This window comes from Raphanus sativus, chromosome 1, assembly GCF_000801105.2.
Source record: "Raphanus sativus cultivar WK10039 chromosome 1, ASM80110v3, whole genome shotgun sequence".
Classification (NCBI taxonomy): Eukaryota; Viridiplantae; Streptophyta; class Magnoliopsida; order Brassicales; family Brassicaceae; genus Raphanus; species Raphanus sativus.
The window spans coordinates 4537531-4598776 of record NC_079511.1 but is presented as its reverse complement, the minus strand read 5'-3'; the positions used below and the strand labels follow the sequence as shown (position 1 = coordinate 4598776).

Below are 61246 nucleotides of genomic sequence, written 5' to 3'. Positions count from 1 at the left end.
ATATACCAAGAGTTAGCATCTAGAAATAAAGTGATAACGTCAGTGACTTGGTCGACAGAGGTACCTGCTTGTGTTTGACCGAAGTTGTTGAAACCAAAGCCATTTGACGCTTGACCTGGCTGAGATTGGAAAGGTGTCATACCAGCAGCCTACAGAAAAAGTTCAAGATTAGAAGGCCTAAATAAGATCAAAAGCGAAGCGCAGTAGCTGGTGCCAAAGAAGAGAAGCAAAAGCACTACTAGCTGTGGAGAGAACAGGCATCACCAAAAAAAAAAGAACCAAGTGTTTTGGCTTAATAACGAAGACGAAAAACGAATCACCATTGTTTGTCCAAAGGGAGAGCTGCTAGACGTAGTTAATGTTGAAGAACTTGAAAAACAAGTTGCCAAATCCAGTTGAAGGTTTATTGAAGATGTTAGTTTGACCAAATGCAGGAGCACTACTCTGTCCGAACTGTCCAAAGGCAGAACCCAGTCTGTCCAAAGGCAGAACCAGTCTGTCCAAGGTAGAACCAGTTTGTCCAAATGTAGAACCAGTCTGCCCAAATGCAGAACCAGTCTGACAAGGGAGGGGTTTGAGCTGAACAGATTAGATATGACTGAGTGTTCCCAAATGCTGGATTTCCCCTGAAACAGGAGTTGAACCAAATATTGATGGAGAAGAACCAAATCCAGGAGTGCTCGACGAACCAAAATAACGGTGATGAGGTCGGTGTTCCAAAAGCGGAGGATGATCCAAGACGGATGTGGTAGTTGATGAAGTTGACCCAAAAAGATTGGATGAAGATGTTACACCAAAAGGCCGAGGAGCCAAAATTTGAGGTAGCCGTTCCAAAACCTGAACTAGCAATTGATGGGTTTGAGGGGCAAAAGGATTAGTAGACGTTGAGCCCGAAAAAGGGTTTGTTGGATTGCTGGTGTCTGACCAAACGCCGGGGATGGAGAAAAAGATTTGGCTGAGCATTTGATACACCAAATCCAGTATTTCCAGCAGACTGGCCAGCAGGAAGCGTCCACCTGAAAATTAAAGATGAAGAGAATCCATCTTTGTTAAGAAAAAGTACAGAATATAGCGTTAAGGAGATGTATGTAAAAGAAGATTTGTTTGATAAAGAGTACCTTTATCTCCTCGCTGGTAGTCTTCCCACCTTAGCTCCTCATGACTTTTATCTTTGTATGCCTGCATGGCAGAAATAGATTCTAACTTTCCAGCAGGCGTACCACTGGCTGTCTCATGCCTCAACTGTTGTGCATAAGGCACGGCTCGACTGCCCCCTTGTTGTTGACCACCGAAAGGTGATTGACCAAAACCAGAACTCCCAAATGTTGGGGTTGAAGCCTGCGCACCTACAAACAAATCATTCAAACATATTTCTTCATCCTTTACTCAATGTCTAACACAACAATTAGTTTTACATGCTAAAGGGAGAACCTTGGGCTCCAAACGGAGATGGTGTAGAGCCAAATGCACTGCTGCCAAACGCTGATGTGGACTGGCCAAAAGCTGGAGAGGAGCCAAAACTAAAGGATGAGGTGTTTGATGAACCAAAAGTAGGAGTAGTAGATGCTCCAAAGGCAGGAGAACTGGATGCCCCAAAGGCAGGAGTACTTGATGAACCAAATGCAGGAGCGCCTGATGCACCAAAAGCAGGAGTGGCTGATGCACCAAAAGCAGGGGTGCTAGAAGCTCCAAAGCCAGTGTTGCCAAACGTGGTACCAGTGCTACCAAAGGCTGGAGTCGGTGAAGCTCCAAATGCAGGTGTGTTTGTGCGCCAAAAGCAGGCTGGTTTGAGCCAAACGCAGGCGTGTTTGTGGCACCAAAGGCAGGCGTGCTTGATGCACCAAACGAGGGTGTGCTTGTAGCCCCAAAGGAAGGCGTGCTTGATGCACCGAAGGCAGGCGTGCTCATGGCACCAAAAGGTGTGGACGAACCAAAAGTACTGTTTCCAAATGCAGTTGCGATTGCTGCGTTGTGCTTCCAAAAGGATTTGACTGAGGCGTAGAGAATCCCAGAGGTTTCTGCCCAAAAGCAGAAGACCCTGATAAAAAAAGAGCTTAGTCCCCAAACACAAATGGGAAACTGAAAACATGACTAACGAACACCTGAACTAAAGAAAGGAAACAACACAAAAATTGGGGCAAATATCTAGAAAAACCAGCAGAAAGAGAACCCAAAAAAGTGAACAGAAATTAAATCTGGTAGTGTCAAACATTCTACAAACCACAGAACTGGATACTGTGCACTGAAACAAACAGCGCACATTAATTACTGAAAATATCAAAAGGCAACCTCCGCAGGCATCTATATTTTCACGATGTTAAAGACAGAAAATCTATTCATATCCATGAGAAGATTGACAAACCATGAAACGAAAAGACATATAAGGTACTTACCACCAAAAGGTGAAGACGCCAGGATGCTCCAAAAGCCGGAGTGGAATTCCCAAAGCTGGTGATGAAGAAGCTCCAAAAGTTGGGGTGGAGCCAAACGGAGAGGAGGCTTGAGGAGCACCAAAACACCGGTTGAAGTGCCACCAAATATTGAACCCCCTGTCTGTGCACCAAAAGGTGCAGACGTGCCACCGAACGGTGTTGCTGGAGCGAAGGGATTACTACTACTAGAATTACTGGTCTGACCAAACATAGATTGGGATTGGGACCCAAACGGGCTGGTACCAGATGACTGTCCAAAAGCTACAAGAACAAATATCCAGAAAGGTCAGAAGGCTACAGAAACTATACAAGAAATAACAAAACAGAAGGCTATAGAAACCAAACGAGAAAGTATAAAAGATCAAATCACTTACGATTAGATGAGCCAAACATCTTCCTCTATTGTTTCAGAACGCAGGGCCCAGCCAAAGAAAGTATAGTATCTTCTCGCTGGTAAAGAAAACGAACTATTAGGAAAGAAAACAACGGAACTAATAAAAGCACATAAGCTGGTTTTATAATTCAAACACAATAAACATACATAAATTTGCTAGAAATTCATCAACATTATCATGATATGAAGCCAATAACAACTTTAATTTGGTTCGTGTGTGAGGAGAATGAAATGAAAGATGACAGATGACGAATCTCTTTAACACTTATGAACTATGCAGATTACTAACAAATGAATTCAGCAATAACGAACCTCTAAATAAGGCAAGAATAATACAAAATGTAATCGAGACTAATCGCGGATAGAAAAAAAAATTCACTATAGAAGGAGCAATACAGCAATACAATTAAACCTTGGAGCTAATCGAAATGCAATTTCACGAAAAATAACGATGAATCCCATGTTAAAAACTGGTCAGGCGTTCTTCAATCAAATGAAATTTGCATAATCAATAATAATCTCAAACGATTCTCAAAGAGAGGAAGCATCCAAACGTCTAAATTGTTCTAATTAGGGTTCAGGAGTGGAATCGCCGAGAAGGAAGAGAAACGAATAGGTTCGGAGTCGAATCAAACTTGGAGTATATATAGATTACGGAGAAATTGAACCTGAAAAAAAAAGCTCGATCTGGAAAAAGCCGGCGGAGTAAGGAGGAATCTCGCCGGAAATATGAAAGCGCAGACAGTTGCAACTTGACAGAGCGATGAAGATTGGCCTTTTGTGTTCTTCTATGACGAGGACTTGTCTACGTGCGAAAATGCGCCATTCTTATTTTTTATTTCCTTTTCTGTGTGATTTGTTGATTCTAATTTTTTTTTTTAAATCCAACTACATGTTATGGTCAATTTTGGGCCTGTTTAAAGCCCATATATAAATAAGTGACATAAAAGCGATGATGTCGGCCTTAATCACAAATCTAAACTAGTTTCTTTTACCAAATTAGTATTTTGACAAACGTTCCATAGATTTTTTTTTTTTAAATTACACCCATAGATTTAATTATCAGTTGACCAAAGAATCAGCGAGCTATGTCTTCCATTGCTATCCATCCTCAAAAGGTATGAAATAAAGACTTGACTAGAAGATAACATTAAAAGTTGGATGATTAAGATTCTAATTTTTTTTTATATATTCACTTGAAAATCATCACCCTTTTGTTGTGTTTTTGTTTGGGGGTTCTAAAGGGATGCTCTATGTTCTTTTACAAAGGAAAACAAGAGGATAAAGAAAGAATGTTGTTATTAGTCGTCATAGGAGTTCTTGAGTTAATTGATGATAGTTCATGAAATCAATCCCATTTAGCCTCACGCAACACAGTATCTGCTCCGGTAACTCCTCTGGTTTGTTCCCCTGTGTTCATAAACACAACAACTCCTCAACATAAGCGATACTACTACCACTATGATTTTCTTTTTAAAAAAAAAATAATAATAATAATACATAGCAAATATGTATGTAGCAAAACCTTACCTGGATTGTGAGGCCAACATCAAGAACACAGATCTTGAGTCTGTCTATGAATGCTTCAAACCCTTTCCGGGATATATAACTGAATCTATGCATATCTATATCCACCTCAAAGTAATTCTCACCCTACAAAGTAACAACAACAAGTCCATTAGTTTGTTTACTGAGCATGTTCCTAATATCAAGAACACAGTTAAAAGAGTATGGTCTCTCACCGAGTAAAATTCATGCTGTGGACGGGAAAGAACAGGCTTCTCGTTGTAAGCCTGCATCAGCTTTTTCTCTGGACCACTCAAATGGAGATCATCTACGTTTGCAACACGTCCCAATATCTTAAGCCGTTCTCTGAAAGAAGCCGTTGTATCCATGGGGAAGCCTTTAACTTTCTCAACCTCATCATCTATTAATCTCTACGTCAATTAAAAATAAAAACATGGATTCAGTACAAAGAGAGTGATAAAGATGAAAATAACTACGCCGAGTCGATCTATTAATTTACCTGAATGCTTTCTTGGAAATGAAGCGGAAGTTCATTTGCATAATTATCTGAAAGTTTGAAGTATAAAACTATATTCATTCCTTCTCCATCGGTTTCACCTTGAAATATTGTAGTCGGATACAACGGCATCTGTTTAAAATGTAGAACAAGACAAAACAATCAGGGGAGATTCCAAAACAAGGTAATAATAATAATAAACAACAATCAAGCAGAGAACTAGTTCATACCTGAACATTAACGATAAGGATAGATGGGAGTTTTGTGGATGTTGTAGTAACGGGAAGCTTGACATACTGTGCAACATGGTTTATTTTACGTTCTGACAAGAAAACATCTACACCAAAAGGATTATAAGCAGCATGGCTAGGCGCAAACTCTTTCTTCTTTTCTCTATACCAAAAAAAAAAAAAAACATAGCTTCTTGTTAACATGGTTTACAGTTGTAAGAGTAAAATCAGTATGGTCTCTCCAATGGTTTACCTTAAATAAGTTTTGCCACGAACACGGAAGCTGTTTGGCTCTATAGTTGACCAACAATCGAGCATTTTCTTGTCTACTGGACAGAAAGGAACCTGAGAACCAGCTATTGGTCTCTTCAGCTGCAGTTTAGAAAGAACTGAAACAAGTTTCGGAGACAACGAGTAAGTTATTGATTTGTCATCAACTTGCCAGATCCAATGAATCAAAGTTATGTACACTTACACAAGGCGCCTGAAGCATGACCTTCTCTCCATTTGTAAGATAGAAGTCTGAGAGAGGCTTTTTTCCTGGAACTCGGAGGGCTAGAGCTAAGAGCTCTTCTTTTGTCAACGCAAGGAACAACAGATATTGGATTCAGACAAGGCAAACAGTTACTCGGCAAGATCCTGCAGTTCTCCAAGAGTCCTCCTCCTCCTTCATCTGCAGATGAATCTATGGCATCATCATCAGGCTGCTGCTGCTTTGTGTCGTCGTTCAAAACACCTTCTGACTGCGACATGGCTTCGTTTGAATTCGAACCAGAGTCTCCAGTTGCTGATGATGTGGTTGTAGTAGTACTCGAAACTGATACACGCTCACCTCCGTTTAAAGACAAATTATCTGAAAAAATTAAAAGACATAAAACAGAAAAGCCATGAAATGATGAGGATCGATTAAACAAAAAGTGGAAATGTAAATTTGTAACCTTCGTTGACGCTGTGGAAGTCATCGTCACAATCTGTTTCAAATGCAGCATTGGACTCAAACCATGCTTCTTCACCACTTGCTGTTGACCAAAAAAACCATAGGATCAAGTTAACACGTTACTTCTCTCTGACGTCAAAAGCAAATTATAAAACATCACATGAGATTAACTGAGCAATTTCGTCAAATAGAAAGCTTCAATAGTTTGATCAATAAAACAAATATTTTTAATTACAAAATAACGAACTTTATTAGTTACAAAACAACAGTTAGCAGAGCTTTATAGAAACTGTATAATCAGAATCTAATCCCAAAGATTCAGATACTGCAATAAATGAAGCATTAGAGAAAGAAAAAAAAAAGACAGAAACCTTGGAGACTCGCAATAAACGAATCTACCGACCAAACCAAAACCAAGAAAAAAAGAGAAGAATTTGAATTGAGAGACCTCTGAAACTGGGAGTGGGCAAGTTGTTGTTGCGAGGATGATGATGATGATGATGATCGAGATTGTCAAAAGATCCGTCAGAGAGACGAGAAGAGGAGGCTGCTGCTGCCGCTCTCTTCCTTCGTCTTTTACGACTCTTCCTTGGCTTGCTTGACCTAAGCTTCGATCCCACACAGCTCTTTGGCGTCGACACGCAACCTCCCATCTCTCTCTCTCTATCTCTAGATTAGAATTAGCTACAATATTTCCATGGAGGATCACCGAGTTTTCTCAAGAGAGAGAAAAAAAAAAAGAAAAGCCCAGAAATTTATGTAAAGAGCTACGTCTCTCTCTCTCTCTGGCTTTGATCAATGTCTTGTAATAGAATCTGTCATCATCGAATCCACTATAAATGATAAAAACCCACGAATCTAGAGGTATGAGAAAATATTTGAGAAAGAGATTTAATTATTTGGTGAAGAAAAAAAAAAATTCTTTACGAAGAACAAAAAAAATTGAGAAATTAGAACACAGTTAAAAAAGAAAATATATAATATTATTCTTTTTTGGTTTTTGGAGATTTTGGAAAGTCAATAAAATGGAGAAAAGGTGTCAAAGTATGGAGTAGTTTAAAAGATCATTAATTTTGTCTATTTCCCTATTTAATTTCAGCCATTGAAAGGATCTTAAACCGGTTCTGACTTGATCCGTAGAACTAATCGAGAATTTCAACATAATTCTTCTTACACTAATCATCATCATTAACCATTTTCATACTATGAAATTTGATCATTTATTTTATTGGCTATTATTTTTATTAGTAGCGTTATTCGAGTTCGATTTATTTGTTTAAGTAACTGGGGTTAAAAAATACAATAAAACTGCATAAATTAATAACTTTTAGCAATTTTGAGTTGAATTTGGTGTAAAATATGACATAACTTGATGATATAATATATTTTTTTAAAAACATATGTAAATATATGATCCAAACATAAACATGAATTAAAAGTAATGTATATAAGTTTATATAATATAAGAAATACATTGTATAGTTTTTAATTTTATTCACATTAAATTCCATCTTTTATTTTTAAAATATATTGATGTTATTTTGTCATTTCAAACCCAAAAAAAATCATTTACATTTATGATACATATTTCTATACACCATAGTAGAATAAGAAAAATATATTTATATGTATAAAATTTAACCAATACATATATTTAAAATAAAATATCTTAGAATTCTTACATAAAGCATTTCAATTCATAAATCTAAAAATGATTTTTCTAAATCAATACTTATCAAAATTCCAACATTATTAATTTATAAACTTATAATGTATAGTGAAACTTTGCACTAAGAAAAGTTAATCATTGCACAGCAAGATAAAATGTTAAGTCAAAACTCATTACCTAAGATCGGAAAAGAACATAATATCAATTATCATGAGATATCTCATTTTTTGAAATCCTACCAACTAATTTAAATTGTCACAAGAAATAAATGGTGATAAGTTAGGTTTGGATGTGGCAATCTTAATTTAGCAAAAAAGACATGCAAGAGAGTGTGGGTCATGTCAGGTCTAAGTTATGTATGGTTGAATGGTTGAGCACTTGAGCTAGCTAAACGACTTGGTCGACGCGGATGGATGAAGACTGGAAGTATTAAGAGATGTTACATAGATATTACTTGAGAAGCTTACTTTCGTAAATATTTATATTTTGTATTCTATCAGTGATTTGCTTTCTAATAATAGTATGTGCATTGGTACACACGGTTGTGTATGGATTCAGTTCTCGACATATTAGACTTCGATTCTCCAAGATTGATTGTAGACTTGTAGTGTCGGCGAAGAAATTTTAAAAAGTTAGCAAGAAACGTGTTTTAGTCAAAAGTTATGAAATCGTGTGGTTTCATTTTTTCCAAAAGAATTTGCAAAGAAAATAATTAATTGATTTTTAGTTTGCACTATGCATATATTAGTAAGATATATTGATACTTACTTTAACATTATAAGTATATATTATTTTTGTTTTTAAATAAGTGTATTTACATTTTTCACACAAATTAAGAAAGTAACAGAAATATACATAATTTATTATTAATTATACATTGCTGACCAATGATATTTAAGATAAATAAAATTATTTATAAAATCAATATAATTTGTAATTAATTTTGAGATGAAAATAAATATAATTTGTATGGAATTGCAAAATAACTTTTTTCTAACAAAAAAAATTAAAATAACATTTATTATGAAACAAAATGAATATGACACACTAGAAAGAAAAAGGAAAACATGATATATTGAATACTTCCTAATATTAAAAAGAAAAAGGAAAAGATGATATATTGAATACTTCCTGATATTTTCGGAAAGTTATGTTATATGCAACCAACTTTGTGAAATCAGATAAAAGAAATTATAGTGATCAAGAATACATAATTATTTTTTTATTTACGAAAGGTTTAAGAATGCAGAAAATTTTGAAACAATGACAATCCATTATTACCGTGAGAAGGAACAAAAGTCTACAATCGTGACTTTTTGTATGATTTTTTCAGCCTATGGTGTATAGCACATTTTAGATATGCATTTAGTTAGGCACACGCGATATTTTATTATAGCATGAACACTTTTTTATCTCTCTAAATTTTGTGGCACTAAAGTCCTTGAGGATATCATCAGTCAATAAAAAGTAAAATCCAATTTCAAACGCACTGACGAGAAAGATGAATACAAGTTAATTAGTCAAATACTTTGAACACATATACGAGTATAAATAAATAATTAATCGAGGTTATATTGAATTTTTAATTTCTAGGTAGAGTGTCATGAAATTTACAAGATGAAAAAGAGGGGTAGTTGGTCCACCTTATTTCATTTGACTCTGACAATCTTAAAGGTTACAATCTCTCATCTCGATGGACCCTCAGTCCATCTACATCTCTTTCCTTTATATTTTCCCCAATATATGTTAAACAAATGTCATGGCAATATAATTAACTATGAATAATCTGTAAATTTCCAGACTTTATACTTTACAGCTTCTACATTTCACAACAACCATACAAATAGTATGTAAACCTGGATACGGTATGCCATCCGGCATCCATTAAGAAATGAAAGAAACATATTCTTGTTTTTTATGTCGACATAAATTAACTCCATTCTTTTGTATATATATCACACTTTATATCAAATACATTCGATTTTATTCAGCCAATAATTCGCAATGTAATTGGATTGTCGTGTTGTGGTAATAAAAACAAAATAATAATAGTGACAGTAGTAATGAGTACATATGATGAACAAACAGCACACGTGTGGTTGCTGTTTTTGGCAGAATCTCCTTGTCCTTTCAATTTGTTCAGAACTGACGCTTTCATGTTCCACACACGCCTCGCAGACTTCCACAATCCTTTGGATTATTTCGAAAGAAACAAACAACTACACCTACAGATGAATAACTAACTGTTCACAACTATAATTCCTAGGTATTTCGATCAAAAAAAATTCCTAGGTATTTTGTTGATTAAATTACCGTCAATTTTATATACTAGTGTTAAGCTAATTGGCATCAAACCATTTATGTCGTCTATGTATAATGTGTGTTATACACACAAATGCGAGTCTACATTAAAATACATTTTGCTAAATAATAAAAAGTCGCGAGCAAAAAATGATTTTTTTTTAAGTCGCGAGCAAATAATGATGCGCTACGACAACGTGACAGTCTTGTTACAGAGATGAGGGGCCATTCTAAATAGTTTTCACTTCTTTAAGTATTGTCAAATGTCACAAGTTTACATATATACATGTATATAACCGGCCCACCACTTATGTTGATTTATTAAATCCAATTACTATATTTAAGTTTATAGTTTCTGAACGATTTAAGGCTTGTAAAGCACAAGCTTTAGAGTTTAGGCCACCAAATAAAACAAAACAATTTAAGCCACATGTTTAAATATGTTCTGTTTAAGGGATTTCATTCATTTCGTAGTTATTTCCATCCTACACGTCAAAGGTTCGGATCTTGCTACCAATGTAAATTATGTAATATCGAGGGCAATGTCATTTTTTGGTTTCGTTTTATTAATTTATATATGGTGTTTATATTATTCTTTTTACTTTGATATTTAACCAACTATTTATTATTCTCCTTCTTTACTTCCTTTTTTTTGTTTCTTCGTATCTTATTCTAGTTTGTTTGAATAATGATTTTTAACATCTATGCATGCTAGTTTCAAAAAAAAAAGCATCTATGCATGCTTCCAAAACACTGAAACTACCTTTAAAAAGTTTCACCAATATCTGATTAGACTACTACTATAAACTTAAAAAAATACAAGTAAAGTACACATTTTCATAAATAGTGATTCATGAGCTAAAACACACAACTTTTAACATATATAACCTACTAAATATACAAATATTAATTTAACAAAGACTAAATAAAATCAGATTTTAATTATTATTCATGTTTTCCTAAATTTTTATATATTAATAAATAAATTTATAATATAGATTATTAAATATGCTGAATATAAGGCCATATTTTTGAAAAAAATGCTTTAAGCCACTGAAATATTAGGACGGCCCTGGATATAAGTGCAAAATATCAATAACCGAGTGATAAATGGTTTAGGAATATAGTTTCAAAAATAAAAAGTGAATTATTAGAGCTTGTATTGTGATGACACGCCAACCAAATTGTACACGGTTCGTTGATTTTTTAAAAGATTTCAAATGTTACACAAATCTGTTGATTTGTAGTAGTAGATAATATATGGTACAAATGGGTGTGTCTGTATGGCGAGTAAAAAAATAGACGGAAAGTTATTTCCAGTCATTCCATTTATCTGGTTTCAGCCAATCAAATGAAAAATTATTTCAGTTCAATTATTTTTTCTTAAAGTGAAACAGTCAAAATAAAGTAATTTCCCATCAAACTTTTATGAAATGAAAAAGTTTACTCTAGATTTATTAATTCTCACCGGAGACAAAAACAATATATAAATATTAAATTGCATTCATCATATTCGACCCAAAATATCTATGTGTACCGGTAACTGATTCATGCATATACAGTATCTTGTTAGCCAAATAATTGAAGTTTCAACTACTAATATAGCATATTCCTCCCAATATTGTAAACTTTTTCTATTGCATTGAAGACGACTGGCGACCAAGTATCAACGTAGCAGTTGATATTTTTTTGTTTAGATGATATTTAAGCTTGCGGTTTTTTTTTTTGGTAAAATGTTAAGAGGTTTTTTAGAAAAAATAAATGTTAAGAGGTTTTCTTTTGTTGTATGCCTTGTTCTAAAACACACCGCCGAAGACCGCGTACTCGCCGGAAAGTCGCAGGGCGGGTCGAAGCCGCGGCGATTTGACTGTAATCGGCCAAAAAATCGGGTTTTGTGGAGAAACTTTGTTTTTCTTCGTTTAAACTCCACAAATCGAAAAAGATTTCATAGATTTATCAATACTTACTACATATCTAGCAAAAGAATGAAGAAATCACTGTAAAATCGAAAAAAAAATGTAGCCGCCATGGTTATTAGGTTTAAGGTCATGTTCAAAGGAAGGAAGAAGATAAATAGAAAATATCTTTTTTGCCCTTCATTAAAACTGAATGAAAAAACGACCAAAAATAAAAATGGGGCCTCGAACCCGGGCCTATTATGAGCTTTCCCAAAGCAATGGCCACTAGACCACATTATATTTGTTGTATTTCACTTAAGTTATCTGTATATATACGATTATTTAAATAAAAATTAGAAAATTCCGCCCCGCATAATTTCCGCTTACTCTCTGATTTTTCGTTAGGCGCTAGGCCCGATTCGACCGTCCGACTAGCGCCTAGCGAGTTTTCGAACATTGGTTGTATGTGGTTTTATAGCATTTCAAAAGTTCTATCTGCATTAAAGAACACTCCAGAGCGGCAGAGCCTCGTCCTTCCTACATCAGTCTGCCATTTTGACCGTAAATTGAGTGAAATGACTCCAACGTTCCAAACGTACGAACGCAGTGATTATAAGGCTCTGATTGGAAAAGGTGGAGTAAATGAGAAGGAAATAAGAAGGTAAAAATGAGTATAAAAAAATAAAAATGGGAGAGAGATTGAAGCAGAGTAAACATATTTAATTTTACTTGAGTTAGAGTAAATTTATTTGTGTATTTTGCTCTTCTCTACCAGTAACTAGAGGAAATAGGAAATATTTTTCAATCTGATTGGAGAAATTTCCGGGTAAATAAGAGTAATTGATTTTTATCTTCTAATATTTACTTAGAAGTGACGTAACCATCTTTTAATTGTAAAACTAAATTATTTTAATTGTAACACAGTAACTATATAAAAATGGGTTTAATAATTGTAAGAGCGAAGCAATAAATGATGTGAGTTGAAATTTGACAACTTTCCCAACAAGAACCATCGATTTCACCAACTCACTCTCCTAGTGAAGTGATGGGAAACTTTTATTCCTGTATATTACTTTCTTGGGCTTTATAACCCACTCTTATAATTTACATCTGAAAACGGAATGTGTTATAAAAAAAAACCACGACGAGAATAAGTCTAAAAACCATGATAACTGATGTAGAAGTACCACATAATAGAGTTTTTAAAGACCCTAGACTCATTTTTACCGACTCAATATAGAAAGTTTCCATCAAAGATCTTAAATCTAGTATCTAGTGGTTACGTGCTCAGACCTGCATCGATAGTTAACTTAGATTTACAAAAAAGTATAAATAAAGTTAACACAAACATGGAAAGTCACGTTTCATTTTTAATCCATTGATGCCCTTTTCGAGCAATCTCTGTAGATGGTCCATTCCATAACATTTTTTCTTACTTTTTCCTCTCAGCATTTAATTTATATACACAAACTGATAAGTGTGTGTCGATAGTTGGATCCAGCGATGAAATCGAATGGTGGACCATGTGTGTCATCTTTGATGTTCCCTATAAATCCTAAATACACCGCTTTAATAGAAACGTTTAACAAAATGACATGTTGTAATTTTTCGTATAGCCCCAAATGGCATCTGACAAATTAGCAGTAGACAACTAACTAGGTTACCAACAGCCAACTGTCCATTTATAAGAATCGTCACAAAATATCTCTCTCTATTTCATAACACATAAGATTTACCTAAAGACAATGCTGGTTTACAATCTCCGGTTAGTTAAATTTAGATCATCTAGAAAAAATGGATCTTATGGAAAAGGAAGAGTTTATTTTAAAAGAAATTGAGAGACCTATATTTCGTTTCCAATCTTTATAGAAATGCAAAGAAAATACCTTTTCTCTTGTTCATTGCGTGTGAGTAGAAAATTCATGTTCTTGTCGTTATATGACACGAGTCCTAACTAGTCGTGTACAAGAGTATAACGATAAGAAGTGATAACGATCATAAATCGTGATTAGACACTTCCCTTACTTACTATACACGATTAGTTGAGCACTCTGAACCAGGCTGGTTCATTAAGTCTTTGCACTTGTCCTGCAAAACATTGACGACTTATAGGCTTATATTGACATCAAGTTTGCAATTACTCTCTAAAAAAGGAATAGGCTTATATGATATTACTAGGATGTTCATAAGAATCCGAAAGCAAAAGGTACTTCAAAAAATCTAAGATCGATAGCTGATGACTCATATTGTGAGGAAGTTGAATCTACAGAATGTCATAGAACCTGGTGATATTACCATTATGTTTGGACGTTCACTTCTAACAGTGAGTCAGTGACTGTAAGTAAGAAACAAAGAGAAAAGCGTTTTTTACTTGCCTCGGTGTCAAAGTGGTCATTTTTATTAGTACTCTGCCAATGGCCACTGACGTTGTTATGCTGCAGATACTGCCCCGAGTCCGGTCCATGATCAGCTTCCTGTACCAAACTGCAGCCTGTGTTTTGGTGCGCACACCGAGGAGACGCTGATGAAATAACGTTTACTGCAAAAGGAAGTTGGAAATCTGGTTAGTGCAAAAAAAGTTCAAATTGATGAAGGTAATTCTCTTCTGCCTATGCAGCAAGTCGGTTAGATAACATCCTCTTAGCATTCTATTACAAGTTCATACCTATTTGCATTGACGAAGTTATGGCTTTTGTTTCTGGATTGTGGTACAGGGTTCAGTGATACTTAATTCTAAGCAAAGGAAGTAACAAGGCAACAAAAGAAGAGACCATACCTGAATTTTCTTGGGAACCCATAATAGGAGCTTCACATGCAAGTTCCTCCGTTTTGTCAACTGCATCATTGTACCTAGTTAGCCAATCGAAAAAGAGTGAGTTTATCTGGGGACTATTCTTTATTCAAACTGAGACGGAAATGCCTCTGAGGTCATCCCAAAGTAGAACCACAAAAGAGTAAAGATTCATTATATCATGTCATGTTCGTTAAGAAAACTGCTGATGCAAACTACCCGCCCATGGAGCGGTAGGGAATATGTTCAAGCGATTTAACAGACCTCGAATGGCTGTTTCTTTCATCAGCACCTTGTTCGAGTGTCAGTATTGATGTGAACACTCTTCTGTCCTGTCACATATCAAGAGAGTGGAAGACTTGAAGTTTCAATTTATTCATTTGAATTTGAAAATCAATAGACAACTATAAAAGGATGGAATGTTAGAAAAGGAAAATTTGAATTAATCTCTCACCTCTTCGGTCATATGGGTGACAGATTCCTGAATCCGCAACAAGATCATCTCTAGACTCCTCACTTCAGAATGCAATGCCTAAACAAGGGAAACACTACTTATAGACTGTTTGAGGATGTAAAAAGAAACTCATTACATAACTAATGATCTCCTTTCCTACCTCCTTCTCAGAAATCAAGTTCTCCACAACTAAATCTTTGACCTTCAAAGTTTTCTGAAAGTAAGGCTGGTCAAGCAAACAAAAACATGGCAACTACTTTATGATGAAAGATCTTGCACTAGTTCCCTTGCAATTCAGTAAGATAATAAATTAAAATCTATCATGGATATCTCTTCGATTTGAAGTTGATATTCATTTTTCATCTTTGCTTCTTCCAGCTGAGCGCAAAGCTCTGATATTCTATTATCCTTGCTCTGTAATTCTGTTTCCTGATATTCAATTGTCTCCTCTAAAGTGCTGATTTTCTCTGCATAATAAAGGATGTTAGAAACCATTGTCTCCATAAGGGTAAAGCATGCAGATTTTCAGTCACTTCCAAGTAAATGAAGATGGCATGCCTTTAATTCTTAGCCTCTTTATGGAGAAAAGAAAGCCAGAGAAACTAAAACGCACCATACACACTTCTACAGACCCATCAGTATCAATATAATTGAACATTTTTCAAGACTTACATTCATATAAACACCCCGTGTTCACACAAGAGACCACAAGAGTAAAATAAACAATTAAGTAACCTCTCAAGAATCAAGGATGCTGAGAAACTCACCGATGAATACTTTCTCATATGTAGAGACATGCTCCATTTTTTCTTTCAATCCAGCCACTGATCACAAGAAACCGTGAGAATATGCATATTAGTATTCCGGAAGCATATCCTCCAACAAAAAAAAAAAAAAATAGCAAGAGATAAGGGATCTATCTACATGCCTACATCTTCTTTTTGATCCACAAGTCCCTGAACTTCCTGAATAACGTTTTTGATCGCCGACGCCTCTTTCTCAATTGAATCAAACAATGCCAAGTGAGATGTTATCTTCTGGTGAAGGATACCAATCTTCCTATCCCTGGCCTCAACTGAACATCTCATCTCACTAAACGACTCCTGCAAATTTCACTTAACTGAGGTTACACGATTCCTATAATCCCAAAAAAAATTAACAAGCAAAAAGCACCTGGTAAGCGTTTAAGAAACTTTCTCGTGACTGAAGCAGGTTTTGGATAGTACTCTTCAATTCGTTCTGCTTGCTCTCCAGCAAACTATAGTCGTTCTGGAGGTAACTCACCTGCAAATTCAATTCGCTGATTCATTCACATATCTTGAAAACTGAAACAGGAATCTTAACGAACCTTCCTCTCGAGTGCCTCTTGCGTTTCTCTAGAAGAAACTAACTCAGATTCTAGCTCGTGCACTTTCCTGCTGTACTCCTCCTCCGTCTGCTTCTGTTTCTGTACCAAAGCAGGCAACGAACGATTAACGATTTTCACGACTCTGAAACGCGATACCAAAACAATGAAGGCCGTGTACAGTAAACATTGATTGATTCCCGCAAACCTGGTTGATGAGATTCAAGTGATCCGTCACTGATCGCTCCCTTTCCTGCAAAAATCACCGGTGGTAAAGTTGATGAAGAAGAAGAGTTCCACAGATATATGGAACTTCTGTTAAACTTACACGCAGATCTCTCACTTCTCCGATCATCGATTGAAGCTGCAATTTGAATTTTGACAGCTTGAGGAGCTCCATTTTTGGTTTCTCCTCCGTTTTTTTTTTTTTTTGAATTTTCGACCCCCGCTATTTTCTCGAGAAAATATCACTTAGGTCGTCGGGATTCTGAAAAACCAATTAGTACGAATAGTTGAGTTGTCAGAGAAATTACTTTGTTCTATATGGGCCTGGTTTAAAATGGGCTTTACGATTTTGAGATTGATGTTCCTCTTCTACGTGTTTGTGATTAACTGAGCAATTATATTCTCTGATGATTAATCTGTTCAGATTATCCATTCTAAACATTTGATTTGACGAAATACAATTTGATGAAAATTATGTTGTCAACCAAAATGGAAATTTTTCTTGTAAATTTTATCGTGATTTTTACTTTTAAAATCAATAGTATTTATCGACATTAGCATGTGTCAATTAAGATAAATTTTAGAAAATCATATTTATTTTGTCCCTGCCTGTACAAGAATACTGTAAAAGAAGTATAAATCTATTTATAATGAAGATAACATTTTTAAAATTTATAAATTATACAAAAATAGACATAACCACATGGAAGATATTAGATATATATAGTGCTTTATTAATTTTTCAGCCCCATATTGATGTTTTCTTGATTTGATTGTTAGGCGATAAAGACGGTACTGGAAAAAAAAAATACAATTCTTTCAAACAAATTTTTACATGTAGATCAAGTTAAACACGCATTAAATATTTTGGTGTTTAAAGCTAGAGTTGAAAAAAAAAACATTTTAAGGTAATAACATCCGAATTTCGCATTGTCAAATGTGATACACACAAATCCATGTTCTTCGTAGTAACATATTCGATTGTCTCTTGGAATAGTGTCTTTGTACATAACTTTTAGCCAACCTTTCCCTACATTTTCAAGATATTGTTTAACTTACTACATGCATTAGGTAATTACATTAGCCACCTAACATACAACCTAAAAAACAACATAAAATATGTTTCAAATAATAAACAATTTCCCATATATGTGTACCAAATGCGACATATGAATACCCTACCTTTCACAGCAATTAAGCACGCGGAGTATTTCCTAACAGTTCGTACTACTCGTGAAGCATGATGTTCACACTTAACAGTCCATTTTCACATTATGTTACGTATTTCCCACGTGCTTAAATTCCTTTTTATTCGTACTTGTAACTGCAAATAAATTATTAGTTCCCGTTCGGATTCATATTCTTGCACATGCAGATTGAGCATATAATCTAAAACCCAGAGATCAATCAACATATTCGTATAAAAAGCATCTATCTTTAATCAATATATTCCATCCCAAATTCAATTAAAAATCACCATATAGTCAGTACCGATGATGAATGATAGTGTAACGTCTAACCTTCCACTACTAATGGGTCATACATGCCCGTTCATTCGATACAAGGTTCTGTTCTGTCCAATGGTTGGTCCGTTAATTTTTTCATAGATTCGAAATTATTGTTACCAATCCTTTAATTGCCATATGACTTTTCCTGTACTTTGATTTCATTTGCACGTTATCGCGAATCACATCTGATTCGATAGCATCATCCCTTATTTCATTGCTATATCTCAAACACGATTAACTCTAGAGTTCTAAACGGATATATTAGAAAATGTAAATAAACTTTGATGACATATATAACCTGATAAATTCTTTTAGACTTTTGATATATCAAAATTCATGATGTTACAGAGATGCATTATATAATACGTTATATAACTTCCGTGCAATTTTCTTTAACGAAGGAAAAAAGAGAGAGAGGAGGAGAGTTAGGCAAAACAGGCGAGCATCGTACGTCCACGATATCCGTGGTGCTTGTTCACATTATTTGCTCGGAATATAATGGTGACACGTTTCAGATAATGATTGAGACTCTCTGATGTGAAAAAGGGAAAGAGAAACAGAAAGCTTTAAACGGTGAGAGTGAGGTGCCTAACGAGCACTATTCATTATATAACAGAAATGGTAACAAGACAGCGAAGTGTTTGGCAGAAAATGCTATTCCTATTCTACAAGTCCTTCTCAACAATAAAGCCTTTGTCATCACTATTCCTTCCTTTTTGGTGTGGTTTTATATTGCGTGCAGTTGCATCTAATTTCTAATGTTAGGCTGCTTATTTAATCATATGAGGTGGTAGAGTTAGAGCTTCTTATCGCAGCTAAGGGACTTTATAAAAAACAAACACAAAATTTTAGTATTATATAAGCTGTCTGAAAGATTGTGTTATAGACTCGTTCCAGAGTATCCAATAATCACAACTAGGTATTAAATTTATAATTTGCCAAAAAATTGGAGGCAGGTGATTTGCTACTATCTGATATATAAGTTGAATATGGAAATCACAAATGAAAATTCACAAACAGTGAAATTCAATCTCTTGACCCAGCAAACAAAACAAGTCAAACACTATATGAACAGTACAGCTAAATGGTAGCCTATGATCATACTATTGAGTATTGACTTAATAAAAAGAAAAGTAAAACATCATATTTCCATTTTAGCAGTTAAAGCATCTCCAATGTAAAACTCTATTTTTTCCTCCAAAATGGAATAAAAGTGAATATGAAGTAAAATTGTTCTAACACTACTCCATTTTTCACTCTATAATGAAATTATGAACAAAAAATAGATTACTCCATTTATAGAGTAAATTTCAAAATAGAGTGAGATATGAAGTTGGGTTAAAACATATGTTACTCTATAATCATTTTTACTCTATTTTGGAGTTAAAAATGGAGTTGGGTTGGAGATGACCAAAAGCCAATAATATATATATTAGTAATGATCCTATATGATTAGAAGAAATGAAAAGAACTAACGAGAGATTATCTTGTTTGTTTAGCTAAACTTGGCATCATTAAAATCCAAGAAGCCATCGTTGTCAATCACTAATCAGTGATGATTATGTAATCTTGTTGTAGTTATTAGTTATTACAAAGCCGATAATTAGAAAGATAAACTAAATAAGTGATGTGCATTTTCGTCTTACCATATGAATATGCGTACGTGGAAGCTCTTATCACCGATGATGTTTTTTGATCGAGTGGATTAAAGTATAGTCCGCGACACAGAGGATAAATAAAGCTGGTCCCACAAAAGAAAACCTCGCTATGAAGTGACTTGCCTGCAACTCCCGATGTAAAAAGGGGGAAAAAAGTAAAAGCGAAGAAGAAATAAAGAAGCAGACAGCTTCTTATTTTAAAAAAATAAAATAAAATTAGAAAAAGGTCGGTAAATAAAACTTATAAAGAAAAAGGGAAATCGCGAAAGAGAGGAAGAGACACAGTGCGCATCAGACTCCACTGTCTAAGGAGAGAGATCGCATTCTCAAAACAAGTCACATCCACCTTTCTCTCTCTCTCTCTCTAGTGAGTGGAACCGGTAGCAGCTGAGTCAACTCGGTATAGAGAGTGTGTTTTTCTCAGGTGATGGATCCGGGCGGGATGATGAACGAGGCTGGGACGTATAACCAACTGGCGGAGATCTGGCCGTCGTATCCCATCAACGGAGGCGGGACCGTTAACTCCTCGATGAGGAGCGGCGTCTCGTTCGGTGGACCTAACTTGGTCCATCATCAGTTCGCCGACTCGAATCTGATTAGCAAAGATCCGGCTCGTATGAGCCACGCGCTCTCTCAGGCGGTGGTCGCCGGTATCGCCGGTGCTAGGAAGCGGCGGGAAGCAGGTGCGGAGGAGAAAGTCTTCTCCGTCAGCAGCGACGGACATGACGCGGTAACGGTTTTGATTTGATTTTCCCTCTTTAATTTCTGAAATAAATAACGGATCAAACGGTTGAGATCTTTGGTAGTTAAGTGGTAGTGATTGTTTCTTAAACTCTTTTTAAGACGCGTGTTTAGTGTGTAAGAGCTTGTTTTGAATGTATTAAGTACACTTGGCAACACCCTCTCTGATGTTAGTAGTTTTTTTTTTTTAACTAAAAGTCTCTGATGTTAGTGGTTTCTGTTTGTTTTTTTTTTGTGTGGAGCCTACAGAATGATGGTGAGAGTAAAAAGCAGAGGACTACAGGATGCGAAGATGAGGTTGAAACAGGAACGTTGGATCAGAAGAAGCAGTTGTTGCCTGAACCTCCGAAAGATTATATACATGTGCGAGCTAGAAGGGGACAGGCTACAGATAGTCACAGTCTAGCTGAAAGAGTACTTAATTAACTAACTCTTTTTATAAATTAATTACTGCTCTCTGTATTAAAAGCTTTTCAGGTAAATGTGAAAACTTGAGAAGAAGAGTAACAGAGTTTTCTTGGTTTTTGTAGGCGAGGAGAGAAAAGATAAGCGAGCGGATGAAAATCTTGCAAGATCTTGTCCCTGGTTGTAACAAGGTAGAGTAGTATATATCAATCGGGTCTTGGTTTCTCTCTTCATCATGTCTCTCCTCTTGTAGTCGCACCTTTTGGTTTTGTTATCAACAAATTATAAATTTCTGAATAGTGCTAAAACAAATACCTGAATCTTTGTATGGGTCAGGTTATCGGAAAGGCGCTTGTTCTAGATGAGATAATCAATTACATACAGTCTCTGCAGCGTCAAGTTGAGGTGCAGTCTTGCTCCCTCTCTCTCTCTCTCTGTAACGTTTTTTGTTTGTTTATTGCTTGTGTTATCTCACAATACTGCTTTTGTTTTTCAGTTTCTATCGATGAAGCTCGAAGCAGTCAACTCAAGAATGACTCCTGGTATCGAGGTTTTCCCGCCAAAAGAGGTTAGCCCTGTTGTGTAACTATCATTAAGATCCATTGTCCCAAATTTTTCCTCCAAATACTTCATGTGTTCTGCTTCTAATGACATTGTTAAGTAGACTGATGAAACTCAACAGATCATAGTCGTTAGATATGAATGCGGTCGATTTAGCCAACTTAAAAGTTAAAAAGAAGACTTTATTTCTTCTCACATCAATACCACAAAGCTTTCATTGAACAACTTCACGTTTTTTGGCAAAATCTCAGTTTGATCAGCAAACGTTTGAAAATCCGGGAATGCAGTTCGGGTCACAAGCTACAAGGGACTACAGCAGAGGAGCATCACCGGAGTGGCTGCATATGCAGGTAGGAGGTGGTTTCGAAAGATCATAGTGAATAACAGTGATAACGTAAGAAAGCTGGCACAAGATCACTAAATAAACTTCGATCTCCAATGTTAGTCACTAAAAAAGAAGCAGCAGCATACGTATAAAACATTTATGAAATATATATATTATTATACAAGGTTTTATTGTTATAGATTCCTAGTTTAGACATGAAGTAAAGCGGAGGTAGATTGTGGTACACTTTCCTCTGTTGCTGTCTCAGAACATGTTAATAACTGTTTTAAGCTTTTCACATGCTTTTCTTTTGTTTTATGTTGTGTTGTAATCTATCTAAGGAAAGGTTTGGTTCTCAAAGAGCACTCTCTCTCTCTCTCTCTCTCTCTCTCTCTCTCTCTACAAATCATTGATTCAAATTTGGAAAGTAGAAAGATTTCGATTTAGGGAACTTTGAATCAATAAACGAAACTGAAATGAAAGAGGGGGCAGGGTTCGAAACCTCATTCCTCTATGTAGTATAACAAGTGAAATGACAATGAGAAGACACTATTCTATATATAGACGCTTCTCCTACAAACTTTTGTTCTCATCAATCACATCAACAACAACAAAATGATGTTTTCTTCTTTCTTTTTTTTGAGGGAAACTCGAACTCCACTTAGAAAAGAAAAAAAATACAAATAAAAATCACAAAAAATAATCAGGGGTCTTACGGGTAGTATCTGGTTCGACTTGTCGAGGAGCTGGATCAAACTGAAGGAAGTTCTGCTCCATGTTCTCTCCTATCTCTAGTATCGCTGCCATGTTTCCACACCGGTAGCAATAGTTTGGTGCACTAAACACCGTCACCACATTCTTATCCTGTTAGCAAAAAAAGGAAGAGAGATCAATGATTCAATCCATATTGCTACAATCATATCCCTATATAACCTTAACAATTTGAGATGAATATGAATACCTGAGCCCAGTTAAAACCTTCCATGACAAGCTGATGGGCTCTTGATATGAGACTGAGTCCATTGTTGTGATTAAACTGAGTTGCGATATCCTGTCCAAATGTATAGCCAGCACCTCGTGGAGATATTCCCCACCCACATCGATCATCGGGATCAGACCATAGCAAATCACACATTGGTCCTTCGTGTGGAACCTACAGATCACCACACACCATACATAGAGTCCAAGAGATGACCCGTTAGATATTTGCTCTTTCATAAGAGAGCGAGTGGAGGCAGAGAGCCAGACACAATTCATAACTCTTCTAATAAAAACCAAAATTAGGGACAGTCAAAGAAGAAGGTAAAATACCTCCTGAATGCGATCCAAGCTTCGGATATTATCAAGTGTATCCAGAGAAGGTGATAGCCCTCCATGCAAACAGAAAACCTGTAACTCACAACAAGTCAAAAGTGTACTTACTTCAAATAGAATATGTCCGAAACACCAATCGTTAAGTAGAGCTCAAACAAACCTGACTCTCGATAAGGGCAGTAAGAGGAAGATAATCGAAAAGGTCTGTGAAAAACTTCCAGACATTTGCATTCCCGTACTTCCTCAAACACTCGTCATAAAAACCATATCTTCAACCAAAACAAAACAATCAAAGAGGTAAAACGTATGGTAGTTAAAAACTAACAACAAGACACATCATTAAAAGCTTACACTTGGGTGATCTGCCGACTCTCGTGGTTCCCTCGCAGGATTGTAATCCGATCCCTGTATCTAACTTTCAACGCCACCAATAGAGAAACCGTTTCCACTGAATAGTAACCACGGTCTACAAACCACGAAAAAAAAAAAAAAAAAACAAAACCGAATCTTAAAAAAAAAAGATACAAACTTTTCAATCATACATTAATAAAAGATGCAACCTTTAGATCTACACAAACCCTAAATTAACAAGGAAAGGTGGAGGAGGAAGAGGACCAGACCTACATAGTCACCCATGAAGAGGTAATTCGTATCGGGGGCGTTACCACCGATTCGGAAGAGCTCGATGAGGTCATAGAACTGGCCGTGGATATCGCCGCAGACGGTGACGGGGCATTTCACGGGCTGAACGTTCCATTCCTCGACGAGGATCGCCTTAGCTTGATCGCAGAGCGTCTTCACGTCCTCCTCCGACAAAGGTTTGCACTCCATCAGATGTTCGATCTGACGGTCTAGATCTCCGTTCGGCGGCATCTCGTCCAGAGATTGAAAGATGAAATCGCCAGAGATTAAATTGTGGCTCTGGTCTTCGGTGGTGTTTCAGACTCTCTCTCTCCTTTGGCTCAGAGAGAAGATGGATATGGTCAGAAAAGTAAAAAAAAATGTTGTAATCCGGTTAAGGCATGGTTTAGTATATTCTGACAGGAATTAGATTGAGATTTTATTATAACACGTGGATATTGGAGCCGAGTTGTTGTAGTTTGATGATGGTTGTTGGCATTTTTGATTAGTCAAATGTCAAAAAAATCTCATTGGCATTTTTACTCATCTCTAATTCAGTAATCAGTCATCTCAAACACAAATATCTGTGTTCTTACAGTTTTCATAATATGGGTAATAAACCCAATATACAAACTAACCTCCAAAAAAACGGAACAATGCTTTATGTAAGCCCGTCAACTATTCCATGATAACGTGGAATGTCACGGGCCTGGACTAGAAGGAGAAGGCAGGTGGAAGATGCAGTTAAAGAGAAAAAAAACTCAAAAAGGGGGCATTCCGAAAATTGAACTCGGGACCTCTCGCACCCTAAGCGAGAATCATACCACTAGACCAAATGCCCACTGTTGTTTTAAAGTCAAGCTTCCTTTCACAAAAATATGGTTTAGATTATTGCTTGAAAATGCGGCTAGAATTAAAATATGTTGTGTACATGTGATGTTGTCACGGAGAAGTAAACCCAGAGTTTTTTTTTTTTTTACGAGTAAACCCAGAGTTCAGTACATCGCGTTTGAATAAAAAGAGTGACATAAAAAGCGGAGTTCTGGATGGGATATCCATGTTATGGACCATTAAAAAGCCCATTAGCTCAGTAAAAAAAAAAGAAGTAAAACCCTAACCGTGCTCTACTCGGAATCAATTTCATAACCTTCCCTCTCATTCTAAAGCTCTAATTAAAATACAAATAACATGCTTTTTTTTTCCATTACATGCGTTAAAATAAAACAAGATGTTAATTAATTATTCTCAGTATATATAAACCAAGTCCTCTTCTTCTTCTTTTCCGCCTGCTCCCAGCATTGCGTTACCCTCCCATCTCCTCTCCGCTACCAGAAAGAGAGAGAGAAATATACAAAAACGCGAGAGGTTACTCCAAAACCAGACGCAATCTCATCACATATGCATGTTTGATTGTTCCAGGTGACTCGAATACTTCACAAAAAACCTTTATTTTTTACTCTATTTTTTTTTTGTACTTTGCGAAACTTTTCCTACTTCTCCAACACTTTTGCCGATACCAAGGAACGGTGAAAAAGTTATCATCGTTCTGTTCACCGTGCGAGTAACGTGATCCGGTCTTCAACGCTATACTAATCAAACATCTCCTGCTCGCTTTTTTGTTTTGTCTGTTGTGTGTGTTTAAACCTTGTTCGATTGGTAGATCTGGTTCTCGTTTGCTATTAGTTGGTGGAAACGAAAACCGTTTCGTTTGATTCTGAACTGTTTCTCTCGACTTTGATTGTTTTAACCTGATTTTTTTTTTGTCTAGTTGAGAAGAAAGAAGAGATGAAGAGAGATAGAGAAACGTAAGTCTCTTATCCTTAGAGTGTGAGTTTTCCTTATGAGGCGTGTAGTTGTTCTTAGGGTTTACAACTTATAGCTGGTTTTTGATTCTTCTATGTAGTAGCTGCAAAGTGTTTTGTGTTTGAAATTAACTTTACATGTGTTTGTTTTGTGCATTGCAGGAGAACCAATAAGGGGGGATTAACCACAAGTGACGCCCTGCATTACCTCAGAACTGTGAGGACCATTTTTCATGACAATGTAGGCAAGTATGAGACTTTCCTTGAGATCATGAGGGACTTTAAAGCTCAGAGGTGTGTATACATACCTCTTCTCTTTCACTTTCACTTTTGTCTTTCTTATAAACCTCACCGTGTGATATTCGTGGTTTGGTTTTGCAGAGTCGACACTGCTGGTGTCATAGATAGAATTAAAGATTTGTTCAGGGGGTACAACGACCTACTCTTGGGTTTTAATACTTTCTTGCCCAAAGACCATACAATAACCCTTTCCCCTGAGGAAGAGAAGCCTAAGACCAAGGTGGATTTCAAAGATGCTATCAGTTTTGTCACCAAGATCAAGGTATGTAAAAAAATGTACACACTGAGGTTATGTTGATTTTTCTTTCAGGTAAGGTTTTACTTTGAATTATCACTGCTTTTGCAGGCGAGGTTCGGTGGTGATGAACATGCCTATAAAAGTTTTCTAGACATCTTGAACATGTACCGAAAGGACAAAAAGTCCATCACTGATGTCTACAAAGAGGTATGTTTACTGTTGTTGCCTAGAGGGGGTAACCCTTCAGACTTTCTGCCTCTTTATCTTATTTGTTAGTGGGACAGTTGTAATGCATTTCTCTGATCATCATCTGTTGTGTAGGTTACTTTGCTGTTCAAGGGTCATGAAGATCTGCTGGTGGAGTTCGTTAATTTCTTACCTAGCTGTTCAGAATCTACTTCTGGGAAGAATGCAGCACCGCTCCAGAAGGTTTAGTTCATTTTTCTTAAGGATAGCATCTTTTGTGCAGTAGCTATATTTGTGATGTGATGCTAAATGGAGAGGAACTTTGGTCATTCATCCTTTCCTCTAGGGAACTTGATGATTCAGTTTTTGATTGAGATGTTGATCTATATACTCTTTTTTTCCACAGAGAATAAAACGAGAGCGTAAGGTCGAAGATGAGTCTGAACACTCTGACCAACGCGAAGATGGTGACGAGAACCTTGTCGCTTTCCCCGCTGGTAATACCCTAGGAAGTGAGTATTCGGATGACCTGTTACATTTCTATAAGATGTCTTTCATTCTAGTGATGTAGATACCCTCGTCTTTTATAATGTGACCATGGTCATTTTTAAAAGTCTTTAAGTAGTGGTTTGTATCTTCATCTTGTATACTGTGATCATGCGCAGTGGTCCGTAGTTTATATCTGGTTCTAAGGTAGTTGATTTTTGCAGACTCCCTTGTTAAAAAAGAAGGCCATCGAAGCCATTTGAAGGCGGAGGACAATGGGGGAACTCGAGATCATGAAGAGAGTGAAAGAGATACAGATAGAACTGACAAAAGTGCAGCGGCTGGCAGTAATGATATTGGAAATCAAAAGAGTCCACTATCTGCTTCAAAGTATGTGGGAACACCTATAAATGAACTTGATCTTTCCGAGTGCGTTCAGTGTACACCAAGTTATCGGCGCCTTCCAAAGGATGTGAGTGCCAAGGACTCCTTAATAACATCTTTATACTAAACTGCAGTTTACTACGTCATTCCGTTCTTTTATAATCAAATGGTTGGTCTTTGTCCATGCAGTATCCAGTTGAGATTCCAAGGTACAGAAATGCACTTGGTAAAAAGATACTTAATGACCACCTAGTATCCGTCACCTCAGGGAGTGAAGATTACTCGTTCAGTCATATGCGCAAAAACCAGTACGAGGAAAGCTTGTTTCGGTGTGAGGATGACAGGTATGATCTGATGAGAAATGGTGATCTTTTTGTTCGCAATAAAATCCACCTCTTTAACATTCCTAATGTGTGGACAGGTATGAGATGGACATGTTACTAGGATCCGTAAGTTCAGCTATCATACACGTGGAGATTCTTCTGGAAAAGATCAACAGCAATTCAATCTCAACGGACACTACGATATGCATTGAAAAGCACTTATCAGGTAAGTCCTTGCAAAAAATCTAGTGTGGCTATATTTTTGTCCATCCTTCGCTTATTTGTGCCAATAACTTGTATCTTATAGCTATGAACTTACGATGCATTGAGCGTTTATACGGTGATAATGGGCTTGATGTCATGGATCTTCTGAAGAAGAATATGCATAGCGCTTTACCGGTGATACTAACGCGCTTGAAGCAGAAGCAAGAAGAATGGGCAAGGTGCCACTCTGATTTTCAGAAAGTTTGGGCTGAAGTGTATGCCAAGAATCACCATAAGTCACTGGATCATCGTAGTTTCTATTTCAAGCAGCAGGACGCCAAGAACTTGAGCACAAAATGTAAACTTCTTTTACAATTCCTTTCTTAAATAAGTTCACTATGGGAAGATCTCCAACGTCCACTTGTTCTGTTTGGCTTGCATTTAAAATTTCATTGAAATTTGTAGCACCAGATTGCTGATTTTGAGAGCAGAGCTTAGATTTTGAACTTACTTCGAGTTACAGTTTGCATCGATGACATTGTTTTGTTTGGTCCTTAAATGCAGATTTAGTGGCAGAGATAAAAGATATCAGCGAGAAAAAGCATCAAGAAGATCTGCTTCAAGCTATCTCTGTCAGAACTATACCTTCATTTACTCCAGACTTGGAGTTCAACTATTGTGATACACAAATTCATGAAGAGCTGTATCTGTTAATCAAGTACTACTGTGAAGAATTGTGTGCGACGGAACAAGCAGATAGGGTAATGAAGCTGTGGACAACCTTTTTGGAGCCCATGTTCGGCATTCTTTCGAGGAATCAAGGTAACCTGGCGATGGACGAGAAGTTAAAAAGCAACAACGAAGAATTGCATGATGCAAGTGTTGCAGTGAAGGACAGCGCTTCTGGGTCGAACCGTAAACATCCTAGATCACAGGAAAAGCTGAAGAAGAATAAGCCAGCAGTGCAAGGCAGCTCTCCTGTGAAAGATGTGTCTACCAGTATAGTGAAAACAGTTAAGCACGATAAACTGCAAGATGATGAAGCTATGGCTAATGAGGTAAGTCGCAGTATGGAGTTGTGTGAAACCATATCGTATGTACTTCTGTACCATCTTTAGTTACCAGTTTGATCCCTAACTTTGGTTCATGGTCTACAGGTTATCCAGTCGTTCAAGCAGGTGTCCCCAAGAAACGACCAGATAACTGAAAATGTAGAGGTTCGCAAGGTGAACGAAGTATCAGCCGAAAAGCATGAGGTTGAGCGAGAAGAGGGTGAGTTATCTCCCACCGGCAATAGTGAGGTGGCTAATGGACCCGAAGGTGAAGATCGATCCTTCGCATTTTCAGAAAGGTTTCTGAAAACTGTAAAACCTGTTGCCAAGCATGTGCATGGGCCATTGAAAGCTAGTGAAACTGGCTCTCAGAATGATTCTCGAGTTTTCTACGGGAATGATTCCTGTTATGTTCTATTTAGGCTTCATCAGGTAAAGATCGTTCAAAGCAAGCTTCTCGAGTCTTTAATATGATATTTTCTCATCTCCGGTGCTAATTTCTGTGTACTTCTGCTTGTTTTCCAGATGTTGTACGAGAGGATGCAATCAGCAAAGAAACAGGCAGAAAAGAAGGGGAAGGCTCCAGATAACACAACTCCTGATCCTTATTCAAGGTGATATATATCTTCCAAGTTAATAGTTTTTTTTCTTTAAGAAATAGTTCCTTACTGATTTTTGGAAGCATAACACTTTTTAGGTTCATGGATGCACTCTTTAATTTACTTGACGGCTCTAGTGACAATACAAAGTATGAAGATGAGTGCCGCTCTGCTTTTGGAGCACAGTCATATGTTCTTTTCACATTGGACAAGCTAGTTCAGAAGCTTGTTAAGCATGTAAGAACAAACTAATTTCTTGTCTCCTTTACTCTCTGCGTCCATTCTCGTTCCTGATCATTGGAATGGTTTGGATATTATGCTTCAGCTCCATGCGGTTGCAGCTGATGAGACAGACACCAAGCTTGTTCAACTATACGCATATGAGAACTGCAGAAAAAAGGGAAGATTCCTTGATCCATTGTATCATGACAATGCACGTGCCCTTCTCCATGAGGCAAACATATACCGGATCAGATATGTAGGTTTTCTCTTGAACCTTTTAAATCTTTCTCCATTCAAGTCGTAGTTTATTATTAATATTCATTTTGGAACTTATTGCAGTCGTCGACAAAAGCCAGTCTCTCAATTCAGCTTATGAACAGTCATCCTGAAGTAACAGGTGCAGCGATGGAGCCAGGTTTTGCCGAATATCTACAAAATAATTATCTGACATCCGTCAATGATGAAGAGAATCACGGAGTGTTTCTGAAAAGGTGAGGAAGCATTGATAAGAACATTATGGTATATATAATATATGCTTTCTTTGGTTCTGGAGTGTATTGTGTGAGCAAAACTCTCTCTGCAGGAACAAGGAGAAACTCATCGGTATAGATGAATCTTCGGGGAAGCTTGCTGCAATGGAAGGATTAAATGTTATAAATGGGATCGAATTCAAGATGGCTTGCAGTACTTCGAAGGTACGATATATAATGAATTTTTGTGTGTGTTGAGAAAGACTTGCCGTCTTAAAATGCGGATGAATGAAACTTACTTTTCCCCCAATGATCATTCAACTGCTGTAGGTGAAGTATATAGCAAACACGTCAGATCTTTTGTACAGAAGCAAGCAGAGGAAAGAGAATCCAGTGGGACAGAGGCTTAAAAGAGTGAGCGAAATCTCAAAGCAGAGGAGAATATCGCGGTTTCACATTATGCTCAACTGCAAAATTATGTCCTTGCCGTCTCTATAAAACTCGTACCTACTCCAACTCTTACTTCCCATTACCGGCCAAAGGCTGTGTGATCTTCCTTGATGTAATTAGCCAGACTTATGTTTTTATTTTCTTGTTTCAGGTGGCTAGCGTTGAGGTTCTTAGTTGCAAAGGTTCTTTGACTCTTAGAGATTGTGCAAAGGTTTGGTGGTGTGTAGTATGATCATATCATCATATGGCTCACGCCACCTTTTTTTTTGTTTCCTCCAGTTTTGGACCTTTTGGTGTATAGTTCTTATCAGAATATATATTGTATGATACAAAAGTTTGCAACATCGGGGAGTCGTATTTTCTTCAATCAACAAGTACTTCATTTCATGTTTATTAGTCTTAAAAAGAAAGATCTCCTATATCATTCAAGATCACGAGTTTGAATAAATAGCAACACACATGGGACTCTGGTTTGATGTGATTTGGTCTACATGTTTAAGACTAAAGCAAAAAACGTGGAGACAGCCACCGGGACGCTAAGATAAAGGAGAAAAAAGGAAGATATATTCGTTCCCCACATGAAGGGACAAAAACGCAACCCATTGAAAATATTTGTTAAAATTTATTGCAATCTTTTTAAGTTACGCCAAACGTGAGGAGTATCCTTTAGGGATGATTTTGTTGTCGACGACAATAATTAAATGGGTTTTTGTTGGTATGTATGTACATTGTATCTAGATTTTCAAATATTGAATTACTCCTTCAGATGTGGTTGGCTCTGTCATTAACTGCACATGATGAGGTTATACGAATATAATCCTTTATGTTAAGAGTAACTTTTGTATACCGCATCCATGTGAAGATCATACATACTCGAATCAAAGTGGAGTTGTAAACACACATTCTACAGTTTAAAGAAACACCAAAAAATGAGTGCCACAGACAACGGATCTGTAAAGACTATTTATGGAGATATATGCCCCAAAGAAAGGGAACAAGAGTTGCCCATTTCCAGCTTTACAAACTTTTCTATTTTCTATTTTTCTTGCTTTCTTTATACACATGTACACATGCATAAAATCAATGATGCATCCACTTCTTTGTACATTAGTAATATTTTGTTTTTGAGGTTACGTTTGTGCACTAAAATTTTCATCAAAAACTCGTTTATACTCTTTAAGTCTCACCTAAATATTTATCTTGGATCGGGTTCAGACGTTATCAGTTACTTGTTTTTGTAAAAGGCATTTCAGATCTAGTTAAGTTGACGATAGTAGATACGTCTGGGTTTTACAAATGCTATAAGCGTTTTAACCTAATTAAAGATCTCAAAACCAAAACAATCTTTCAATAAATGCAGGCGAGTACTAAATATTTGAGAAAGTGATCCTCAAGGTCTCTATATTTTCTCTAATAAATCGTTTTTCCATGCATAAATGATAAAAGTAGAATCATACAACAAATTAGGCAAAGTAGTAAAGGCTCTTTGATGATTCATCTGTGCTCAACTAGTCGATGCTACACTACTGCGTTCGATATGTAATGTAACTAACTTAAAACCATTCGTTTCCGAATTCAAATCCACATAATGCATATTGTCAGTCAATAAACATGAAAACTAATTAGTATGAATTCTAAATCTTCCATTATCCTTTAATTAAAGCTTATAAGTCGAAAAGCTTATAAAATCGACGGCATTAAGTCAACGTGCAATTAAAAACACCGTCAAAAGGTAAAAAAAGAAAAAAGAAGTTAACGGAGATAGGTATTACACGGACCCCACAGTAAAAAGGTCACTAATCTAACCCGGGACTCCTCATCTTCTGCCGTCGAACCGGCGTTTCCTCCGGCGATGGAGAAGACTCCGGCGACGATGTCAGCACATTGTCATCGTCAATTGGAGATGAGGGCGGCGAGGAAAAGATCTCCACGGGAGATAACGGCGAGGGAGAAGAGTCCGACGAATCAGGCGAGAGAGTCGACGGAGGCGAATCTTCTGGAAGCTTCCGTTTGTTTCCGTTTGAAAGTTTAACGTCTCTGGTCAGATAGTTTCTGAGGCGTTTCACGTCGGCGAGCTTCACCGGTTTGAGTAAGAAATCCTCCGCACCTTCCTCAAGGCACCTGCCGGAATCGGTTTAATCAGTTAACAGTTTTTATCTCTAACTCGAAATCAGACAAAGCCTGAGGATTTATAACGAAACTCACCTGTCGATTCTTGTTATTACATTCTCCGACGACATTATTACAACCGGGACTTGTCGGAAACTGGACGATTCCTGTTTCATATTCCCGGGAAAAATTCCAACATTGTTCAGACAGGATTCAAAAAAAAAATCGAAAACTATTATCTGTAAAAGGGCGGTAAAAATTCAGACCTTGATCTTCTTGAGGAGCTCGTAGCCTGTCATTCCAGGCATGCAGTAATCCGTGATGATCAGATCAACTTTCAATCTCTTAAGAATCGGTAAGAAAAAAAAAAAAAAAAATCAAAATCTTGATCACTAATTATAAAAGAAAATCTCTTCGAGTTGGAAGACTTTATTACATCGAGTTCTGCAGAGGCTTTCTCGTTGTCTAGCCCTAGAAACTCCAGAGCACGCCATCCGCTATCTACCGCCGTGACTGAAACAGAACCGCCGAAGATATGTTTCTTTTTCTTTTAGAATTTTCAGATGTATAAATGCATTTTTAGTTATTTTTTAAAAAAATAGGAAGACGAACCTTTGCAGGAGGTAATACGAAGCAATCTCTCGATGACAATCCGATCAACGAGGCTGTCGTCGACGGCCAGGACATGAACTTCATCTACATCCAAAAGAGGATGTTCCATTCCTCCGATGCCGACGTTCATCATCTCTGGCCTCCGTAGACAAGAAACGCCACCGTCGCTAGCCATTGACGAGTAGTGGTAGTAACTGAGAGGAGAGGATATTAAAAGTTTTAAGACAAAGAGAGAAGAAGAGAGAGTTCACATCTGTTTGTTTTCTTTTCCTCTTCTCCTCTCCTTATGACAGTTTTTTATATTTCTGATTTTTTTTCTTCTTTCTCTCACTCTATTTTTTTTTTAAATCAATCTTTTTAGAATGGTCTTTTCAAATTTTAATTATATTTTACTTTTCCAGAGAGGAAAATCCAACGAAATCTTTTATTGTAAAATATATATTTTTATTTTTTGTGTGCCGTGCTTTTAGGGTTGAAATTTTGACATTTATTTTGAGAAAAAAATGTATTAATAAAATGAGATTTCTGAAAATCCGGTGGGGGGCGTATGCGAATATTATAGAGAAAATATTCCTAGAATCGAATAAATAATAGGCAAGAGAAATCCGTACAAAGGACTCGAAAAATATACACTACAATAGACGGATTAATATCTACTGACTACTGGTGTGAGTGAAAACCTGAAAAGGACTTTTGACTGTTCGTAAACAGAATAAAAAGCTATTTTTTTTGGTCACCATTGCAGTTGAGAGCTAGTTTTGGTCACCATTGCAGTTGAGAGCAGCGGTTAGAAGTAAACCTGTTCAATAAAGTGCGTATAATCCGGCTCGGTTATGAATTTATGATCGGTTTCACATTCAGTGTCACGCATGTTTCGATGTAACGGTTTCACATATTAGTTGACGAAATCTAAACTTTTAACCGAGATAATCTTTCATTGCAGATTTGTGAGTATTATTCTTCTTAACACGTTATGTTGTAGATAAATGTCTTGTTCATGTGATTGGTCAGTTTCTACTTTGTTATCACGAAAGTATAAAATGCAATCCAAAGAATAAATAGTTGACAAACAAAAAGAGAATAAACAATGTAAAAGTTCGGATTAAGATATACGTATAATGTCTTTTTCCAAACCGCCGATGGGTGCCATAGATCATAACGGGGAAAATCGCATAAAAAATTTTCAGAGTGGCATTCGCTTACACTTTAAACCCTGAAGTTATTTAACTAGCATATCGTTGGCTTTTATATCACTAAAAACCTTTAACGTGGTTTACTTGTTCATCAAGTAAAAATATGACTTGTTGACCTGTTAAAATGGTGATGTATCAGTTTTATATTTTTATTAATATTTACTTATATTTAATTATAACCCATCTAAATTATAATTATTTAGTTAATATAAATAACTAACAATAAATACAGAAAATGAATTTTTTTCAAAGTTGAAATATTTTCTTAAAAATGGAAAAGATTTCTTTTCTAAAAAAAAATATTTTCAATTTTATTTTTTATTTTTAAATTCAAAAAGGTTCTGAAATTTTCTAAAGAGTTAAGTGAAAGTCAATTTTTTTTAAAACATTGCTTGAAATTATTTATTAATTCTAATTTTCAGAAAATTTATTTTGAAAATAAATATATCAAAATTGGGTTTTAAATAAATATATCAAAACTGTCATTTACATAAATTGATAAATAATTTCAAACAAAATATTTATACTTCCCATTTTGATATATTTATTTAAAACCATCATTGTCATTATTAGTTTGTCAAAAGTCTTACCGTAAACAATGATATCGATTTAAAAGAAAAATTTAGAAAATTTAGAGATTTTGTATGATTTTCAAAAATAACTCAATGTCTTACTAAAAATATTTTTATTTTATTTTGAAAATATTTAGTTTTATTTATTATTTATGTAATTAAAATATATTTTCTAAATAAAATTTTCTGAAATCAATAAATAATTCAAACAAAATTTTAAATACATATATCAAATTTTGCATTCACTTAACTTTTTAGAAAATTTTAGACCTTTTTACTTTAAAAATAAAAATGTGAGAAGAAATTTATTGTTTTATAAAATAAAATCTTTTTCATTTGAAAGAAAAATATTTCGATTTTTTAATGATCTATGATTTTTCAATTTTTATTTATTGTTAATTGCTTTAATAACTAAATATAAATAAATATTAATAATAAAACAAAAAAAACTGACATGTCATCATGTTAACAGGTCAACAGGTCACATTTTCGGCTTGATGAACAAGTAAGCCACGTTGAAGGTTTTTAGTGATACAAAAACCAACTTGAATGTTTAATGTGCTAGTTAAATAAATTCAGGGTTTAAAATGTAAGTGATTGTCACTTTAAAGGTTTTTTATGCAATTTTCCCGATCATAACGTAGCCGCAATAACATTATAACAAAACATTTTGTTATCCAAACCAAACGTTTAGTTACTCTGCAATAATAAACTAATCCAAAAAGCCAGCAAAAAAAAGAGAAGAATTATTTGACAAAGATCATAATTTTTGAAACAAGTGGAAGGTTGACAAATAATAAATAATGCATGGACGTCCACATTAAAATTAGGATCCGCGGGCCCATGGAAATCTAAAGGGAGGGACCCATTAATATTTGTTCGAACATTTCTTTTTAAGGCATTGGACTTTTCCTCTTTTCTTCCAAACATAATTTGCCGTTTCACTCTTTAGACACCACAGCGCATTTACTCAGATCTTGGAGATTGCTTTTGCTATGAGACCCACTAGAAAAAAAAATTATTCATAAATGTATTTCCTTTTGCTAACTTCACTTATTAAAAGGTTAGTAGTTTTAATATATTTTCTCTTGTTAATCCACAAATCACTCTTTAAGAAAATGTAAAAACTTAATTGTTCAAAAGAAGAAGAAAACTCAATAGAATGGCATTCTCCTAGTTAAGAGTCACCGCAACATCTGATCTGATGCATACACGATTGACGATACAACCAAGGAGAAAGAAAATTCCCAGTGACGCGTGAAATCAGATTTTACGATCGACATGCCCATTCTTTATAAGAAAACAATTGCAAAATCTAAAGACTGATTTGTGAATTGATTTTTTCAAACGATATGGGCCAACGAATGATGGATCAAATCTTCATGATGTCAACTACAAATCGAGGATTGAACAAAAAATCAATACTATACTATAAAGGTAAATAACTTGAAAGGAGAAAGTGTCCACGTCACCTATTTAATTCAGTCCAATGAGAACACATCATACATCCACGTCGATCCTTCATTTCCTCTGATGGGCTTGAACCGAACTCGGTCTCTGGAAACTCAACGTAAATCAGAGAAAGTCTCCTCGAACATCGTCTCTTCGCTTCTCATTTGTTATCTCTTCACCTTCCCTTTTGTTCAATGTATTTGTTTTAATTCTGTCATTATTGTTAATCCCATTGGATCGAGATTCCATGGCGATGTCTCCCTTCCTTCCTCTCAGATCTATAAATGTGAGCGGGTTGAGAGCACGATGGATATTCAGTTTATCATTTTATTGAGCGTAGACAGATTCTCAAAAGTTTCTTTCTCTGCCGCTGTTGTTTCCGCGTTTGATGCTCTCCTCCTCGGTAGATCTGGCCAGTCTCATAAGATTCTGGGAGGCTCTCCCTCTCTCTTTGATCATCTTTTTACCAGGTATATGATTGTCCATTGTAATCTGTTTCTGTTTGAAGTTTATCTCTGAATATCATGTAGATGCATAAGTAAAGAAATATTTTTCTATCAAAATAGAAAGAAAGAGTTGATTCTTCGTCACATGCCAACTGTTTTGCTCTGTTATGGTCGTTGTAATAACATTATTTTGTCTAATTTTGTAATTTCGATAATGTGGTGTTAGCTTGAGCAGGAATCTAGGCTCCAGGGGGAGTTCTGCTCTCATGCCAACCATAGAAGGCATAGCCGTACACATCGGCGTCCGAGAAAGCCTGAAAAGGTTCGCTTTTCCTGAACTTAACTCTACTTTTGTTTTTATGTCTTGCTTTAGTCTTTCTTTTTTTTTCTCAAAAGTCAATCTGAAGATTGTGTTTGTGTGATTCCAGGATTCCAGCAAAGAGATGGAACCTCTAGGAGACTTTTGGGATAAGGTAGGTCTCACTCTATCCGTAGACGAGTCCAAGTCATGTTCAGGTTAATAAGCGTAGACGCATCAATAGTTTCAAGAGGAGGGATGCGAAGAGATTAGTGATGTTTCGTCTATGTTAGTTAAAGACCATGTATTAAGGTTCCTTGATTGACATAGATAAGTACATATGGTTACTTCGTCAGCTCTAAATGGAAGGGAAATCATGGTGGTCACTAATTCTCTGCAGGATCTTTTTCATGTAATATATTGTCATTTTGTTCATCTGTGTTGTTGGAGAGTTATATTTATTCTACTAGGTGTTGTAGAATGTTTTTGGGGCTATCATCATTGAAGACTAGCTCCACGCGGTACATGTAATATGTGGATATCTGTGGTCTTGAGTGATTCTTACATATAGTAGGTTAGGTGTTTATGGGTTTTGTTTACGGTACCTGACATATTGACGAAGTGGTCGCACGACTTTGAACCCACCAATGCTGACGATGTGTCCCTCTCCTGACAGATGCCAATATTGGTTCGAGAGACTGGGATGATGAAACCATTGATCATGGGAACCTTTTGAGAATATAAAGATGAGATATTAATCGAGTGTATGCCATGCCAATATATCTTTTCTTATGTCACGTGCAACTTCACCAAGTGGTCTAGAAATTATTGATAGCTAGAGAAAGAATGAATGCAAGACTTATCTTTCAAAGATATACCATCAAAAAAAGTAATTACTACTACTATCAAAAATTTACAATACATATGAAACTGGAAACACACGTACAAATTATATGTTCGTGAGAATGATAAGTCTGCTCTATGTATCTGAGAAACCAAGCAAAATGAAATTGAACAGATTATATCTTAACTGAAAATAAAATATTAAATGCATGGGATGAGGAAGAAAAAAGATGAAATGAACTGGAAAATGGAGGTTCGCATAAGAAAGAGCATGGCAACTTGAAAGAATGATGTAACAAAATTAGACCATTGCAAATGTTTTGGAATTTGAGAAAAAAAATATTTAAAAACAAACAGCGACGCATGAACACAATCAGTTTAGAGAAACGACTTGGCCGATCGTTGGACGAACATTACAAAACATCAAATACGTGGAAAATGATACAAGAAGAAATTCAATAAAACCATTTGATATGACTACTCCACCTGTACAGTCTAAACAAAACTTAAACAGAAGCATGAGTTCGAAACATGGAATATGCTATGAAGACAAAATGAAGAAATAACAAAAATAGTCGGGAGATTTGGTCAATGTCGCAGAGTATTAGAATCACAAACGTTCAATTAAAATTGACTGTTTCTATGGGAGAGTAGCATCTACTGCGAAAAAATAATATTGGAAAATATGACAATGCTAAACGTTTGTCTACAGATACTATATACTTTCAATACATAACAGTGAAGTGGCACTTGGAGAAGAAACATCAAAATAGATGTAGCAAAATATTAATATGAATATATGATTAAGGATATTTTGTTCTAAATTTCGTTCTCGCATGGCAAAGAAAATAATGACATGATTCTTAGGACTACTTCTCATGACCATTGTATCTTCAATCACTGTGATTTCAGTTGTTCCTAATTCCACCACGTTCTAAAAGAAGATAAAAAAAAAACGAATCGGTATAGATACTTGAATTATATAATGAAAACCAAAGGACCAATGCAAAAGAGTATAATTCTCGATAGCATAAATAAAAACTTATTGTTAGTAGAAAAATGAAAAACAATTATTCCAAAGTTTACATTAGTTGTCAATTTAACAGTTGTTTTCATAAGAACCTAAATCAGAAATAAAAGAATAAATAGATCATATATAATTAGAAATTTTGAATTCTAATTATCTTAAATTTGTTTGACATTAATAGTAAAACTTTTATATTTATTTGAGGATTTTTATTTCTATAATTGATACCATTATATATATATATATATATTCAAATAAAAATGCAAAAACTTTAAATTATATTAAATTTGTGAAACAGCCCGGGCGTAGTCCGGAAAAAGCTCTAGTATCCTTAATAGTAGTGATCGACGTGTCGCATAACTTTTCTTTTGTGTCGCATATAAAATAAATGTTTTTTCTAAGAAAACAGAAGAAAACGAAGACAACGACACATTTTATTTTGGTACTTGATTTGCGGGTCGAAGATTCGAAGCATCGTTTAGTTTTTTTTTTGTTGCATCGTTTAGTTATAACTAATTATAAGTTTAAGTTTAAGTAATTTCTCTAAGAAACCACGAAGCATGCTAAAACGAATTCCTTGCAATGCAAGTCACTAATTAGTTGACGTATATAGTGGGCCCTTAAAACCAGATATGGGCCTTATTTGGACGATTTATATAAAGAGAAGAGCAGCCACACTTGAAGCAATGGGTCTTGTGGTGCAGCAACATTCATTCCTATACTTTACAGTTATATATATATATATATATATATATATATATATATATATATATATGTTATATATATTTTTTTTTTTGAAAAGAATTTTAAATTTATTCATCTCAAAAAAACCTTGTTACAGTGAGAAAACTGCTATTTGTTCCAAAAGATTAAAACCAAATACATAAAAGCTTTTTATCTTCTTCCAAACCAAACTCTCATGGCACCTTCATATTTATCTCCTTTCTTCCTTCTAAGAGATGTAATTCTGTTTCTCACCAACTTGTCCAATCTTGCAATCAAACAAGTAGCTGGCTGCTCAGGATCTCCCACTCTTCTTGTATTTCTCTCAAGCCACAGCGCATATAAAACTGCCTGAAAACAGTATCTCAAAAGGAAAGTGACATCTTTCTCCTGCCTCCCCCGTATCACTTCCTGAGTTACATGTTCCCATTTGTAAACCTCTCCACGACCTGCCAACTACCAATAGTCTCCTTCCAAACTAACTTCGAGTATGAGCAGTCAAAAAATAGATGATCCCTTGTTTCCAAATCCTCTTTACATAACCAACATGTAGCATTTGCAAGAGGATTCCAATGAAGGATCCTATCTCCAGTTGCCAACCTGTTTCTCATTGCTAACCAAGTAATGAAAGCAAACTTCGGTGTGGCTTCCTTGATCCATATGCCTTTACTCCATAGAATCTTAGGCGAATGGACTCGAGTAAGATTCCAAGTGTGAAAAGTACTGAACCCCTTTCTGAACTCTCCAGTTTCCCTCCTCCATAAACACACGTCTTCCATCATATTTATCCTCTCCTTTTCAGGTTCAGCACTTCATGATCAATCTGTCGATAAACCGGTACTCGATGCATCCTTGTTTTGTATATTTGAATGGCTCTTTCCACCGTAGAATGCAACGGAATACCCAAGACTGCACACCCCCCTTCTCCAGTTAGATCAATCAGTTTGCCCAAAGTAGACCAATTATCCAACCAGAAAGAAAGTGTTAGCCCCATTATTTATCTCCACTTGGATAAATTGATAAGCTAAACTCCTTAGCTTAATCAATTTTTTCCACATCCAAGATCCTAGACACATATATGTTATATATATATATCTATTATCTTCTATTATCTATTATCTATTATCTATTACCAAAATTGTTTAGTTAGAATTAGGCCTGCATACATAGTCCCAATCGAGTTTTGGTTTTGTCTAATCGGATCTCGATTTTTTGAATTTATCAAAAAATTTGTCTAATTGGATAAATTTTGACTGATTTTGATTTATCAAAATCAGTTCCATTGAAGTTATAAGAAAGTTCGGTTTGGGACCATTTGGATTTTATCGGGTTCGGGTCGGGTTAAATAAATCTTCAAAGAACGAGTACAAGCCGATGTACTTTCGGATTCAGATCCCGTTAAATTCTTCGATTTAAAAATATCTGATTGTAACTACTTTATAATCAAAATTAAGCAAAATTAGTTTTACGGTTTTAAAAAGTACCTAACTTGTACATATTTTATAATCAAAATATAAGTAAAATCGATTCAACAAGAAGGGAATATCAAAGGTGATCATTCAAAATCAAAGTAAACATAGTTATTGATAGAATGAAAACCAAATAAATGAAAGTATAAACGAGAACTTGGTTCTCATAAAATGAGAAGCATTATTCAATGAAAACAAAACAAAATCTACTTCAAGTTTCAACCACCACCTTAACCATCAATATTCATATAACAAATAATTATTTTAGATGTTCAATAATATCTAATTAATTTAGATAAATATTAAAATTTGTTTATCACGTTGGAATAAGGTTTTTGCAGAGTTTGAATGTTTCGGGTTTTATCGGATATCTATGTAGATTCGAGTTCAGATAATATCCATAACCCAAAAATCAGTATTAAGTTCAGTTTAATTTTATCGGATCAGGTTTGATTGAGTTTTCAGGTTTTGTTTATGTGCCCAGTTCTAGATAGAAGTGTTTTTCCAGTTTTTTGCTCGATGGTTCCATTTTTTCTCTTATCGTCACAATAAAATAAAAGAAAAGTAAGTGGCCCATTCATAATGTCTTTCACAATACAGTAGATAGGCTTTTCGATTATTAATATGACAAAAGCCCCATATATCAAATTTCAAATTGCGCCAAAAAAAATAAATCCATTCAATTAATCATAATTTAATAATTATATTTGTTACTGTTGGAAATAAAATACTTCATGTAATATTATTTGAATTTTATAGATCAACTAGGCGTAAGGCGCAAAGTTTAACCTAATTATCCAGCTATTTAGAACCCAAACATGTAATTCACTGAATTTATTATGAGATATTCCAAATCTAGCCTGAAATTAGATATTTTGTCCAACAAAGTTACAAAACTAATGTTTAATTTGGATTTCATTAACAGATGTTACATCCAGGTAAGTTTCAAATTTAACGAGAAACTAGATTCTGACCCACTCTTTTTATTTTAAATTTTGTTTTGAAAAATTTAATTATTTTTTGTATTTTTTTGTAATTATACATGTGTTATATAAAACCTTAAAATATATATTTTCTGAATTAAAAATAAATATATTTTAAAATACATTTTTAAATACAGAAAATAGATTTTGAAAGTGCAGATTTATTTTCTGAATTAAATTTCCTTTTTAGGTAATTTCTATAAAAGATATTGTAGGTGTAGATACATTTATCCAGAACTGAAAAATCGAAACCAAAACTGAACCGGATTATAAATAACCAAAAATATCATATATTTTTAGAAGCAAAAAAGAAAACTAAACCAGAACTAAACTATGAACTCAATGTTTAAAATACCTAAATATTAGCTATATTTAATTTGTAAATAGCCAAATATATTAAAAATAATATTTATTAACTGAATTACCCGAATATTGTTATCTTAAATTCTAAAATTATCTGAAACTGAACTGGAACCTAATCGCGAACCGACTGTTTACACACCTACAAATATTAGTTATAGTTGATTTTTAAATAACCAAATATAATAAAAATACTAATTATTAATCAAATTACCTGAATATTTGTCTAGTCAAAACTTTTAAATTATCCAAATCATCAAACTTCAAAAAATCTTATGCTTAAAAACCATGGTTAAAAATTCGACTATAATTTTGTTATCTCAAACCAATAACTGGAATAAAGGAAAGCAGCAGAGTGATTTCATAAACAACCACATGAGTTGTTCAACACAACAATTTAAAAGAAACTTCTGCATAGATTCTCGATAGGCACTCATAATATGGCCTCAATATATTATTACATGGTAAACTATTTTTTTCTGGTAAAACATAGTAAACTATTTTCTTTCGAAGTTAATCTGATTTTATATATCTTTTTACCTGTGTTCATTTGTTTATTTTCACTATATATATATATATATATATATATATATATAGATAGATGTCGATGTTAATTGTATTGTAGTCGAAAACTTTATCACTTTAATTTAATGGTTTCCTTCTCCTTTGGTCTATAGGTGATGAGTTGGAGTGCATAATAATTTTCTTTTGTCGAATAACTGAGGTCATATATATGTCATATTTTTTTTTATGCCAAGAATATATGATATGTACGTGAATATCATCTGTTTTTAGATGAAAGTACTGGATCCCAATATTATAGAAATCCCAATTTTATAGGAAGTAAAGGGAAGGGGGAGGGAGATTTTACAAAGTCTGTTCTTATAAAAAAAGAGTCACTTACATCAAGTTGGTTATGTTTAGAAGGTGGTTATGGATGTGATTACATAATATATTTAGATAATAATTAAAATGCAGTTATAAAATAAGTCGGACTGAAATATATCAACCGGTCATTATCCAATTTTAATACTATTGATTTTTACATTAGGTAAAAAAGACAATAAACTCAAATTCTAAACTTTATTCAAAACATACATGTCGTTGATTTATTCATTTAACTTATTCAGTTGGAATCTGTTTATCCAAAAGTTTTATCTCTTTGCATTGATCACCTTATAGTTGATCAAAGTTGTGTAATATCTTTTTTTATTCGTAAGTTATATAATGGTTGACATGTACTTTAATTAATGAGATTATTGCATAGTTAAAACATAACCTCTTTTCGATATTTCTTGTGGTGAAGTACGCTTGCAGATTTAGCAAAAAAAAAAAAGAAGTACGCTTGCAGAGTTTTCTGGTTTTTTTTGCATTCTCTTCGCAATTCTCATTTTTCAGTATAGTGGACTGTGGACCCTGCATGCTTAACTTTATCTCCGGTCGGTTGTCATTGCTCATTTTTACTCATCCTCTCTGCTCTATTTCGATATAAACTCCGTACGTTATTTAGTTGTAGGAAAATTAACACTTTACATTTATGTAATTATTTTTACCATATTTAATCGAAAACATTAGTTTGAGAAACTTTTGTCAAAAAAAAAACATTAGTTTGAGAAACACACCTTCACAAATATCAAAAGAACGGAAAAGGAAGAAATAATTGATGTGGCCTACTCGGACAAGTGACCACTAAATAACTATCGTCGCTTAATATTTTTCTTTCGGATAGTTATAATAGTTTTGCTTCATTCAGCTAGAATGTTTGCGTCAAACAAATAAAAAACAAGTTAGTGGTATAACCTAGAAAGGTAATTAAGGATCACCACTTGTTTCCAAGGTAAAGTTAAATATATAGTATTACTTAACGATTACAATTTCTCATGTATAGTATATAATATCCAAGTAAAGCAAACTACATATTAAAATATGACTATTTTGTTTAGGAAGGGGAATGTTCAAAAGCATGTGAAACTAATATCTAATAACTAAATGAATTAAATAGATAAAGTCTAATTAAAATATTGATAAAATCATGAAATGGTTTTCATGATTATATGATTTACTTATCAGAATCGAAATGTTGCATCAACAGTTTTTTCTGTATTTATGTTTTGTCTTCAAATTACACTTGTCAAAACCGGTTAAACAAAGATTCAAAAAAAAAGACCTGTTAAACAAGTAATGAATCCAACTAATAGACACAAATGTCAAAGAGAGAGAGATAGAGTGTGGGGGACCGCATGGTGGTGGTTGCCACTTTGGTCAAAGGTTTCTATTTTGGGAATTTCCAGAAACGGATAAGGAAATATTATATCATCATCAGACAGTCGCAAGTGATACTCGATGCCAGGTAAAATCTTTGTTTTTTCTCTTCTTTCTCTCGCTCTAATTTTTTTTTTTTTAAATCAATATTTTTAGAACGGTCGTTTTAGGAATTTTTTTAATTATATTTTACGTTTCCAGAGAGGAAAACCCAACGAAATCTTTTCCGGTGAAATATTTTTTTATTTCTTGTGTGCCGTGCTTTTAGGATTGAAATTTCTATAGTTTTTATTTTTTGCTAAATTGAAATTTTTATAGTTAGAAGAGCATGGGGAGAACTATATAATATCTAATATATTATATAAGATTATTTTAGTATGATTTTAGTTAAATAATTGTATTTTGTTTTTAACAAAAGCTAAAACCACTGCAAATGAATATGTGGGTTCACTTGGCAGTATTTAACAGCACCAGTATATATGGGTCTCACCCAAAATTGCTTAGAAATGTTTAAAATAAAAGAAATAGAAAAGTAAAAAGAGAAAGAGAGAAAAAAAACAAAAGCAGATATGTTACTCGAAATGAATAACTGTGAACCAGAATTGAGAATGAATCAAATTGTCATCTTTCTCGTGACTCAGAACTTTTATTTTTATTAATTATATAAGTAATATAAGTTATTTATCTATTTCAAAATTATACATGTTTTGGAAAAAAAATATTTCATAAAAATACATTTCTTTTTTATATTTTCAATATAGTTTTTGTCAATTAATAATAAAATTTTGAGAAGTTTAAAAACATTAATTTCATTTTGTAAAGTCTTACTGATTTAAAAATATAAGATATATAACATTACAAAAGAATGTTTTAAAAATTCTGTTGAGATATTTCTTTTTTTTTTTTGAGAAAAGGGCTTTTAGTTGTGATATTTCCCTCTCTATTTTACTTGTGTTTTTCAAATGTAACTTATTTTTGTCTGAATACTGGAATAAAAATCCCACGTTGGGAATGCTCTTCAAAAAATCCTCTTTTCGATATTTCTTGTACGTGAAGTACGTTTGAAAAGTTCTTTTTCATTCTCTCCACAATTCATATTTTCACTATAGTGGACTGACTCTCCATGCTTCAATTTCTCTCCTCTCTGTCGTCATTTGCATTAATCATTTTTAATCTATTTCTTTTTTTTTTTCTGAAAGAATGTTAAATTGTATTCCTCAAAAAAAGCTTTTGTACAAAATGTTTTGCTACCCATGATTACACTGGAAATCTATACAACTGAAAATTGATAAGAAAGCTAATCAAACTCTAGTTGCAAACCAGAGTTGCAAGACATCTTCCATCTCTTCACTCTCTTGGATATCAACAGACTGAGTTTATTTCTTACTCCCTTATCTGTTATCCTCTTTATCACCTCCACTAACAACAACTTCTCTCCATGTTTTACTCTATTCCGTTCTCGCCAAACTCTATTCCTCTATTCCTCTTTTCGATATTTCTTGTACGTGAAGTACGTTTGAAAAGTTCTTTTTCATTCTCTCCACAATTCATATTTTCACTATAGTGGACTGACTCTCCATGCTTCAATTTCTCTCCTCTGTCGTCATTTGCATTAATCATTTTTAATCTATTTCTTTTTTTTTTCTGAAAGAATGTTAAATTGTATTCCTCAAAAAAGCTTTTGTACAAAATGTTTTGCTACCCATGATTACACTGGAAATCTATACAACTGAAAATTGATAAGAAAGCTAATCAAACTCTAGTTGCAAACCAGAGTTGCAAGACATCTTCCATCTCTTCACTCTCTTGGATATCAACAGACTGAGTTATTTCTTACTCCCTTATCTGTTATCCTCTTTATCACCTCCACTAACAACAACTTCTCTCCATGTTTACTCTATTCCGTTCTCGCCAAACTCTATTCCTCTATTCCTCTTTTCGATATTTCTTGTACGTGAAGTACGTTTGAAAAGTTCTTTTTCATTCTCTCCACAATTCATATTTTCACTATAGTGGACTGACTCTCCATGCTTCAATTTCTCTCCTCTCTGTCGTCATTTGCATTAATCATTTTTAATCTATTTCTTTTTTTTTTTCTGAAAGAATGTTAAATTGTATTCCTCAAAAAAAGCTTTTGTACAAAATGTTTTGCTACCCATGATTACACTGGAAATCTATACAACTGAAAATTGATAAGAAAGCTAATCAAACTCTAGTTGCAAACCAGAGTTGCAAGACATCTTCCATCTCTTTCACTCTCTTGGATATCAACAGACTGAGTTTATTTCTTACTCCCTTATCTGTTATCCTCTTTATCACCTCCACTAACAACAACTTCTCTCCATGTTTTACTCTATTCCGTTCTCGCCAAACTCCATCATCACTGCTTGATCTATTTCGACAACCCCTCTCTGACATAAGAATCATCATGTTGTCTTTTTTCGTGATGATTCTTATGTCATCTACGTCTTTCAGTTTCTGCGGACTTTCGGCACCACTCTTGACGATTCAGAGTCCCGACGGCGATATCATAGAGTGCATCAACACGAAGGATCAACCGTCTTTAAAGAGTCCCATGTTGCAAAACCACTCATTCCAGGTATTTTACATTCTCTATAATCCTTGGTGTATACTTTTTCTCAGTTGTGTAACTAATTTGTTTCAATTTGTACATGTCTTGTTCTGTCTTAAACCTCATCAGAATCCTTTGAACATGCCTTTGACATTTGATTAGTACCCACTTTTCCGTTCACTACTGTTTTTTTCTTTCTCGAGCGAACTTCTCCATTATCCCCTTGCGATGCATGTAGTTACAACTAGAACTTCCCTGGTTATTGGTGACTAACAAGGAGAGCTTTCATGGAAATTCTTTAAGCTCCTAGTTATCTTGAGATGAGCCTGATTGTCATGCTGAATGCAAAACAAGTTTTAAACAGTCCTGAGTTGACATTTGTTAAACGATTACCCGCAACACTTGAAAGGCCTTGTAAGCTTATTCATCTTCACTGCTCAATACTCCACAATCTCTCTTTTGATACTTTCAAACCTTAGTTTTAACTAATGACTTCACCAAAACCACTCCGTTTAATGATTTTATGAATGTTTGAAGTTGGTAGCACAATCCATATATCATCTTTTCATGTCTAACTCCCTATTTGTTTTCTGTAAACAGGAGTACCCCAGCGGGATGGTAAAGACAGAAGAAGGAGGATTCGGCTGGCAGGTGTGGCACCGCAATGGAACAGCGTGCCCTCATGGGACTTTCCTATACGACGCGTTGAAGCTGAAGCTGAACTTTCAGAGGGGAAATACGGTCCCCTGATTTCTGACGCCGCAGACAGAGCTACCCGAGGGCATCAGGCAAGCTTCTTTCATTCGGTTAGAATAGGCGTTATTAGTTTAACATATATTTAAGTTTGGTCTATATCTGTGCACTGTGTATTCGAACAGTTTATTATTATTCCCAACATGAATAACTGATGTGTACTTTGGTGAAAAACAGTATGCTGTAGGGTACGTGAGAGATCTACCCATATATGGAGCGAAAGCCACGCTAAGCGTCTGGAACCCAGTCGTGGAGTCAGAGGACGACTTCAGTTTGGCTCAAATCTGGGTCACGTCCGGAAGTTACGAAAACAACGACCTTAACACGCTGGAGACGGGTTGGCAGGTAATGTTATCAAATTATACTTATTTCATGTTACTCAGAATACATCAGAAATTTATGTATGCCAATGTCTAACCATAAAGTTGATTGTGATACTTAGGTCTACCCGTACAAGTATGGCGATCACCAGCCTAGACTGTTCACATATTGGACGGTGAGTTTTCTCTTCTTCTTTTTTGCTTTCTAATATTAACAAATACACTTAGCAGAACTATTTTATTATCACTACTGTTATTAGGAACTAATGCAGTTCTATTAGGTCTCCTATAATACTATAAATTTTGAGAAGAAACATATATATAGAACAATTCGCACATAAGATAAGTATGGTTTACAATGTTCATTAATTTAGTTTCAAAAGAAAGAAAAAGGCGCCAAATTTTAGCCAAAAAAAAAAAAAAAAAGAAAGAAAAAGGTTAACAAAGTTATTGGGCTTTAGCTGAAAGAGAAAAAAATGTAACTGGGCTTCTAGAACAAACTTTGATAATCATAGGATCCTGTAATATAATAATACTATAAATTTTGAGAAGAAACGTATATATATATATAACAATCCGCACGTATATACCTGAATGATTTGACGTGTAGTGTGCTTTTATCTTTGGTCATACCTATTAAGTATGGTTTACAATGTTCATTAATTTAGTTTCAAAAGAAAGAAAAAGGTTAACAAAGTTATTGGGCTTTAGCTGAAAGAGAAAAAAATGTAATTGGGCTTCTAGAACAAACTTTGATAATCATATGAACTATGTGAAACGAGACATGTAAGATAAAGACGTAATTGGGCTTCTAGACAAACTTTGATAATCATAGGAACCATGCGAAACGAGACAAAGAAATCAGGGGTAATAAGAACATTCCAAATGGTCAATAAAATAGTCTGTGTAAATTTGAAACGTAACAACCAATTCAAGTTTATTTGGTTGAATCTTCGTAAATTTCAGGGAGATGCCTATCTTACCACCGGGTGTTACAACCACTATGGTAAAGGATTTGTGCATGTCAACAGACATGTCGCCCTAGGAGGAGCCATCAGCGGGACTTCGACTATTGGGGGAGACCAATTCGATATAGCCTTCCAGATTTGGAAGGTAAGTTATTATTATTCCTTTTTTGACATGAAGGTTACTATTACTTATCTATATACATAAAGTCATTTTAAGATTAACTATTGACCAAAAAAGGATATGGGTTGCTCCCACGTAATCTTTTCTTTAACGAGGTTAAATTTTTCACATTCGTCCAACTTTATAATTGGGCCCTTTGATACTCTGGGCTATCTCTCACCACCACAATAACGAAACCTCCCTCCTCTGAAACGCCTCTCCTCCATGTCCATTTAATTCTCATTTCCCCCCTTCTCCTTTCAACTCCTTCATATAGGATCTGAGGACCATCACTTGGCTCTACTTCACAGCCTACAACAAATGGTCGGTCTTACCTAGGGATGTTGTATAGGCTGTCCAGCCCAACCCAACTTTATTTAGCTTAAGCTCAACCCTAAGTGAACCCTAACCCTTTTAGAACCCATTAGACTATGTAAAATAGGGCTGAACCCTTCTTAACCCTTTAAACCATTTATTTTTTTTACTATTTAAACACCATTGTATTAGTAATACATATCAAATAAAATAGTTTCTGATTAAAATAGCAAAAAGTTTGGAATCATTATTGAATGTCACAAAACATGCTTGAATGTTTGAAACAAACCACAACATCATAAAAAAAATGATCTATTTTGATAAATGTTTCTTCTGCTCTTGCGCTATCTCAACTTTGCTTTCTTTTTTCAATTCCACTACTTCTGTGTGCTGTCCACAAACAAACAAGAAAGTAAACAAAGATCAACCTCGTGAAATTGTGCTGACTACACATTGAACTAAGGAAATGCATAAAGCATGATCACGCATCATCTCGTGAAGAGTGACACAATGCACAACCTCTTTCCTCGTCTGCAACTCAACTTTGTACACATGAACTAACAACGCTTGCTCTCATGAACTAAGAACACAAAACAGCCTTGTACACATCTGCTCTAACATCTCATGAACTAAACCATGCCCTCATGATAAATCCAATTATGACACTAAAGTGTTAAGGTAGATGGGCTTCACACTTAAAACCAATTGGTGATAAGTGGATTGACCCATCTATCTTATATACTAGTGAATATTAGTTCCAACTTCCGATGTGGGACACTTTGTGTCTAATACGCCCCCTCGAGATGATGGCTCTTTAAGCGTCAATCTCGGAATTTATGGGCAAAGATCGATGGGCCAGCTTTGGGCACGGATCGATGTGGATCGGGTTGAACTTTGTGGATCGTGGGCTCTGATACCATGTTAAGATAAATGGGCTTCACACTTAAAACCAATTGGTTTTAAGTGGATTGACCCATCTATCTTATATACTAGTGAATATTAGTTCCAACTTCCGATGTGGGACACTTTGTGTCTAATATAAAGAACAGGACAAATTGAGTTTATTACAAAATCAAAACAAATGAGCTATCTGAGAATAATAAAAAAGAATATTTGCCACAATCACAAAGTCAGATTCTAGAGTCAAACTGAAACAGAGAACCACATGAGATAACGAATAACAAACAGATAATCTGATTTGATCGGAGATGAAGCTAAGAGACGGGTTAAAACCTCCTCTTACCCTGAAACGAAACCAAGTGACAAGGGTTTTCTCATCAGGAACATGAATCAAAACCAACATCGAGAAAAGGCTTACACGATGTATATACCAGTGGCTCAAATCAAGCTATAAGATTATCAAAGCTATGAATTTCAAACACAAACAAGTAATTTTTCAAAAACACAGAACATAACTTTCCTCTAGTTCGAAATCTTAACTAAACCCAGATTGATTGTAAGGCCTAACCTCCAGATACGGCGAGAGAGAGGAGGAAAGAGGGAGACTGGCGGAGAGAGAAGAAGAGTCGTTTGAACATAAAACATTGATTTTATATTTTTATAAATCTAACTAGGGCCTAACCCGATTTAAACCCATCCTTATATTAGTCCAACTCTAAATTGATCCGAAATGCTTTAGAATAATTACTTAGTGTTCTAAATTTTTATATATGGGCTGGGCCAACCCAAAATACATCAGCCCTATACAACATCTCTAATTCACACGACTATAAACAAACTTCTATGGAAAGAGGTGATCCTTAAAGCTTCCTTGGAAGCTCTCGTTCTTTGCATGAAGCCCCAATTGTTGACACCTTAGCTAACGCAACTCTCTTCGAGCTTTTAAACTCGCCTACCTAGTATTCGTTTGTTTATCATTTTAGTAAAGGTTCGGTTCGTTCAAAAAACAATTTCAATTTGGTTTCCATCTGTTATTATTGGTATTATTGACTATCGAGAACGAGTCGATCATATTGATAACTGACCGGTATGGATTCAAAATTTAACCCCCCCCCCTCAATAGTTGATATTCCATTTAATACTCCTAGGCATCTATAATAAAAATACTTTAAAGTTTGATTATGATTGTTACAGCTTGGATATTTAATTGCATTTGATTTGGTTTAATGTTTGCTAACAATAAACAAAATTTTCAGGATCCCCTTTCAGGCCATTGGTGGTTGGGTATGGGCCTGAATGTAGTCCGGATCGGTTACTGGCCCGTCGAGCTATTCACTACTCTCTCTGGTCATGCCTCCCAAGTGCAGTGGGGTGGGGAGGTTCTGTACCTGAACAGCTCTGGAATGAGCAATACCACCCAGATGTTCCGGGAAATTTCCAGGAAAAGGATTCAGGAAAACAGCATATTTCTGCAACCTACAGATTGCTGAGAAGAACCGTTCCTTTCTGCCGCCTCGAGACTTTCAGATAGGAGCTACTCAGCCTGACTCCTACGGCGTTAAGAAGACGCATAGTACCGGCTGTGGAGAGCATTTCTACTATGGAGGGCCAGGGCCACTACGATCGTCGTCTTTTCGTAGCGATCCTTTAGCTCTTGTGGTTTTATTTTTTGCTATTTATTTTGTTGTTTAGTTATCATTCTGTAGCCACTTCATATAATATATGTGCTACCTACTTTAATCGTTTGTGTGTGTATTGTAAAAGATTCAGTTGAGAAAAATTATATTTTCAGTTTTTTGATATATGCATTATAATAAAGTAGTAATTTGCAGTCGATATTAATCATAGTAGCCTATAGGCCTGGGCATTTTACCCGGACCCGAAGACTCGACCCGAAACCGACCCGAGAAAACCCGGTCCGGGTAGGAACCGATCCGATCAAATTACCCTATCGGGTCTTGTTGTAGAGGACCCGCTGGTCTTGGACCCGACCCGACCCGAAACCGAAACCCGACGGGTACCCGAACTAATAATGTAAATTAAATAAAATGAATTTAGGGGGAGTCGAAGACGGGTTATTTGTCTACAGAGCAAAGGGATCAGCCATTAGGAGACAACCAATTATTGATCAATCTCGCATAGTTTAATATATATACACATTTTAATATAATAAAAACACAAATTTTAAATAAAATGTCAAATATTTTCAGATATATTAATATTTTCAGATGCTTTTAAGGTATTTTTAGATATTTTTTAGGTCGAACCCGAACCGAACCCGATCCGAACCCGACCCAGAACCAAACCGATAAATTCTAATTACCCGAATGGGTCCAACTATATAAGACCCGATCCGACCCGGACCCGGTAAGACCCGAACCGACCCGGAACCAAAAATTTGAAATTACCCTATCGGGTCATAAACTCGTAGACCCGAAAGACCCGGACCCAAAAGGACCCGGCCCGAACCCGACCCGACGACCCGAATGCCCAGGCCTAGTAGCCTAGAAAATTATAAATGAAGCCCTTAAATCAGTGCACAAAATAAAACGAAACGAAGCTCTTAAATATTTTATTAGATTAGGTAGATGATGCCTACAAGGTACCACAACAACATCTTAAGGGAGTATTAGGAGTAGGCACTATACAAGTTCCGGTTTGAAACCCTTTAGTAGTACAATCAAAAAAGCACATATGAGGTAAGTAGCTGTCCGAGCATAAAGTCTTAGCGCAGTAAGTATACTTGATTTTATTCTCGTGCTCCGCACCTACACAAACCCACACAAAACATATACGATATTTGTTAATTCTTCAATTATTGTCTTTAAACCATCATGTCGAACTAAGCAGAATAACTACAGTAAAATTTCAACGAACCTGAAACCAAAATGTTGGTGTTAAACACTGAAGCTGCTAATATCACAACAAGAGAAAAAATCACCAAATTTTGTGTGTTCGCCATATTTTTTTCTTCTGTGTAAAATATATAGCAAGAGAAATATCCTGACTTTTCACGTCTTGTAGAGAACCTCTATTTATATAGCTTTTAGTCTTGGGAATCACAAATTTCATTTTTGTTTTATTTTATTTTAATTGATTTTCCATATTGATACATGTAAATCAAGAATATTTATTTATATATTTGACCAATTAAGTTATTTTGTAAATTTGTCAAAGAAAACATATTGTTCAAATCTTAATCTAATCAGATGAGATGCAGTGACCTGAAAATCATATGAGCTGTCAAGGAATATCATTATTACCATATTCTGTACATGTCAACTATATGGTTAATGAAAACCAACACGTTGACAAAAAATAATATAACTTTTAGTCTTGGGAAATCACAAATTTCCATTTTTATTTTATTTTATTTTAATTGGTTTTCCATATTGATACATACAAATCAAGAATATTTATTTATATATTTGACCAATTAAGTTATTTTGTAAATTTGGTCAAAGAAAATATATTGTTCAAATCTTGATTCAGTGACCTGAAAATCATATGAGCTGTCAAGGAATATCATTGTTACCCTATTCTGTACATGTCAATATATGATTGATTCTTGTAATTACTGCAAACCTTACGCTCCTCTGTAATATATATTCATCAGTGTTTTTAAAACCGGACCGGCAAGCGAACCGGAAATATTTTAGGTCACGGATCAATATGGTTCGACCTGGTTTGATTGGGTTCGACCGGGTTTGATGTACTAAACTGAATTTAATAATGTTTTGTATATAATATGTATATTTTAACAAATAAATTTAGAAAATAGAAAACTGAAATGTAATAAAAATAATAAAATAATCTAATAGTTTAAATCGAAATCAATAGAAAAAATACATTTAAAGTTTACTTTCCAGGTTTTTATCACTATAAATCTTTATCATCTTTTTAAAAAAATATATACACATTGTGACGGTTGTTCTATGTTTGAATTTGATGGAAGTAGAATTTCGTGATCATTCTCTTCCATTCCTTACTACAGTGTTAAAGTTTTGCACAGAACATCAAAAACTACAGTGTTAAAGTTTTGCATAGAACATCAAAAACATAAACGTAAGTTTTCAATTATTAATAGTTTACAAAAAAAAAGGTTTTCAATTATTAGTTTCACCCAAAAAGATAATACTTTGTGAAACGTCACAAACTTAAAAAGAAAAAAGATCTAAAGATAAAAATATCTTGAGTTGTAGTTTGTCACAAACCATATTTTTTATTTAAAAAAACTAATAATTTTATTAACAAAATTTTTGTTTTCTATACAAATCAGGGTTTAATCGGTTCGTTGGATCACCGGTTCCCGGGTTTTTAACGGTTCAATATAGGTTTTTAACTGGTTCAATTTTGATTGGGTTTTGGCATTAATCCAACCCGGCTTGGTGTCCGGTTCGCGGTTGAATCCGATCCGACCGCCGGTTCGATCCGAGTTTAAAAATACTGATATTCAGTATTCAACCGAACCGGCGGTCGGACCGGACCGGTCCGGGTTGCTGATATTCATACTCCTTGTTCACGAATAAGACACAATTTTACATCTCTATATGCAAGGCTCTACTGCAATAAAATTTATTTTCTTTATGTTAAACAGTTTTTGATTATAATGTAAAATAAAACAAGACACCATATGTCCGAAATATTTAGTTTTATGATAAAATATACGTAATATATGTCTGTAGTATATCATGTATTGGCTTCTGCGTCTTAATGAAATCTTTAGATGGAAAAAGAAAATATTCTTCAGCCTAGCTGTAACGCTCTCTATCGCTCACAGGTGTCTAGCATCAACGTCTCTTAGATCAAATGCTGATTTAACTGTAATAATTATTCCATCACTTTGCATCTCAATTTCCAGTCGTCCACTAATCCCATTTCCTGTAAAGTGTTTTCCCTTTTCACTTCATTTGCGCTCCCAAATAAGTGAAATCATGTCACACATCCATCCCAACTCTTGCAAATTACGTAATTTATTATGATTTACATTTCCGTGATGTAGAGTTCATACTCTATTGATACTCGCAGAAGTCTTAGTAGAGTTCATACTCTATTGATAAAGAAGACATTCGAAGAAAATTCATCTTTACTATTTATTTTTATTTTCTACATGTTTTCATTATGCCATTTGTTATGTCTGTATTTTCATATCTATCTTGTTAAAACAGAAACATTCTGTTGGACCTAACATTTATTTTATAAGTTTTTAAATTAAATACACATTTATACTTTATAATTAAACATACATTAAATCATTAATGCTCATTTCTTTATACTACTATCAATGTTTCCAAACAATATACTTATTTCTTTATACTACTATCAATATTTCCAAACAATATATTTATTTCTTTATACTACTATCAATGTTTCCAAACAATATACTTATTTCTTTATAGTACTATCAATGTTTCCAAAGAATATATTTTTATACTACTATCAATGTTTCCAAATAATACAATAATTAATCTTAGTTATTTTATATCTATCATTTTCTCTTTAAAATTTTGTAGAAACGTTCATAATTTCATAAATTGCAAAATAGTGAACTTTAAAATTTCGATTATAAGATTACAATTTATGAAACTATTACAATTTAAATCTAATTAGATTACATATCGGTCATCCATCAGTTGAATCGGTTAGTCTCGGGTTTTAGTGATTTTTTAATATGAATATTTTAAAAACATAAATTGAATTGTCAGATCTCCGGATTAACCGGTATAATCACAATCGGGTTGAATTTAAAAATACTGATTTAAATGCAAAAATATTTTAAATACACATTCTTTAAAAATTACCAAAATATTTGTTAAATATCTCGCGCTTCAAAAGCGCGGATCAAAATCTAGTGTATGTTACATTACATGTATTTGAATCATTTTCAACAATCTTAATAATTTTAAGTTGTTAAAAAGAATAACAAATAAAGTACTGCATTTAGTACATGTGGTTTTCTCGATCTCACTTCCTTCAGACATAACCTGTTAACCACAAATCACTTTCGATCTTTATTCGGATTAAATTTAAATGATAAAAATTACGTTCTTTTTTTTGGATCAAAAAATGAAAGTTCCAGTGATTGGTAACCCTCAAGCGAAGATCTGGAGATGAGAATTAAATATGCAGGGAGCTCGGGTTTAGATTTGGATCCGACGTAATCTCCGGTGAATCGTCTCCGATCAAGCTCCGTTTCTGAAACCCACTACACACTATAGATCAGTAAGTGTTCTCTCCCCCCCCAATCGATTGCCATTGCTTTATGAGTTTGATTTCAATTGCAAAATTGCGTCTTTCTCTAATTTGAAAAAAAAAAATCAGGAGAAAAAGGTCTCTCCTTTATATCCCATGGGATTGTTAGCAAGGGTGAATGTAATTATTTATATATGTAATTAAACAATATTTTTGTTCTTGATGGTAAGACTCCTATGGAGGGAGGTTTATGGTGGTTTCTGCGAAGAGCTCCAAGTCTGCTTTCACGGACTACATGGGCAACACAATCACGGTGTTGTTTTACACTTTGTATTCTCTCAGTATGTCTTCTACTCTGGTTTCAGTTTCTGATTTTAGCTCATGTGTGTTTACAGTAGGAGAGTTCCAGTGTTACTACGTTGCACACATGCTTTCCGCTCTCAAATACTACGCTTAATCCACAGGGATCCCAACCCTCTTTGGTGACCACACGATGCTCCTGCTTACGATCAACAGCCTCATTCCAAGACGGTGGACATGGTTGGTACTCGTCTCTTCTCACCTCCCATGCAGACCGTGTCCTTGCTTCATCAGCATTCAGCGGAAGTGGTGTGTCTCTAAGTGGGAAGCTACCTCTCTGGAACAAGCTAAGATCTCAGCCTTCTGAGTTAACAGCTGGGTTCTGCAGCTCTAATGATAATACCTGGAATGGATCTTTACGACGCGAGCACCAATCACCGGCCTCTCTCTCTCTAGCCCATAAGTCATTACTTTCCCAAATCAAAAACATCATGTAAGAAACGCAGAGTGGTTGTTTCAGGTCGTTGAGAATCTGAAGGATGGGAGTGTAGGAATTGATATGTTCACTAACCAGAGAATGGGAGCTCTTTTCTTCTCTCCTGACCATTTTCATGCTTTCACAGTCTTTGTTCGGAACATGAAACCAGGTCGAGCTGTCCTTATATGATCAAGCAGTAGAGGATGATCCTCAGACCGTGAGCTTAGGTTCAGGCACTGGTGCACATAGTTTGCAAACCGCTTGATGAGTAGTATTCATGTTTGTATCCACTTGTTCATAAAACATGAATCCTGAAGTTTCAGACAGAGATCTCTTGTTTCCTTATAGAGTACTCAATGCCTCGACAATTTTTGAGGCATCCTCATGTTTGTAGGTCTTTCAAGTAAAACGCGATTTGCAAGTTGATATCTTTGTGATTAATGTGATAGCTTCATTTTTTGGTTTTGGTATTTTAAGGTTGTTGGATTGTGAATGATTTTAGCAATATTTAGTAGATACTGTATATACATGATTTTGCCAGTACCAAATCGATAGGATATATGTAATTCTTAATTCATATATTATTTTCTGACAAATAAATTTTAATATATGAAATATCAATTTTAATATATGAAATTTTAGTGTGGTCGCATGAAATGCGTCGCTGCCGTATCAGGAAGAGGTGTGACCTTAGAATGGTTCAATCTTACCGGGTTATAAAGTCTGGTTTTGGTGGTTTGGAGAGGAGTGCTCTCGATGTGGTGTCGTTTGATGTGGTGTCGTTAGAAGTTAAGGTTATCGTTCGGTGGGTTCAACGATAAATCTCGTTCATAAGCATCTTGAGTTAGATTGCTGCAAGTTTGGTGTGCTAGTATCATTGTGAGTTCCATTGAATTAAATTAGTTGTGGAGTTGTGTTGTTTGTTTAAAGCCGCCCGGTGTGGGTTTTAGTTGCATATCTATAGGCTCTTGTTGCTGTGAATCAGCTTATGTATCAAACTTTGTATTCCTCTTTCGAATAAATATTATCGGATTGGAAAAAATATATATGAAATTTCAATATATTATTCCCAATTACTCTAATATAAAACTGGAGTCGACAAAAAAAAATACTCTATATAAAACTGGAAAAAAGTTTCAAATTGTATGACTTCATGTTACAGGTATAGTGCGTGGTTTAATGATGTTCTCGTGAATTGCATTACTATAGTTATTTGGTAGTATTTTTATAGTTTTAATAGTTATAAGTTATTACATAGATAGTAAAAAGAAATTACATTTCATTTTACGTCATTAGTTTAATAATATACTAGAGCTTGACCCGTGCGCCCGCACGGGTTGTTATTTTCATTTTTATATAAATGAATATTATTTAAATGTTTATTGGTTTATATTTTAAATATTTATTATATTTTAAATATTTTATAAATACAACAATTAAATAGTTTACGTGCTGTTGAAAGTAGTGACTCGTATCCGTTACTAAATTTTTGACGAAACATTGATCTATTGATATGTTTGAATAATATTTCTTTTAACATGAAATTATTTTTCAAATGTAATAAGAATTTAAATATTTTGATCAGATATAGACAATACGGTGAGATTTAAATACGTTAGGAAACAAATATCTGGTTATAAGCATTAAACATTGTTTCACGAAGATATTTAAATTTTCTTGTCGAAAATAATTAATAGTAACTGAAATGATTAAACGTATATGTTTGAAAATTTTGAAATATAATCTTAGGTGGGATTATATTATATTAAAATTAATATTCACTTACAAATATTTCATATTGTTCTATAAGTTGTTTAAAGATATTCAAATCTTAGCATATATAAATTTTATTTTTTAAAATAATTAATGGTAAGTTAAACATATATTTTAGGAATATTCATAATTATGTCTAATATCGAATTTTAAACTTGATTTTTGTTCAAAATAATTAATGGTAACATTATCCGAGTTTAATATAAATTAAAATTGATTTTAAATTTGAATATCCATAAAATTAGCTAATTTGTTTAAGGAAATATATTAAATACGAAAATTTAAGTTAAATTTGATCTATGAAATAGTTTAATAAAAAAAATGATTCTTTAAAATATTTATTTAATTACTTCAGTGGCATGTCACTGTAAATAAGTGGGAAAACTTTAAAGATATTTATATTTGTACTTCTTTTTTAATAATATAAATATATGTTTCCAAACAAATTTTTTTTTTAAACTGATATCCATGTTTTCAAATAATTTTTTTTTAAAAAGTTGATATTCATGTTTTTCAAACAAACTCGATTTGTATTTTAGTTTTAATAATATAGATATTCTTTTTATAATTAAATAGTTTAGAAAAAGAGGATATTCAAAATATTTTATATAATCTATAATCGATTTAGTTCAACTAAATCGGTATCTCCAATACTGTTATCAAGAAATTGAATTCATTCAAAAAATTTGATATATATTTTATTATTTTTTATCTCGAGCCTAGTATATAGAAAATATCCTAATTGCTCATTAAGAATATTTATTGTATTCGAAGATTTTATATCGTTTTTGATACGGTGATTGCCTAAAAATCAGGCTCAATTATAGACAGCTTTATAGAATATTGTCAGTATATACAAACCAATGTATGGGATCCGGTTTCATTTGCTTTTTATTTATAAATTACATACTCCCTCTGTTTTTTAAAGATGTATGTTTGGAGTTTTCCACATATAAGAAAACACATTAATCATGCATTGTTTTTAAAATATCAAATTTCAATGCATTTTAACCAATAGTCTTTCAAAAAATTCAATTTAATTTTATTGAAAATTGCAATTTTTATATAGAAACATAAAAAATACATCTTTTTGATACAAATATTTTTCCAGAACATCCATCTTTTAAAAACAGAGGGAGTATTAATATTCTAAAATGCGAATGTTGAGACATATATATAAAAAATTTAGATACTGAAAACTGTATATGCTATTATATACACAAAACTGGATACAATTTCATAATTAGATGTACTATATTTAAACACATATTCTATGGTTGGTTTGGATTTAGTATATTACATGAAAACAATTTTTTTTGATAGAGATGATTTAATATTTTTTAACATCGATAACAATTTTATGCACACGACTTTGCATTAAAATGAGGATTATTCTATCACATTAGGGAGAAATTGGAATATATGACTATAGTGGACATTAAACCGAGAATTATTTATGGTTATATCAAGAATTATTTTATGGTAGATCAATCAATCGAATTAGGTTGGTTATGTATAATGGTGCTAAATGACAAAAATATCAGTGGCATTGGTTGGTAATTATTTAGGAAAAATTGAGGGTTAAGTACTAAATGTACTTCGGTTTAATAGATTAGAT

At 34.5% G+C, this 61246-nt stretch overlaps 7 protein-coding genes, 3 long non-coding RNA genes, 1 other non-coding gene and 3 pseudogenes across 15 annotated transcripts; 6 read left to right on the top strand and 8 right to left on the bottom strand.

Annotated features, from left to right (window-relative positions):
- LOC130495731 (nuclear pore complex protein NUP98A-like) overlaps positions 1-2862 on the bottom strand; it is a 7073-nt pseudogene extending 4211 nt beyond the window's left edge.
- Positions 2863-4003: 1141 nt separating this feature from the next.
- LOC130496789 (uncharacterized) lies at positions 4004-6956 on the bottom strand. 2 transcript variants are annotated; one of them, XM_056989631.1, is made up of 9 exons: positions 6465-6956; positions 6018-6098; positions 5576-5932; positions 5333-5468; positions 5080-5242; positions 4853-4981; positions 4569-4763; positions 4357-4479; positions 4004-4236 (listed from the first exon to the last, which is right to left on the bottom strand). In XM_056989631.1, the coding sequence occupies exons 1-9, from the start codon at positions 6667-6669 to the stop codon at positions 4135-4137; spliced, it is 1491 nt and encodes a 496-aa protein (XP_056845611.1). In that variant the 5' UTR covers positions 6670-6956; the 3' UTR covers positions 4004-4134. The 2 variants fall into 2 exon arrangements, with proteins under 2 accessions (XP_056845611.1, XP_056845364.1); XM_056989384.1 differs by having other exon boundaries at positions 4006-4236; positions 5555-5932; positions 6465-6953.
- Positions 6957-13724: 6768 nt separating this feature from the next.
- Positions 13725-16953, bottom strand: LOC130509964 (uncharacterized). 2 transcript variants are annotated; one of them, XM_057006302.1, is made up of 13 exons: positions 16803-16953; positions 16683-16727; positions 16478-16576; positions 16303-16413; positions 16058-16232; positions 15897-15953; positions 15460-15596; positions 15290-15349; positions 15130-15207; positions 14940-15007; positions 14661-14734; positions 14260-14423; positions 13725-13972 (listed from the first exon to the last, which is right to left on the bottom strand). In XM_057006302.1, exons 1-13 carry the CDS (start codon positions 16872-16874, stop codon positions 13913-13915), a joined length of 1200 nt encoding a protein of 399 aa, XP_056862282.1. In that variant the 5' UTR covers positions 16875-16953; the 3' UTR covers positions 13725-13912. The 2 variants fall into 2 exon arrangements, with proteins under 2 accessions (XP_056862282.1, XP_056862285.1); XM_057006305.1 differs by lacking the exons at positions 13725-13972; positions 14260-14423 and having other exon boundaries at positions 14661-14720.
- Positions 16954-18087: 1134 nt separating this feature from the next.
- LOC108859701 (uncharacterized) lies at positions 18088-19061 on the top strand. Its single transcript, XR_001950511.2, has 2 exons — positions 18088-18264; positions 18609-19061. It is a non-coding gene; the product is annotated as an uncharacterized LOC108859701 (long non-coding RNA).
- A 1063-nt stretch (positions 19062-20124) lies between these two features.
- On the top strand, positions 20125-22257 carry LOC108841402 (transcription factor BPE). The gene is made up of 6 exons (XM_018614162.2): positions 20125-20595; positions 20856-21020; positions 21137-21202; positions 21348-21416; positions 21508-21579; positions 21824-22257. The coding sequence occupies exons 1-6, from the start codon at positions 20293-20295 to the stop codon at positions 21947-21949; spliced, it is 801 nt and encodes a 266-aa protein (XP_018469664.1). The 5' UTR covers positions 20125-20292; the 3' UTR covers positions 21950-22257.
- Positions 22258-22430: 173 nt separating this feature from the next.
- LOC108811426 (serine/threonine-protein phosphatase PP2A-2 catalytic subunit) lies at positions 22431-24210 on the bottom strand. Its single transcript, XM_018583507.2, has 6 exons — positions 23832-24210; positions 23563-23677; positions 23372-23480; positions 23209-23286; positions 22859-23050; positions 22431-22761 (listed from the first exon to the last, which is right to left on the bottom strand). The coding sequence occupies exons 1-6, from the start codon at positions 24082-24084 to the stop codon at positions 22588-22590; spliced, it is 921 nt and encodes a 306-aa protein (XP_018439009.1). The 5' UTR covers positions 24085-24210; the 3' UTR covers positions 22431-22587.
- Positions 24211-24601: 391 nt separating this feature from the next.
- TRNAP-AGG (transfer RNA proline (anticodon AGG)) lies at positions 24602-24673 on the bottom strand. Its single transcript has one exon. It is a non-coding gene; the product is annotated as a tRNA-Pro (tRNA).
- A 409-nt stretch (positions 24674-25082) lies between these two features.
- Positions 25083-30935, top strand: LOC108811995 (paired amphipathic helix protein Sin3-like 6). 2 transcript variants are annotated; one of them, XM_018584130.2, is made up of 20 exons: positions 25083-25251; positions 25601-25637; positions 25797-25928; positions 26016-26196; positions 26281-26379; positions 26494-26601; positions 26765-26855; positions 27069-27316; positions 27418-27572; positions 27650-27777; positions 27859-28113; positions 28320-28813; positions 28913-29239; positions 29333-29421; positions 29505-29643; positions 29732-29884; positions 29968-30119; positions 30212-30323; positions 30429-30601; positions 30700-30935. In XM_018584130.2, the coding sequence occupies exons 2-19, from the start codon at positions 25618-25620 to the stop codon at positions 30594-30596; spliced, it is 3051 nt and encodes a 1016-aa protein (XP_018439632.1). In that variant the 5' UTR covers positions 25083-25251; positions 25601-25617; the 3' UTR covers positions 30597-30601; positions 30700-30935. The 2 variants fall into 2 exon arrangements, with proteins under 2 accessions (XP_018439632.1, XP_018439626.1); XM_018584124.2 differs by having other exon boundaries at positions 25101-25251; positions 26765-26870.
- A 1219-nt stretch (positions 30936-32154) lies between these two features.
- Positions 32155-33577, bottom strand: LOC108850706 (two-component response regulator ARR4). The gene is made up of 5 exons (XM_018624193.2): positions 33270-33577; positions 33094-33170; positions 32924-33001; positions 32754-32824; positions 32155-32669 (listed from the first exon to the last, which is right to left on the bottom strand). Exons 1-5 carry the CDS (start codon positions 33442-33444, stop codon positions 32345-32347), a joined length of 726 nt encoding a protein of 241 aa, XP_018479695.1. The 5' UTR covers positions 33445-33577; the 3' UTR covers positions 32155-32344.
- Positions 33578-36487: 2910 nt separating this feature from the next.
- On the top strand, positions 36488-37827 carry LOC108854418 (uncharacterized). Of its 2 annotated transcripts, none has more exons than XM_018627981.2 (3): positions 36488-36956; positions 37168-37254; positions 37361-37827. In XM_018627981.2, the coding sequence occupies exons 1-3, from the start codon at positions 36568-36570 to the stop codon at positions 37386-37388; spliced, it is 504 nt and encodes a 167-aa protein (XP_018483483.2). In that variant the 5' UTR covers positions 36488-36567; the 3' UTR covers positions 37389-37827. The 2 variants fall into 2 exon arrangements, with proteins under 2 accessions (XP_018483483.2, XP_018483474.2); XM_018627972.2 differs by having other exon boundaries at positions 36513-36956; positions 37159-37254.
- An 11555-nt stretch (positions 37828-49382) lies between these two features.
- Positions 49383-52687, top strand: LOC130495714 (uncharacterized; annotated as a pseudogene).
- On the bottom strand, positions 51004-51545 carry LOC108855844 (uncharacterized). The gene is made up of 2 exons (XR_001950132.2): positions 51454-51545; positions 51004-51229 (listed from the first exon to the last, which is right to left on the bottom strand). It is a non-coding gene; the product is annotated as an uncharacterized LOC108855844 (long non-coding RNA).
- Positions 52688-53430: 743 nt separating the features above from the next.
- Positions 53431-53881, bottom strand: LOC130503928 (uncharacterized). The gene is made up of 2 exons (XR_008941078.1): positions 53763-53881; positions 53431-53653 (listed from the first exon to the last, which is right to left on the bottom strand). It is a non-coding gene; the product is annotated as an uncharacterized LOC130503928 (long non-coding RNA).
- Positions 53882-57233: 3352 nt separating this feature from the next.
- Positions 57234-58325, top strand: LOC108838954 (inactive beta-amylase 9-like; annotated as a pseudogene).
- Positions 58326-61246: the final 2921 nt, after the last annotated feature.

Bases quoted from the DNA above. Each gene is read 5' to 3' on its own strand.
- LOC130496789 (XM_056989384.1), bottom strand. From the start codon at position 6,669: ATGGGAGGTTGCGTGTCGACGCCAAAGAGCTGTGTGGGATCGAAGCTT. The intron at 6,099-6,464 runs GTCTCTCAATTC...TTTGGTCAACAG, and splicing joins GCCCACTCCCAGTTTCAGAG to CAAGTGGTGAAGAAGCATGG. The intron at 5,933-6,017 runs GTTACAAATTTA...TAATTTTTTCAG, and splicing joins CTTCCACAGCGTCAACGAAG to ATAATTTGTCTTTAAACGGA.
- LOC130509964 (XM_057006302.1), bottom strand. From the start codon at position 16,874: ATGGAGCTCCTCAAGCTGTCAAAATTCAAATTGCAGCTTCAATCGATG. The intron at 16,577-16,682 runs GTTTGCGGGAAT...GCTTTGGTACAG, and splicing joins ACTTGAATCTCATCAACCAG to AAACAGAAGCAGACGGAGGA. The intron at 15,597-15,896 runs GTGAGTTTCTCA...TTTATTATGCAG, and splicing joins ATATGAGAAAGTATTCATCG to AGAAAATCAGCACTTTAGAG.
- LOC108841402 (XM_018614162.2), top strand. From the start codon at position 20,293: ATGGATCCGGGCGGGATGATGAACGAGGCTGGGACGTATAACCAACTG. The intron at 20,596-20,855 runs GTAACGGTTTTG...TGGAGCCTACAG, and splicing joins GCAGCGACGGACATGACGCG to AATGATGGTGAGAGTAAAAA. The intron at 21,417-21,507 runs GTGCAGTCTTGC...TTTGTTTTTCAG, and splicing joins CTCTGCAGCGTCAAGTTGAG to TTTCTATCGATGAAGCTCGA.
- LOC108811426 (XM_018583507.2), bottom strand. From the start codon at position 24,084: ATGCCGCCGAACGGAGATCTAGACCGTCAGATCGAACATCTGATGGAG. The intron at 23,481-23,562 runs GTAAGCTTTTAA...TTTTGGTTGAAG, and splicing joins AGTCGGCAGATCACCCAAGT to ATATGGTTTTTATGACGAGT. The intron at 22,762-22,858 runs GTATTCATATTC...TTTTGCTAACAG, and splicing joins AAGGTTTTAACTGGGCTCAG to GATAAGAATGTGGTGACGGT.
- LOC108811995 (XM_018584124.2), top strand. From the start codon at position 25,618: ATGAAGAGAGATAGAGAAAC. The intron at 27,317-27,417 runs GTGAGTGCCAAG...TTGTCCATGCAG, and splicing joins ATCGGCGCCTTCCAAAGGAT to TATCCAGTTGAGATTCCAAG. The intron at 27,573-27,649 runs GTATGATCTGAT...ATGTGTGGACAG, and splicing joins TTTCGGTGTGAGGATGACAG to GTATGAGATGGACATGTTAC.
- LOC108850706 (XM_018624193.2), bottom strand. From the start codon at position 33,444: ATGGCTAGCGACGGTGGCGTTTCTTGTCTACGGAGGCCAGAGATGATG. The intron at 32,825-32,923 runs GTCTGAATTTTT...AATATGAAACAG, and splicing joins AGCTCCTCAAGAAGATCAAG to GAATCGTCCAGTTTCCGACA. The intron at 32,670-32,753 runs GTGAGTTTCGTT...CGATTCCGGCAG, and splicing joins GTAATAACAAGAATCGACAG to GTGCCTTGAGGAAGGTGCGG.
- LOC108854418 (XM_018627972.2), top strand. From the start codon at position 36,568: ATGGGCTTGAACCGAACTCGGTCTCTGGAAACTCAACGTAAATCAGAG. The intron at 36,957-37,158 runs GTATATGATTGT...ATGTGGTGTTAG, and splicing joins TTTGATCATCTTTTTACCAG to CTTGAGCAGGAATCTAGGCT. The intron at 37,255-37,360 runs GTTCGCTTTTCC...GTGTGATTCCAG, and splicing joins GTCCGAGAAAGCCTGAAAAG to GATTCCAGCAAAGAGATGGA.